The sequence below is a fragment of the Caloenas nicobarica genome, chromosome 10 (genome assembly GCF_036013445.1).
Source record: "Caloenas nicobarica isolate bCalNic1 chromosome 10, bCalNic1.hap1, whole genome shotgun sequence".
Classification (NCBI taxonomy): domain Eukaryota; kingdom Metazoa; phylum Chordata; class Aves; order Columbiformes; family Columbidae; genus Caloenas; species Caloenas nicobarica.
The window spans coordinates 20293642-20365296 of NC_088254.1; the positions used below are offsets into that span (position 1 = coordinate 20293642).

The 71655-nt window shown below is 40.3% G+C and overlaps 2 protein-coding genes across 4 annotated transcripts; one reads left to right on the top strand and one right to left on the bottom strand.

Annotated features, from left to right (window-relative positions):
* Positions 1-792: 792 nt before the first annotated feature.
* Positions 793-13653, bottom strand: LINS1 (lines homolog 1). Of its 3 annotated transcripts, none has more exons than XM_065641717.1 (7): positions 13571-13653; positions 8996-9521; positions 8804-8893; positions 7472-7613; positions 6617-7207; positions 3141-3321; positions 793-2169 (listed from the first exon to the last, which is right to left on the bottom strand). In XM_065641717.1, the coding sequence occupies exons 2-7, from the start codon at positions 9383-9385 to the stop codon at positions 1251-1253; spliced, it is 2313 nt and encodes a 770-aa protein (XP_065497789.1). In that variant the 5' UTR covers positions 9386-9521; positions 13571-13653; the 3' UTR covers positions 793-1250. The 3 variants fall into 3 exon arrangements, with proteins under 3 accessions (XP_065497789.1, XP_065497791.1, XP_065497790.1); XM_065641719.1 differs by lacking the exon at positions 13571-13653 and adding an exon at positions 13494-13526; XM_065641718.1 differs by lacking the exon at positions 13571-13653 and adding an exon at positions 12067-12123.
* Positions 13654-13921: 268 nt separating this feature from the next.
* On the top strand, positions 13922-42462 carry ASB7 (ankyrin repeat and SOCS box containing 7). The gene is made up of 6 exons (XM_065641772.1): positions 13922-14002; positions 14796-14890; positions 20357-20454; positions 23639-23899; positions 29533-30138; positions 40274-42462. The coding sequence occupies exons 4-6, from the start codon at positions 23689-23691 to the stop codon at positions 40411-40413; spliced, it is 957 nt and encodes a 318-aa protein (XP_065497844.1). The 5' UTR covers positions 13922-14002; positions 14796-14890; positions 20357-20454; positions 23639-23688; the 3' UTR covers positions 40414-42462.
* The last annotated feature ends 29193 nt before the right edge of the window (positions 42463-71655 follow it).

Below are 71655 nucleotides of genomic sequence, written 5' to 3' on the forward strand. Positions count from 1 at the left end.
CTTAACTCTTTTTTTATTTGACACTAAATAGCTATTTAAAAGATAGAACTTACCCAATTCTCAATCAAAATAGAGCACTTACCTTCAAGAGACAATCCTAAAAGGAAAACTGCTTCTTACAGTTCTGAAGAGGCCTGAGATTTCTACAGTAGTCCCTGTCGTCGGTACTTTCCCATTGCCCAACCCTTGTCAGATCGTCACGAGCTGCACGTCAAGCGTACCGACATGAGGTGGCTTCCTGCTAAGTGCACACACTGGTTTGGCTCCTGTTCTGAACTAATTCTCCCCAGGCAAAGTCTTAAGACACTTACTTTTCAGGTTATTCAAATTAGATCTAAAAAAGAACTAAGTGTAAGAACTTAAACTCAACATTCATCTCGCCACACTGCAGACAATTTCTGTTTCTGATTTAGCACATTCATTAAGTATATTCTATTTTTATATAAAATATGTAATGGATGTGAGGAATTCTATTGGAATTTCACTTCTGCGTTACCTAAGCTTGATTTTAGATACAATGCTCTACTGAAATGTTCTATAAATAAGCAATATATGCATTAGTCCCACATCTACCTTTCTTTGTAGTTAAAGGAATATACCATAAAATATTAGGAAAAACTAAATTCAATTTTCAGTGAAATGATAACGCTGCCACTTAAATCAGGCAAACAGTAAATGTTTAAAAAAGTACATCCTAGACATCAGTTAAGCACCTCAGCCAAGAAAAGTGCAGCATGGATTATTGTGATTGTGGTAGCACATCCGAATGTCCACTTAGGGCAAAGTACCAATGCCAAACACACAGTATAAACACCAAAACTGTTCCAAATCAAAATACTTTATTTAGCTCAACCTCTAAGCATTCATGTGTTGCATTAATACTACGCTGTAGTCCATAAATCATCCCCCCATCTGCAATGACTTCATATATAGAATAATATTAACCATATTTGACAATATTTAAGCATCATGTATTGTTGATATGCTTTCACATTAATAATTTATTATCAAATTTTGAATACCTAACAACTAATCCTTACATACTGTACACTGACATGCATACCATGAACAAGCCTAGGACCCTAAAGTAATGGATCATGTCACTGAAGGCAACTGCAAATTTTAAGGTGTTAACCAAAAAACAGGTCTATCCTGTTTCAGGTTAAATACACTGACAAGTGTGAGAGGCACGAGCTTTAGAAGTCATTAATCTCATGGAAACATTCCTTAGCATAGTGGTTAAAACATGACTAGAACTCTTCTTTAGATTCTTGTGGATTCATATTCTTACTGATCTTCTCCACATGGCTCAGTAGTTTCAACAATGCAGATGGATTATATGGGAAAAGATTTCTTCTCTGCAACCTAGAAATAGCTTTTTGAAGTTCTTCCAAACATTTTGTTGATTTGTAAAACATTATTCTTAGGGGAATGATGTTATCTGAAGACACCACACAAGTCAAACAGGATGAGGTATTAGATCTCTTTTGTTTCAGAGGCAACACTTCAGACTTGAGTGTATTCTGGTTATCACCTGAGTAGCTGCAACCAGTTTCCTTTGCCCTTGTCTCACCCTCATTATTTAAAGGCACCTGCTTTCTATTTACTAAACAATCTTCTCCATCTGATTCTAATTCAGACTCCTCTGAGCTGTCATAATTAACAAGGCTTTGAAGAGAACCCAGCAGAGATGCACTATCAGTGCACATCAGTGAGTTGGACTGGTTAGACTCCGCAACTTCGTTATCACCTTGATCTGTAGTAAACACTAAGTAGTCGTGAGAAAAAGGCAAAGATCTCAGAGTCTGTGGTTCTGGTTCACAACAAGCATTTTGCAAACTCTCATCAGTTGTGCAGCTTTGTTTTTCTTCATGGGGTGGCTTGGCAGAAGCAATTGATTGAAAAGTGCCATGTTTGGTATCAAAATAGTTACAGACTTCTACAAACTGCTGCCAGTCTTCTCTAAGCAGCTTTAAGTACCTTACCAAGTACTCCAGAAAGCAAGTTTCTGATGAAATCAAAAAATCTAGTAGTACTGTGGAATCAAATGCAATTTTTTCTAGAAAAAATAAAAAGATACAGTGAGGATTATATCCACCTGCATGAGTAAGGAAGTTCCAGGTTTCCTCCTCTTTTTGGATTAAGTTATCAGCAGCATCATGCTGGAACCTGAAAAGCAAGTGATGAAATGGATTAAATTCAGTGGAAGTATATCCAGAAAATGCTACTCTTGCTCTTTTTTGATTTTTGTCAAAAAGTAAAACCCAAAAAGTAAGTTTTTATATTGGAATGAGAAAGAATGACCTAAGTGAGGCTAAGAGATCAGACAGTTTAGGAAGCCAAAGCACTTAAAACAGGCCTTCTTAAGCAGCACTACTCCTTAGGAAACATTCTGGAATAAACAAAGTTACATGCAATACATGAATTGTTATTTTAATATATTTGTAAACCTGGACACAAACTTTCAAGATGCTAAGCACATTGGAAAAAAGTGGCCTACTTTTATTTAGGTGTCTAAGAAGAACTATGTGTATCTAAGATACTACTTGCAATATCTTCACATTTGAAGCTTGAAGGACCTTTTATAAATTAGGACAATATTTTGTATAGTAATTTAAAGAACAATGAAGTAGTGAACGTCCAGGACAAATTAATGAAGAACATATTTCAGTTGTTAGCAATAACAGTTTTTACCAACTAGCTAGAATTAACAGGGGTCCAATCCTTAGAGAGCTACTTTGCCAGAAGTCCCCAAGTTCTTGAAGTTTAATGACAATCACATTATTTTCAAACTGTCAGCATTGAAAGAAATCAGTCTTGCCTTTTATCTGTGTCTAACCACTATTTTAGATTGTAAAGTAAATTATTCTGAATGACAGGCTAAGATATTTACTAATACTGTTGCATAACTCCCTCGTTTCAATCCAAAAAACACTTAATCAAATTATCAAAGTTAACAGCTCTTACACCACACATTATTATGCTGTCCTGAGGTTTTGTTTGTGTTTTGTGGGGTTTTTTTAATTATTAAAAATATTTTCGCTTTATACAAAATTAATCAATGGAAACATTATCTACATCACAATAACCTCACTAAATTACAATTCTTCATAGTGCTGTCAAATAAAATGTACACTAACCTATCAAATTTTAAATAAATAAGTAATAAAGCTTTAGCAGCTTCCCACATATCGTCATCTTGCTCTATGAAAATCAAGGAGAGCCATTCACAGTGATGTACAACTGGGTGAGACTGTGCTGAAGACTTCAGATGACTCCTCCAGAATATCAACAGCTGGGACATGGAACTCTGAAAGTCTCCTGAAATAAAGAAGTAACTATGAATTTTGCTATACATTTTAGTTACTAAACTATATACACTTTTTATTTTTTAAATGAACAATGCATAAGAGTTCATGAATGCATTCATCATTCTTAAACTCAACTGACTTACAAAGCGTCAAATTTTATACATTAGTTTTTGCTTCTTGGTACCAAAGAAATCAATAAATATTTTGCAGAAAACCATAAGCAGTTATCTAACCTTAAATTAAATGTAAATTGCTACTCTATTAAAGCTTAAACATACCAGTGTTTACATGCCAATGTTAACAATTTTAAGTAACCTGCAGAAAACTAATTTACTTATAGGTATAGAACTCTCCCCCAAGACAGATAAAACTTGTCCTTGGACACAACTTATTCATCTAACAGCATTCTTCATCTTTTTGGAGTTCAAGGAAGAGTAATAAGAGGGGATCTAAAAAGTTCTGGGTACAACAGGGTGAATCCTTTTGACTAACAAACAAGTTTACACCTCAAAAATTGCACTGAAAACCTACAAAAATATGACTATTCCTATACAGCTGGGATTTATACTTTCCTTTAGCTCCCCAATTAGGCAGATTCATCAGTATGTCACAAACTAAAGCCAGGTAATTGTAATCAAGTCAATGCCACAGATGTAATGATCCAATATGAGCACTTTGCTGAGATTTCATCTCGGGTAGTTCTTCCCATATGAAATAATACTACAGTTGTAATGTTCGATAGCACTGAAGCTAAACCCACCTCGGGATGATTCACTGTAGAAATCAACTGCAGTGAGCTATAGTTGATCGGAATAAGTTGTCATTTCTACAGTAACACAAAGTGTGAGGCTTGTAACATAGCCATATTCTTTATAAAATAAATTCTTCATGAATTATGAACGTTTTCATACACAAAGGCTTGGGATAAAGGCACCTCCATGAGAGATAGTATAAAATCCTTGCTGGAAGGATTAATGTAAACAGAGCTTTTCCTGCAAACCTCAGTTTTCCCCCTCCCTCTGAACACTGCACTCCTGGATGGGAAAAGCACCTCAAAACTTTTGCCATTTTAGCACAGTAGCTTACTCATAAAAATAACTTCCTAGTCATATGACAGGTTGACTCCCTTAAGTCAAGAAACTTACCCCTTCAATTCTAATGCCATGCTATACAAAGATTCTTTGCCTCTGAATGTAATGCCAGTTTTTCATGTAACACAGCATACATTCAACATTTAGAAAACAGAAAAAAAAAAAGTGACATACATCTTTACCCAAAGATAATAAGTAAGAACTCTAATGCTGCTAGAAGTACACTACGGCTTGAAGAGCACAGTTGCATCATATGTATGAAGTGATTACCACTTTCGAAAACAAATTCTTACAACATGGGAATCAATTTTACTTACAAACCTATCATTATGTCATTTCCTTAATATTTGAATTTAAGATTTGCTTTTCCTCTTAGCAAATAATAGGAACAGCAAATTATCTTTGTTATTAATAGTTACTATTCAGACTGAAATTCTTCCCTATAAATCAAAGCTATCTGGAAGCTACTCTGAAAATCGAAATGAATTAAAGTTAAGCCACTGTAATTCATGTTAATAAAAAAAGGATAAGATCAACCAAGTTCCCAGAAGAGAAGTTAGCATATTAAAGCATTTTGGTGCTTGTTTTAATCACTTAATTTAATGTCACTAAAATAGAAATACCATTCCTTTCAACTTGAAATCACTCTTGACAGTATTTGAAGCTAATTAAAGAACTCATTTTTGTGTCACAAATCTGGTAAAGAAAGGATAATTTTTTTCTTTGAGAAAGATTTTTCACAGAAGCATCCGAATAGATTTAACCTATATTTTTCTATTCACTTGTTCTCGGACAATCTCAGTCTCTATTCTTTTTCAGAAGGTGGGCCATAAGTGAAATATTCTCTACAAATACTTAAACCCTAAGAACGGAACTGGCATCGCATATGTAACATCTTCCAAAATCTGGAAAAAGCGTCAGAAGCCATATCGCAAAAGTCCGTAGCTCTTTTGCACAGTCAGATCAATTAAAAATTGATCTTATGCTTCCTACATTATGTAGAAACATAAGTAAAATATTTACATCTAGAACTTGTATTAAAATGCCTCTATATATTTTAAATGCTGAAAAACTTCAACCTTGTTTAAAAACTAGAAATTATTTTTTACTTTTTGCCACATCACCAATTGGCTGACAGTAAGGAACACCCATTCTCACTTGTATTTGATTAGAAACTGCTTCAGAACTACCTTTCCATTTTTGCCATGGAGCCTGTAACCCAGGGCCAGCAAGCTGCTTTGATGAGAGAACTTGCACATCCATGTTCACACAGCTCAGCATCAGAAGATGCGCATCATGTGCCTCTCAGAGGTAAAAAGGCAAATGGAAAGACAGAATTTCAGGAGAGTTTCTCAGGCAAAAAGCTTCACCCCTGTACTTCATTATATCATAGGAGACGACTACTAACTGGCTACCAGCGTGACACAGCGACGCGTCCTCTCCCGTCAGGAACGCAAGTTACACAGCATTCCCTCACCACCCCACTACCTGCCTGTGGCACAGCCCCAGCACAGGAGCCAGATCTGTTCTTCTACTAATCTAATTCATCTGTTCGGTAAAACAAACATGCTTAAGCAAGCAGGTATGAAAAGTATGCCTAACACCTACTAATTCAAAGGACTAGACCTATAAGTCAGGGTGAAGAACACAACCACTAAACTCTGCCAACTCCCATAATTTTCCTGTCTTTGACTTTACACCTTAATTATTTTTTACCTTTTCTACCACTGCTGGTTTTCACCCCATTACATTATTTGTGCCTGGTACATTCAACCAAGATAATGGTACTTGCAGGTCTGCCTCCACATAGAAAAGAGTGTTACCTGCTGTTTCTTTTAGCTCTCCATCCTGAATAAAGTAGATGCTTGTGCTATGGGCTCTCTTCTTTTCCAACTGGAGAAGAGCCTAGTGTTCCCAAGCTGGCTCAACTATTTCAAATATTAACAAATGTTCTTAACAGGAAGAGTTCTCAATCCCAAATGTAGCTGTTTCAAGCCCTCCATATTGCAGGGTTAAGAACAGGATAAAATGCAAGGAGACAACTAATTAGGCAGGACACAGCAAGAGCGGTAGCAGGTTTTCCAGGTGGGTCTTTTCTTTCCTCCCTCCCTCCCTCCCACCACCACTAATTCAGCTGAATTCTATTTACAGTCTTAGTGAACTGTGACTACAAAATCTGAAAGCTTAATGAACAGACCTAAGAGAGACTATTACCTTTGATTTCAGCTTCTGTAGCAGAGTTCTGAAACTTGAATTCCAATGCTTTAAGCACAACCAGACTTAAGGCTCTGAGAATGGTTTGGTCAGAACCACCTTGAGTATCACCTTCGGGAAGGGCTCTGCAGCCCCCAAAGTAGCTGGTCTTTTCACCAAGTGGGATCCGGTTAAACCAAGTCAAATTCACAACTTGCAGAACAGCATTACTCAGTGCAAGCATATCCGCATATAAAGATGGGTTTTGTAAGAACAGTGATCCGCTTTTATCACCTTCTCTAGACTTGTAAAGGACACACTTTTTAAGGAGCATAATGAGCTTCCTCTTGATTAAATAATGAATTGATGAGCTAATGAGGTTCAGGATGTAGGAAACTTTCAAAAACAATACTCTCTGGCATCTGAGTGGTAGTTGTAATTCAATTCTGGAAGGCAGAAGTGCTTCGAGCAGATCTACAAAACTGATCAAATTGTTTGTAGCTTCAGAATAAGGTGAAGAATAGTGGTGACTGTCAAAATGATGGAACAGAATGGAATTGTAAAATCCTTCAAGTACAGCATCAAGAGGTGACAACAACTTCTGCAAAATACCTACAGCAATGAGAAGAACGTTATGGTGTTGGAGTGTAATACAGTCAGCTAAATCATCAAATAAGCAGAAAACAGGCGATTGTGACTAGTCTCAGGTTTGAAGCATGTTAAAATCACTATGTTTTTAACAGTACTTTGTTAGCCTCTCTGTAAGGAAGAAACTAGGTGTTCTTTAGCCAAGCTGCTCTAGATCAGATCACAAGTAACATTCCTCCCCCTGCTGGGCACTGCTATATTGACACCACCGCAACGCAGTGACAGTACCTGCTTTGGGGACAACTTTGTCGTTCAGTATGTCCTTGATAATAATTGTAAGAGTCCACAGGCATTCTGCTACCTGAGTATTCACAGGAAATCCTGAAAGAGTCTTCAAACTAAAGTTGAGCCAGGTGACATTTAATGTGTTCTAAGAAAATGAGTTCAAAAACCAGTCACGTATGCTTTACAATTGCTATGCAAGTTAAATCACAATACAATAATTTAAAATTGTACATTAAAAAGATTCAAATGTAAGCATAGATAAAACACAGGTAGAAACAATATATCTGTCTAGTGCCTGTTAAGTACATAGGCCTCTACTTACAAACATGAAGATGCATATGTGTGAGATAGAAAATATCTCTGTTTTCCAGAAAGGGAAAACCAAACCTAATGTTTTACCCAAAAATCAGGTAATACTGTAGACAGACCATATCTGAATGCATAATTCCCAGACAACTTTGCAAGAAATATTACAGACCTATTTCTGAGAGAAATCTATACTCGGAGACACTGCTGTGGAGACTACAATACATATTCACAAATATATAGCAGGTAAAAAAAAAAAGTCAAGTAATTGGATTATTCAAATAAGAAAATACAGAAGAGCATTTTATCAACTTTCAATAGGTTACTACCTACTTTTATCTACTGCATCACCTAACAGATCTCAAGTAACCATAAAAATATTGATAGTCCGGATTATTTTTTTTAAATACCTGTACTGCAACCTTAAACAGAATATGTCATCTAGACACATTTTGCCTTAAAATAGTTTCATAAAATTCAAGATGTCTATATATAGAGAGAGATTCTACCTCACATTACAAACTCCTGTTACACATCTGATCTCCTTTCTTTCTACACTCCAAGCCACTCCTAACACACTTTAAATACTCTCTTGGAATATTTATTAAATACCTTTCCTATCCATCACTTCCAACCCAGAGTCCCTTAAGACACACTTTATGGGAGAACTATCACATAGTATTATCTTGTATAACCTTCACGTTGTTGCCCATACTGGAGTTAAACACACTTCGACGAAACTGTGTGGCATTTTGAGGGGAGTGACAGTCTGTACGCTGAAAAGCAGATGAGCCTTTCAGAAAGCTGGAGCAGAGTAGACATGCAGCAAAGGGGCAGTTCTGATGTTGCTCTGTGGGTCTACTTATGAAAGGAGCTTAAGAACTACTTTTAGATTTTACAGAACTCGGTGACTACTTTTGTGCCATATAAGCACTTTAAGAACTTGCCTCTAGAGTCAAATGGAACAACTTGAAGGCACATTTTCGCTAAACCACTTTTTTAAGCTGTGAAAAGTTATGCTATACTCACCTCTTCCTTCAGCTGGAAATACACAAGAGACGCTAAACTTTTTGAGGCCATGTGAGATAACAGCTGATCGTAACTACCAAGCAGGCAAACCTGCAGACACGGAGAAAGAAAATGTATCTAAGGCATGTTCCTTGTTCTTTTTTTTTTCCCCCTCCTTTCACAAAAATCTTTCACAAGTTTATAAAAGCTTACCAAATTTGAGTCAATTTTTGCCTCCTTCAGAAGAAGAACAAAGATTTCACAGTACTTCCGTCTTGTATTAAATTCAATTTCCTGGGACTCTGCTTTAACAACCATCATCTTGATCAAGGTTAACTGAAGAAGCATGACTTCCCGTGGAGAGAATGAGCTATTTGATACATCCTCTGTTGTAGGGACAAATGCATCTGGCATGTCAGCATCCTGATGGCTCCTAGTACCACCATTAGTAGATGGCAAATGCATCCAATTACATGATTCACCTCCTCCTGGTGACTGCTCAATGCATAGATTAAGTAAAGAGGCATAATAACGACTTTCCTTTGCTAGTGGAAGGCCTACCAGTACATCCTTATACATCTGCTGCAGAAGAGAGATCTTCATTACGAGAACAGTCAATACTCCAGAAAATGTCGTATGTCTTCACTGATTATTCATGGTCAATGCAAATCAGCTTCAAAGTTCTTTTTGTCCAGTAATAGAAACAGAAGCATCACTAGGAATTTATCTTCTAAGTTACCTAGAAATAAATATTTTGCTATTACTGAACAGATAACCAGAAAGATACAAAAGACATATTTTTACAGTTAATACTACCATTATTAAACTTTCTTTGAAAATGCAAATTCACTGTTTATCAACAGCAAGTGATAGCTGCAGAAAACTGTCCCAGTGAGACATTCAAATACCAGAACTGCCACACCAAGAAAAAGTTTACAGTTCCAATATTATACTACTGACATCAACATTAATTTGCTAGAACTAACAAAACCAAAGATGATTATTACTAGGAACTACTTCTGAAAGATAAAAGAACTTGGATCAAACAAAACTACAAAAACCTCATGTCCTTGGGGACAGTTTCCTCCAAAAGCAGGCACAAAGTTTCAACTTGAAGTTTTCACCTGCACTGGCAATGTTTATTGTTCCACTAAGGCTGGATATCGCAACACGTCTCAAAAAAAGCCCAGAAACCAAAGGACAAGTCTTGTCTTCTGCTGCACAGAGGCTCAAGGTGAGCAGTGTGAACATACAGGAGGGGAGAGCTGGGCTCTTAATCTAGTAAGGAAGACCATAGAATTCCTTTACGTCTACAAGTGCAGAACTCTCATTCTGTGCACCTACATCTTAAAATCCAAAATGGGTTTTCAGATAATGCAAAGGATCAAGAATGCCACAGGGCTGGTCTCAAGGGTCCAGTGACTGAGAAGTTTAAAATTAAAAAAAAAAAACCAACTTAAAAAACAAAGTGTAAAACTTATTAAGGGTCAATAAAAATGCTTAGCTATATTCAGGAAAGGTATCTAAAGCAAAAAAAAAAAAAATCTTTATCACCATGTCAATAGACATATCTCTCAGTCACAACACCACAGCACTCACTACAGCTTAGAAAAGAACTGTTAAGAACTCAAATCTCTCTTTAAAGTGTGAGCATCTAAGCACCCACATTTTTCTAGCCATTATGCAAATGGCTAGATAGATAGTCTATCTCCCCAGAAAACAAAATTATATACTTAAGAACATCAGGGTTTCTTTTTGATCTACATTAAGACTGATGCTAGTCTGTAATATTTATCTTTTTAGGACAGTTTTAACATGTTCTCTACGTGGAATGCTTTTAATAAAAAAATCCCAAACTCATTACCTTTATCTACTGTGAAGTTAGGAGTGGAGCTTATGTCATTGATAGGAATTTCCTTTTTGCATGCTTTTTGGATCCCTGCCTTTAAGCCTGGCGTAATCAACCAGGTACACTTCCAGGTAGACTCCTGAAGCCAGCTGTCTGCAGTTGGCTTTTATTTAAATGTTACATTTCCCCTTTCTTACCAATGGAAAAAGACAGCTCAGCCTCCCAGCTGGTAAGAAATTCTAAACATCTTCCCCTCTATATACCAATTACACCTGCATTTATCATCACACCAAATATTTTATATTATTATTGCTTTTTCAGTAGATTAGAAAACAATGAAACGATACAATTCAGTATACGAGGAACTTTGTTTTAGTTTATAATCTTCACAAGTTTTTAAAACACTATAAAAAAAATGGAGAATTACACCTTCATTTTTACAATTTGATTTTTTTAACTGCAACTGAAGTACATATTGACAAAATGGCTTCACAAAGCTACAAAGGATTAGGGGTAGACCAAGACATGCTACCCAGACTCCTCACTTCTTCCACCATTGGGCAGCATTTCCTTCAGAAGAGAATCTAAAATTAGAAAATAAGAAGTTGTCTGCAGGGAGTGATCTACAATTCACTCTGGTGTGGTATTTTTAAAGACACATTGAGCAACGGCTGACCTGACAACTCCAAAATGTTACAGTATGTTCCTCACCTGACAGAACTCCAAAATGTTACAGTATGTTCCTCACCTGACAGAACATTTCAGATGTTAAGAATAAATCTGATACTTCAGATAGTAAATTCCTTCTTCATCTGCAGAATCTATTTGGAATTCTACTTCAGGTTGAAATTTATGACCTGAAACCTCGTAAAATGTCTCCACAAATCACTCTGAATATTTTATACAGCTTTTGTTCCTATCTTTGAGTTTTATTTCTTCCTAAACGAATACCTAGTAAAGTAAAAATTATCTCAACACATTTACTTCTGTGTTCAAGAACAACTTGAATTATCATCCTACACAGTAAACGAACAGATCTCTCATGCACAAATTCATACAACACAGCAAGGCTGTTAAAGCAGAAACATTTAGAACTCCTCTAGGATATGCACTATGAGATTTCATCTTCACCACATGATATAGGTTGTGCTTTCCCTGATCCTACCATAATAAATTTATATTACAACATTAATTTGTAGAACACTTCACAACATCTGTAAGATATGTCTCACACACGACAACAGTTCATGAATAGAAGTCATTAAAGGAAATTAAATGGGGGGGGATTTTGAAGAAATTTACTTCAAAGAGGGGGGAAAATGTCAGACAATGACTAAATTTGCTTCAGACATAGTAAGAGAGCACAGTGAAAAGCTAAAGAGTAAAGAGAAGCAATCACATTCATACACAAGAAATGACGAACTCCAAGCCTTACCTGTATTATTTATTTCAGTTATTCATGACAGTGTCTAAAAAACAATTAAGGTAACACCTCACGGTCCTGCATAAGCCATAGGAAACAGTTCTAAAAACCTTATATACAGACTGATCAGGCAAAAGATGGAAAGGAAAACTACATAGAAAAAACCCACAAATAAATAATTTGTTATACTTTATTTTCATGACTACTTCAGCAGTACTTAAAATCAAAGCCAAAGTCATGTGGATCTGCAAACAGAATGAGAGAAGACACTTGATGGAAAGGAAACAAAGAACTGGAGATGAAAACTCAGATGGCAGCTGAAGCCTATAAGGTCTAAGGACCATCATAAACCAAACAAGTGATTGCAAACAGCTCCAGAATATCCTAAATCAGAGTTATAAAATATGTATATTTCTACAAGGTGAGATACTTAGCATGAAGTCGTGCAGAGCATTGATTTGACTGGACTAACATTATTGATATCGCATTTTATCTTTTTACCAGTATAAATGGCTTAAGATGACACATGATTACTCAGAGACATCAATGAAGAGGCATGAATAGAGAAAGCTATAGTTAAGTCCCTATATTAGTCCTCCCCTGTCATATATGCTATCGAAAATCTAATTGCACGAGTAGCAACTGGGAGAAAATAAACTCTCCAAAAAACCCCTATTTTCATTTAAAAATTGAATCAGATAAAGCAAAATGAGACCACAGTCCATGACTTCTGGGTTTGAGTCCGAAGGCTCTGGATCTCCTTACAATGCAATGTTGGACCATTTAAGAAATAAACCACACTTTGGACTACTTGTACCTGCAATGACTCTGTAGGCTCATCTCTCAATACATGATATGCTTCCACTCTAGTGCTGAAATACCATAAACGCCTCTAAAATAAGGTCATTTCCTTCCAGAGGTTGCAAATAACCTCTGCTGCAAGCTGCACAATGTCTGACTGTTCACTTTGGCACCGAGGGACGCCAGGTGCCCTTCTGCGAGCATTTTAGTCACCAGCGACAGGACTAAATGGACTCGATCCGGCCTCGCTGGCCCCTTATTGTACCTTTCACACCGGCCCTTCAGAAACGCCAGCGCTGGGCTCCTGGCAGGCAGAGCTCACTAAAAGCCACGCTCCGCTCTGAAAAGGCCCCCAAACGGCATCCCGGCCTGCAGGGCCGCCCCCCCTCGCCATCCTCCACAAGGCCCCGTCGGCCTCCACAACCCCAACCCGCCGGCCGGAGGGGCAGCCGAGGCCTCCCGCGCCGCCGCTCCCCTCAGCACCGCCTCCAGGCCACCCCTGCCCCTCAACCGGCGCGGCTCCGCGCTCTTCCACCCGCCCAGGCCCGTCTCAAGCCGCCTCGACCCGCCCGGGGACCCCTCGCCCGCCCGCGGCCCCTCAGCCCGGCTCCCCTCAGCCTCGCGCCTCGCTTAGTCACCCCGAAGACGCCGCGCACACAGGCCCCTCCCCTTCCCGTCGCTAGGCAACCGCTGCTAGGCAACCGCTGCGACTCACCCGCCCCTGGCAGACAGGGCGCCGTAAGGCCCGACTCTCCTCCGTCAAAACGCCGGAACCGCCGCCGCTGCCGCCCCCTTTCCCTTCCCCTCCTCTGTCGCAAAGCCCTCCCTCTCCCCCGCGCCTTACGGCAAGGGGGACGAACCATGGGCGGAGGCACCGTCAGCCCGGCGCCCAATAAAACACGGCGGCGGCGCGCAGCTGGGGGCGGGCCCAGCGCGGCGGCAGCGGATTGGCGGCGGCCGAGGTCAGTCCCTGCCCGCTGACCCCGCAGCGGAGCCGAGGGGGGCGGCTCGGTGCAAAGTGTCCCCACACGGCTCGGCCCCCTCCCGCGGCCGGCCCCGCCGCTCCCCCCGCCCCGCCGCCAGTGCGGGGGGCGGCTGCGCACGGGCGCGCACCGGCTCCTCACCCCCCGTTCCCGGCGGCAGACAGGTAACGGCCGCGGGCGGCGGAGCCCCGGCTGCCCTCAGGCTCCCACACGGGGGGTGGAAGGGGGCGCGACCCCATGGCCTCGCTGCTACCGGGCGGCCCCTCCGGCGGGGCTCGCCGCCGGCCTGCTCCGCCCCGCTCCCCCTCAGCGCGCTGCGAGGGGGCTCCCCCTGCTCACCGCCCCCCTCGGGAGGGGGTGCCGAGCCCCGCGTTGTCTCCGCGGGGTGGGGGTGGGGGGGGAAGCTCCAGGCCAACCCTCCCGGCGCCGGGCCCGCCGCCGCGCTCCGGGGCTGCCGGCGGAACGGGGCTCCCCGGGCGCTGAGGAGCCTCGGGGGCCTCCGGAGCGCGTCCCCCGTTTCCCCAGCCCCCGGCGCTGGCCCGACTTTCCCTCCCTCCCTCCGCTGCCGCCGGGCCTTGAAACTCCGCGCCGGGGCTCGGTCGGGTTTGTGTGTGTTTGACGGTTCCTGAAGCGTGAGCTCCTGCAAGGGAGTGATTTTGATTTCCCAGCAGCTCTGGGTTACTTCCTGTCCCATTCTTCGGTACTTACCTCAGTTCTCTGGAGGACCTGGATGACAGGGCAGCGGTCCTGCTGTTACTGTCCCTCCAACTCTTTAATATCCCAAGAGAATGCCCTTCTTTTTGAGCTAAGATCCCAACTTAGCTAAATAACCCTTTCCTTCCTACTTTCTGATATTTTTTTTCCTATTTCAACCTGCTATTGCATTGGTATTAACTATTTTTGTTCTCTGTTTTTCTCGTTGTGTGGCTCAGTTCTACTTTTATTTTTTATTTTTAGGTTTAAGCTGCCTTAAAGGAGAATTAAAAATTGTGACTCCAAAGAACAAAATAAGACAGAAGAGAGAAAACAGCACTCGAAAAACCCCCAGAAAGGTGATAATTTGTGTAGACTCAGAATCATCTTAGACACATAGTTTGCCGGGACTGGGGCCTCTTGTTGTGTTTTTGATGGATTTGGATAGGTAGCATTAGATTTCTTTGTTCTCTTAAAACCCACTTGCTACTGATCTCTTAAAGTCTGAAAGCTCTGAAGCCCATGTGAAGTGCGGTTTCTCTTTCTTCTTGTAGCGCTTCTTCATTTTCTAAACTTAATCTGCAAACATTATTTTGATTATGAATTGCTACTTAATGTTTTTTTGTGTCTCCTCACCTCAGGAATGTCACTTGAAATTACTTCACTCCTGGTAGTTGAAAAGATCTTTTCTTTAAAGCCTTTTCACAAATTTATGGGTGCAACACTGGATTTGCTTCAGCTCTAAGATCTTTATTGGAGTAGGTCATGGTAATTGCATTATGTTGGTTTAGTCGTACCTAACTTTCACATGGATCAGGGTTTTTGTATTGTAACGGAGCTGCAAAAATTGAAATTCCTTTAATTGGATGGTGTTTGTTTTCAAGTACTTACTTTTTTGGGTTGAGATCACAGAAGAAGGTAATGTGGTTAGGTACTTAAGGGAAAAAATGAAAGAAGTCATCAAAAACCGAATCCTGCTGGTAGGAGGACGGTTTAGTTTCAGGGAGAGAGCAGTTCATAGGGAGAACTGCTTGTTTTACGTGGCAAGGTGAAGAAATGGGATCTAGAAGAAGAGAGTGGGGTGGTAGATTATGTCAGTCAGCCTTTTTCTGCATCCTACTGTTATTGTGCTCCAAATAATGGAGTTTCTGCACATTCTTTTAACGCAGAGTCTGTCTTGAATCTATTCTAGTCCATTTCAAATGTAGAGGAGCTTGTCTTATTTTGGCAAATGTGTTGTCTGTATAGGTCCCTCTGGTCTTCGTCATGTTTTCAGAGATGTCATTAACTGTACCAGAATGTTTTTTGTTGTCAGCAAGAAGTTTGGTTTTTGGCATTAGTTGCAGGGGAAATAGCAGTACCTGTTGCCAACAATCTTGGTCAAGCACGGATTGTTTTTCCGATATAGATGTCTTTAGCATATGATAAAAAGTAGCTGCTACATGTCAGAGATTAAGTAGAAAATCCCCCTGTAACACAAGTATGACAAAATCTGAGATGCATTTTGAAAGTATAGGGAAAAAATATTCCATGCTATTTTGATAGCATACTGCAAAACCAGGAGTAATAGTGGAACGTGTGGACATGCCCAGTGTGATTGCAGGAGGGAATTTTATGCCAATAGCTGAGACAGATGGGTGTTAGGACAAGCTTACCAGTGCAGTTATGGCACACCTGTTTCATCCAAAGTTGGTTTATTGTAACACTTTCTTTAAAACCCATCCGGTGCATCTAACATTGGGGCTTGCATTAGTGTAGCTACTTCAACAGGACACCTCTTGGTGCTGATAAAGTCGTAAGATCTTTGGGGTTTATTCATGGAAGGAAATGGAAGTTTTCGTTTGACTTGTGGAACTCCTTCTCAGTGTGAAATACCAGCACAGCAAAGTTCGATTCAGATGCAGAGGCTGGAATTGAGTTCATGGGAGTCAGGGAATTGGCTTCTGGCAGAAATTTGTACGTGGTCAAAACAAAGAACAGAGATAGAAGTCATGCTGAAGTCCTGCTCGATTTCTGGAAGAAATGCAGCATATTGCAAGTATAGCTAACCCCTTAGATAAAGTTGCACTTTTTTGGTTTTTTTAAGTCTTCAGGCTATATACTCATTTTGGTTTTGTTCGCCTTATTGTGCATTCTAAAGCGTTAAAGGAAATGTGCTGTCTGAGAGGCTGTTTTCTGTTTTTCCAGCATTTGCATACAGAATGATACTATCACAGCGAAAAACTTGCTTTATCCACTGAAGTCATCCAGTGGATTTTGTCCACTTGGATTCTTTTAGGCTATGTTACAAAGAAATACGAAGTAAAACAAGTCTTCCAGAGACTGTTGAGTGAAATAAACTCTATAAGCGATACTCATTTTGTTCATCAGCCGTGCTGTGAGTATTAGGGCTGAAGTGAGTGCTTTCATGTGGTTTGAACTAGCCATTGTTTTCTGCTTCTGTCATTCTATGAAATATTGGTATTTGGATTCTTTAATGATGGCAAGTCATGTCGAAATACATAAGTCTTATACATTAATAGCTGCTATGAATTATTACTTTTAAGGCTAAGCATTCATTTGACTTTTACTGTTGAAAACTTAGTAAGGGCACTGCTCTAAGTTAGAAGAGGGATTGTATTGTGTGTGTGGTACGCGAGGATCTCCAAGCTGCAGAGCACCAGCTCCCTGCGGTTTGTCAGCGCACATCTTGAGGGAGGAGAGTTGTGGCCGTTCAAGTGTGATGCAGCATTCTCTACTGAAAAAGATCCGTAAGGCCTTGCTTTAGCATTGGGGGCCTTGATTTGGAAGGATTTGCGGTATTTTCTTCTCTGGGCTCTGCTTGTGGTTAATGCTGATGTGTTACCTGTGCTTTCTGAAGGTGAGGTCTCTTTAGCTCTCCAGTTTGCAGACCTGGAGTTACTTGAGCTGGATGATTTCACTAATTCTCCATCAGGCCCAAAAGTCAGAGCTCACAGCCTCTCTGTGAAATGGATAATAGTTGGGAAAACAATACCTCTGTGCTTTGGTTTCAGCCACCTGCAGAACGTAACAACACAACAGCTGCTGGTTATATAGAACACCACTGCTCTGTATCATGCAGTGCTACGAACACCTGAAGTTGGTAGAGGGCTTTTAGATTTACTCTTTTAGTTATTTTAAGTTTAGTGTGTCCAAGCCGTGAGATGGCATTACAGAAGCTCTGAGGAGAAATGTGTAACTTTTAATGACCGCTTATGAAGAGTGAAGGCTTCTTTCCTGGGCAATAGCAGTTCCTCTGTAGTGCTTTTGATTCAGGCACTGTTAGCTCTTTGCTTTCAGACCCAGCAGTTTGCATGTGTTGCTTGGTGATTTTTTTTCTTGAACGCATGGATACCTCGCTTCACGTCTGTCTGGGATGTAGCATAGAACATCTAGCAGAAAATATATGCAGGATTATAAGGCTCTGTGAAATTTTAATATTTCATGGTATTTGCAAACTTTGCAATTGTGATATGAGAACACAAATAATAATGATTGTTGGCCTTACTCTCTTGTCTGAAGAGCTCCTGAATAGGAAGCTGAGTGACACAGGAAGGTGATAGTTGCATTTAGTTTCTTTGTCAAACATATATTGACCACTTTTAAAATGCCATTTGAGTGAGAACACATTTAGCTTGTTTGAGTTTCTAAATGAGTGGGAGAATCATGAATGCGAACGTGATTATCCTTATTCCACAGGGCTTTATTTTTTTTTTCAATTTAAATATCTTGGAATACTTCAGCCACAGACAGCTAGGATCTACACTGGTTAAGTCTATGGTAGATATTAAATGTCATGTATAATGGTACACTTCCCTCGTTGTGTAGGGTAAGGATAACATCGGTAGATTATGGTCCTTGTTCTGGTCTTGGATGTGTAATCTTGGGGTTTAGGAATCAGGTCTTATCTGTCAGGCCATCTGAATGAGCAAAATACTGTGTTCTAAGGTCTTGCTTTTAGAACCAACCTTGAACTTTCTTTAAAGTAAATATATACATATGTTGGAATTAATTTTCTATATGGTGTTTGCAATGACTAATGAAGTGACACAGTGATGCAGAAAAAGTATAAGATCTTTGACAACGAGACATTATCAATAGATAATGAAGATATTTGTCATATTTTAGTGTGCTACTTCTATTATAATTATTAGTATTTTAAGCAAACTTTGTTAAGTCATTGAGTAAGTGAGCTTTACTTTCACTAAATATGACTTATTTTTATTAAAGTTGCCGATCTTACTCTTGCCATATGCAGCTAATTTTCCTTTGAGGGGAAAAAAGCTTGTTACTTTTTTAGTGGAGCAATCTGTTACCTTGCCTGTAGTCTGTGAAGTCAGTGCCATTCTAATTTGCATCAGCTAATAAAAAACGTGTGGGTTTTAAAGTGAAAATCAGGCAAATTTTTTTTTTTTTAAAAAAGGTGAACTAATGACTGATCATCTATGCAAAGAAAACAAGACTAGAAATGTGATCAAATGAGGTCATGGTAGTGCAATTTTGTGCAGGGCTGTGAGCATATCTGGCAGACCTTGTGTGTTTTATCTTGGGAAGCAAAGCTCTTGGAAAATGTGCATAAGAAGGATGAAGAGATTTTTTTTTTTTTTTTTTCATCCTCCTCTTCTGAGCTAGCATCAGGAAAGCAAGATTTTATGTTGCATTAAGTGACAGAAATTTTAACTTAAGCTAAAAGCTGCCCAGTTCATGCAATTGTTCTTGCAACTCATTTGCGGAAGAAACAGACGCAGTTGGTTTTGTGTGGTCTGCTATACAATGAAGTAATTAATGCCTGTATTACTTATTATATTATTGCAGTGCTCACACATAAGGGGTCCTGTCGTGAGAGGCTTGCAAGCAAAGTGAACAAAAGGTCAGATAGAGGTGTACAAAGAATTAATGAAATAAAGTTGAGTACAGACTCTCAACAGTGCTGTGAAAAATGGTTGGACCTTGGGACTGATCCTGTTACCTGCAGATGAGGAGGAGGGAGGACAAGGAGAGAGGGTCTGAAGGAGGAAGCTGGGCAGGGATTGTAACTGGCGTTCAGTGAACTTTGATGCTAAAATGATAGCTTTTATATATGAAGGAGAGGCTGGAGATTTTTGAGGTGGTGGTATCGCTTCTCGTGTGGAGGTATCTCTACCCGATCATGAAACACAGTGTGTGTTTGATCTGTCATGTGAGGGGGAGATGACTATCTGGTGGTGCTAGAAGTCCAGTTGAGGGACAGAGAAGTCAATGCTCATGTTGTCAAGTTTTATCCTTTAGATAGGGAAGCAGAGATGGGATGGAGATTTAAAAAATAAAACAAACAAGAAATACACCCCCCCTTCCAAAAAGACAAAACCGAAACAAAACCAACACCCAGTCAAACAAATAAAGAACCCCACAAAAATGTGTTGGGAGACACTAAATGGGTCCCAAAGGTTTTTCCTGGCATCCAGCTCCCACAGGGAGCAGTCAGACATAAATATCTACTGTAACCTTTGCATCCATCTTGTTCCATGGCAGGAGCAGAGATATGTAATCCTTTGAGAAGAGTTTAGACCATTTCTTCAAGGTTTACTCCAGAGAGGAAGCACATCTCTCTTTTTTTCCTCTTGTCTTCCATAAAATATTCTCTGTCACCTTTCCTTCATCTGGCAGAAGCAAATTCTCCCCACCCCAAACTCCCGAGGACTGTTGGATAATGAAAGAAAACACAGTTCAGGGCCTTTTCTGGCATAACGATGTTAAAATGTAGCATTCTAGCACAAGTACAAAGTAAAAGTAGACCTCTCACTTTTACTCTTTGCAACTAATAAGAAATGCCTCTCTTTTTTTAGGGGACAGCAGGTTTTGACACGCATGGGCTTACAAGATTATGAATAGTGAAGACAATGAAGAGTGGGACATCCAACAAAGAGTGACAGCCTTTTACAAGGTAATTCAGGAACGCATTGAATTTAACCTGTGGTACTTGCAAAATCAATTAAGTAGTTGTTATTGTCCTCCATTTTCATGGCACTATACAATCATTATAACCAAGAATGTATAGGTACGTTTTTTCCCCCCTCTACTTCATTTGTCTTTTTTGCTTGCATGAAGAAAGGCAAGATGTAGTGATCCAAATGCATACTGTGTTCTGAATGAGATTGATTACAGTTGCAAAACATTAAATATTAAGTGCCAAATGGCTAATGACTTCCGATATTCTTCCTTTCCTTCTCCAAAGACTGATGGTGTAAACGGGGATTTGCAAACAGGAATTTTAAATGATCTGTGGAGCAGAAGTAAAAGCGTTTTCAAAGCTGGTGTGTACCTAGAACTATCCTGAAACCTTTAATGTTACAGTTAAGTATTCTTGTAATTTGAATTTCATTGCTTGCCATAGGGATGAGATGGAAGAGTAGATATTTACAGAAACTGTGCAAGTGATAAAAGGAGCTGCTTATGCCTGACTTCATCTTCTGCTTTGTGTGTTTTAGTACTTATGTACTTTAGTACCAGCTCATTTGAATAAGCTCTGCTAGTCACATGCAACAAATGGGGCCGGTGCCAACTTTTTATAATGCTACATTACAAATATACCCACCAGCTGAGAAGTGTGATATCAAGAGCTTTGCTTTTTCTTAGCCAACTGTCTTCATAGGTGTTTGCAGGGGGGATACTGCTGTCCCCTTAAATGAGAAATCCCATTTCTCTTTGATCTGTTTAGTCATCCTATCTCTTTCTGTAGCATTTTGAGCAACTAGTTTGACCTTAATTTTCAGGATCGCTTGAGATCTTACAAGTGTTAGTCCTTTACAAGAAGGGGTTGTAAAAACGGCAATAGAAAGCTTGTTTATATTAACTTTTGATCAGATATTCTCAGTTGGAGATAAGTTTTCATATCTTGTTTTTGTACACATTCAGGAAGTAGGGCTAAAGGGACACACTCTTTTTTTTTTTTTTGGTTTTTGGGTTTGTTTTGTGTTGTGGTGGGGTTTTTTTAAGGAGCTCTCCCTGACTCGTTCTTATTATCAACCCGATTTTACTACTGGTTTGCACCTGTAAATCTAAATAAAGATCTTGTTCTTGTAGTTGGAATTTCATTAGCAGTACTATTAGTGGTGTGATCCACAATGAAGTCAAGCTCACCGTCTTACAGGTGAGCATGTTCCGAAGTGCTAATTGGAGTTTAGAAAAGAGCTTAGCGGAAGCTTATTAGAGGCAGTAGAAATACTTTCCTTATCATCAGATTAACCAAGTTTGATTTTGGAATATGCTGCAGAAGCTGAACTATTGAGTTAGCGGTTGCTGCTTTGTAAATCCCCTTTTCTTCTGGTGTCAGTTAATAGAGTTTGTACTATAAAACAAAACAGAGCCATGTAGAACCTATTGAGCTAAAAAGTCTTCTTTCATAACCCTATGCTGAAATAGTGATTTTTTTCTTTTTTTTTTCCCCATATGTGGTAAGTTGAAGCACTTATAAATGTCAAAGACAGGAATTTGCAGATTGTAATTTCCATATTTGCAATGTAAGTAGGGTCATTGTAGCTGTACCTGTTAGTTATGAGCTTATATCTCTCCAAGAGGCAGATAAATAACTTCTTTGCAATGGGCACAACTAGGCTGTAGAAGAGAGAATAGATAGTGATAGATAGTGATGCCTTTATCTGGAAAGATGGCAGTGATTGATGTTTTCGCTTTTCTCTTGTCTGTGTGTGTATCTGGATCACAGGAAAACAAGTGCCCAGTGGGATATAGGGAGTTGATTGCTAAGTCTTTTGAATGACCTATGAATCATGAGGATCTGGAGATGCTTACGACATTTACGTAAAAGAAGGTTTAGGTGATGTTGTGGGTTGGCATCCTGATAAAACAAGGTTGCTGTGAATTTTAAGTTTTGCTTAAAATTCATTTTTTTTCTTTAGAACTTTTCTTTGTACCTTAATTTTGATTAACTTTACAGGAGCCTAAATATATTTTTCTTTCTCTTTATCTTCTAGTTCTGTGTTAATAACCATTGCAACAGCCTCTTAATATTTTCTGAGGCTCCTATTGCTCAGCACTACCTTTCTAATATCCTGCTTTTATTCTCTTCTGATACTCATTTCTATTCTAGGAATACCTGTTAATGAGTTATTTTACACAATGTATGTGAAAATGTAAACAACAGACTATGGAAGAAATCCCAAAATATCTGTATTTTTTTTTCTCGTCCCCAGCTGGGTAGCAAGTAGATCTGCAGATGAGTACTTTTCAAACAGGGCATGGAATATAGTCCTCCTTTCTTTCTCAGTGTGTGCTTGTATCTAGGCTCTTTTATGGTGGGTGTTTTAGATAGCGTTTTTGCCCAGGTCTCTCATGTACTGTATCAAGGTAATTATAAATTGAATTATTCTGGTACATGGTCTCCTGGTGTTTGACAGGGCTATATTAACTGCACTTATGTGTTTTCAGGTCTCGTGTATTATCATCTTTGTGTTCGATCTTAGAAATATTGAGGTTCTTTGCAGTCTTCATGTACTTATAAAGCAGTCTAGAAGCCAAAATATAGACAATATTTTCAGTTTGAACATCAGTGTTACTAATGTTCATGTGCAGTATGTCACAGAAAAAGATTATATTGGTAAGATGAAAATATTTTCACTGAAGCTAAGAGGTGATACATTTCTAGGAAAAAAAAAAAGAGTATCATAGTTCAGTTGCTCTAGCAATGAAGTGCTGGTTCATGCAACAGCTTAGATAATCTGTTTAACCAGTATCTTTGGAGTTAGTGATATTAGCCATGCTGTGATTTTTAAATGAATGTTTGGTTCTGGAGATTTCATTCTGCATATTGCTCAGATGCTTTAATTGTGGACTGTTTGCTGTCATTTCTGAAGAAAACATTTACTATTTTTAACATGTAAGTGTCCTTTTGTCTTGCACTTCAGTGATGTGAACCATGTAGTATGATTTTTGCTGGTAACAGTGAGGTTGTCTGGTTTTTATTCTTTGTATAAAATGACTTCTCTGCATATAGAAAGTAAATCTTAGCATTGCTTTTCATTAGTACTGGCTTGTTTTTCTAGGTATCTTTTTCCTAGTTATCTCATTCCTGGTCTCAATCCTAATTTCTTCATGCTTTACATTGATTCAAGGTGACTAGTGTGACCTCATGACGCTTCTGTAAACCCCAGATTCAGCTAGGATGTTACACCATCACTGTCGGAGAAACCCTGAGCTACAGGAAGAGTTGCAGATTCAGGCTGCAGTGGCTGCTGGCGATGTTCACACCGTGCGCAAGATGCTGGAGCAAGGATATTCTCCAAACGGTCGAGATGCCAATGGCTGGACCTTGCTTCATTTCTCTGCAGCAAGAGGGAAAGAGAGATGCGTCCGTGTTTTTCTTGAACATGGAGGTAAGTTGCCTAGAGAGAAAAATCTTGCTGCCCGTCTCACAACTTTCTATCCCAATTTCCATTACAGGGCTTTCCAGCACTGATTAGGTGTCAGACTGCCTTTTTTTTTTCTTCCTTTCTTTGGAGTAGTACTGCATCTCTGTTTCCTTTTGTTGCACACTCTGTGAATGAGGTAATAGTTTAGCTTTATATCTCAATATCTTACTACTTTTTTTTTTTTTTTTTAGAACTGTCTCGGAATTGTTAAAGGAATGAATAAGCATTATGAAAATAGGGCAGAAAGACTCCTTCTAAAATTAAATATACTCACTATAGGCTTTTTTTTCCTACGTTCGTGGTATTATTAGAGGAAGGCAGGTCCTTGAATTGAAATACTAGGGAAGTTTATTTCATAACTCTCAGGCGAGTTAACAAGTCATCTTAAAGACTTAAGTTTCCATGCAGGCTTTAATACAGTCTGCTAAACTTCATTAAAACAGTACTTTTTGTGAAAGGACTCTAGTGTCATCTGGTCCTGTTAAGTTTACGCCTCTCCTGCATCCATCCATAGTGAAGCTTTATTTCAAGAACCGCTTGAGTTTCATTGGCTGAAGTGATATACTTGCTTGGGTGATGATTATTGCCCCTTAAATGGTATAGTCAGAATTTCTTTTTGCTCCGTCTTCTTTCAAGGCCACTTAAAGTTTTAGAAATGGATAGTGTTAGTCTTCTAATGTGGTACTGGAGAGGAAAAATAAAAATCAGTAGATGTTCTCCATATTCTGGTTGGTGCTCTTAAAGAACAGCATCCTCCATTCTAGCACTATTCTTATCAAATGAAACATGAACTAAGATGTTTTCAGTCTCAAGGAAACTGAAATTATCTTTTTGATGCTTTACGTGTGAGACCATATGGGCCCCTTATGTGTATCACAGTATTTGTCATATGTATGGATCACCCTTAAAATTGTATGGCATTAATAGGCTGTGGTATTTGCACAATTAGTGGTACATTCCTTAAGAGCAGTATTGAAATACAGCCTGAACATCTGGAGCCTGTTGATTTACCTACTGCAGGCTCTCACCATATAATATTCGAACCCTCATGTCCTAATTGGAAGGGAGGGCAAAGCTACTAAATTGCACTAATAAATAACTTTAAATCCTACTTTTTAAATGTAGTATAAGTGGATAATCTCAAGCCTTCAGTTGGAAAATTCAAAATTTTTAGGCTGCAACTCTTGAAATACGTTGGTTTTAACTCAAACTTGAAGATGATCTGGGAAAAAAAAACCCTTATGTGTTTCTATGTATTTTCATTGTATAGGTTTTGATATGAAATAGCTGCTGATGCAGTGCTTTGTTTTTATTTTTGTTGTTACTCTTTTCTGTATGAAGCACCAGCTGAATCTGATGCCTTGTGAAAACCGCCTGTAATGAAACATCCTTGTTCTGGAAGCAGCACAGCGTTTAATCACCAGGACAAGAAAGTTGAGTAACAAATAGTGTGAGAGTTAGTCATCTATGGCAGTTTTCCTGGAGCTGGGTCTCGCTTCAGAAAATTGGCACCGTTTTGTGCCTTGCCTTGTTTTCCCTCAAAACACAGGCATAAAAGATAACGAGTATTTAAAACATAATAATGTCACAAATGAGCTATTAAGCAGCGAATGAGCTGACTCTTTAAAAGCAGAGTTAATCATGTCTGCCTCGTTAGAGAGGGGCTTGTGTCTACCTTCACACACTCTCCACCTTCCTTGCTCTCAAGAAGTGTTGGAGCTTAATCCCTGTGGACCAAAATGGTACTGGAGTGAAGTAAAAAAGTCGTTTTCTGGTGCGAATCCTATGGTAAACAGAGTATTGAACTGACTATATATAGTAATAATAAAGAAGATAGTGAGAGGGAGCGAATGGAGTTCTGGAGGAAAGAAGGAACTGAGATGTTAGTGGGCAGGAAGGGGCAACTAGTGATAGCTGGGGATGTCTAGAGGGATGATGAAGCCTAGCAGAGCTGGAAATATTTTCATAGTACAGGAATGAGAAAACTGCACTGGGTTGTTGCTGAGGATAAAGTGCTACGCCTCAAATCTGAGCTGCTGGAAGGTAACCAATGTAGTCTTGAATGGTAGTGGGATGGAGTTTGGCTGATAGAGCCTGAGAAGGATCTGGTCACTGACCTGGAAATCAAAGGTAGGTTCTTATGGGAGTTGTGACCTGGCCGCCTCTTCCTTTTGCTTTTTATCTTCTCTTCCATCATTGCTCACCAGCAAAGAGCTGGGGACAGCGTTGTGCCTGCAGATTGGCTGATTTGAATGGAGGTGGTAGAACACGAGGAAGCTTTTTATTATCTGCTGGGCAAGGAGACACAGATGGGGGAAAGTGCATTAAAAACCAGTCCAGACTAAAGGATGAAGCCAGCAGAAATACCAACTAGATACAGAGGTAATAGGTCAGATAATAAATATTCTTTAGCAAGTAATGAAATGCAGAAAGTTGATCAGAACCATGGAGAAACTCAGTTTTAATGAAAAATAGTGAATTAGACTTTCTTAGTGTATTTTTATCTCATTTTAATGAAGTGAGGGTTCTATGAAGCCAGCTCTTTCCATCCCTAGGAACAATCTAGAGTCCTAGCTAAATAAGTTTGTACCAGGTACTATTTTTTTTTTAACCTCTCCGCAGGTTCTGAAAAGTAAGAGAATTCTCTCCCGATTCTTTTTGCTTTGCTTGTGTTCCAAGGGAAAAGATGGACTTTACAGCATGATACCAATACTGAAGCCTTTTAAAAAACAAACAAACAAAAAACCCACAACCACCTAGATTCTTAAGGCAACATCAGCTATGTAGCATTACTTCTGCGAACACGGGGACTAAACAGATGGAAATTGTATGCAACATAATGCAGGTCGAACTTCTGCTAAAAGTCTTTTTGAAGTTTTAAAGTTTTCCAGAAGATGGCAGCAAAGCATCGACTGAATAGTAACAGACAATGTTTTGGTCTTTTAAAAATTGTTTCCCTAATCAAGGGGGAGACTGATACTATTAGCTCACTAGAAGCCCATAATCTTAATGGGAGTTACAATATTTTTATCATGAGGTTTTGCTACCGAGTTTATTTTTGGAAGGTTAGTTGTTTGTGTTGCTTTGTTTCCGAACTGAGTCTTTGTTTCCTATTCTTGTTGAGACACTTCTCTTACATGACTTAGTATTTTTTTTTTAGTCGTCAAAAGTGGTGAGTTTTTGGGAGTAAGGAAGGCATGGAAAGGTACTTAAAACTGTAGGCAAAGAGCATCCTTCTTTTGCAAGTAAATTGTTGGGTTTAGATTACAACAACTTGTATAAAAATGCGTATACATGCACACAGAAAAGCTGGCACATACTTGATTGAATTTGGAAACCGCACAGACTAAAAGGCTGGCAGCGGTGTCCTGCATCTCAGTCGGGGGCTAGAAATGGTGGATTTACATGTCCTATGCAGCATGGGAGAGAGAGAGCACAATGTGAAATCATTCCATTTTTTAAAAACTTTTTTTTGTGGAAAATGGCCCTGGCTGTTGCTGTCTCCACTGAATCCATCTTTCTCCCTAATTTTTCCTCTTGGAACGTATCATCCCTCTGCATCTTAATTCCCATGCTTATGCTACTCACTTTGTTTATCGCCAGTCAGGACATGATCTAGAATAGTCTGAGCAGTGCGAAGAAGGAGACCCTGGGAGCAGCAAACATTACTTTGAAATATTATCTTTAATGACTTAGTGGATTGTACTGATTCTTCGCTGTATTTTGGACATCCTCACAGTGCAGGTTAGGAACCACCTTTTCAGTCACCGACTTCATTTTCCTGCCAACCTGTGGATACTTTGGCAATTACTTTAACTCAGGTTAGTGTAACTTTACAGAGTGCTGAAACTCCTGCTTTTCACTGACAACTAGGAAGGCTGTCACTGCCATGGGACTAAACTTTCCTTGTTATTTTTAGCTTCCTATTCTATACACTATGGGCAATTCTCACATTCTATTTCTCTGTGTAGTCAGGCTGCGTTAGTTTGTGTGTTGGATTTTTTTGTTTTTCCTCAGTCTTCGCTTCAAATTTTAAAAAAATATGTGAAGTTGCTGAATCCCCTTTGCAGCTGTATTCTGTACTCTTTCTTGCCAATCCTTTTACTTTGGTATGATGTCTATATCGGTGTGTTATCTGGATATGGTCACAGTAAGTCCACATTGGGAAGTTTATTCCTGTGTGTGTTCAGACTAAACTACCTTGCAACTTACGTTGTATCGTGAACTTAACTTACAGCAGGCCTTTTTTTCCCCCTCTAGTCCACTGCTACTTTCCTTCTAAACACAATATGTATAGATGCGGTAATTACAAAGAATTCAGTGCGCCAGGATGCAAGGATGGGGCTGTCAAGGTCGTGGAAGGTGGACAGATGCCCTTATGCTTGTGTGCATGTAGAGATGTGTTTTGTGCACAGAAGTCGTGTGATTACAGAGCAGACAACACAAGCAACTGAAGGACACAGCCCAGCAGTTGTTGCGGTAGATACAACTACTGAAAATGGGTTTTTGTACTTTATTTTTTAATTGAAAACATGTTAATGCGAGGCTAGTGTCTTGTCCAGGTAGTATCTCTCTCTACCAGCTGAGAGACTCAGAAAAGAGCCTCAAATTTCCAAACTGTAGTTTGTGCCTTTTAGCATCCGACGGGCAACATCTACGGGTGGCGGAAGGAGAAACCTCGCAGCCTGGCTTGTTCTCTAGCTGGGAAATGGTAACGAGGCAGGCGCCTCTCCTCTGGTAATTAATTTGGTACATGGGAATAGTTACTTGCTTTAGAAGTCTGGGTGTATTGAAGAAATTAAATTAACTAAATTGATTTGTTTATTTTAATTTTTAATTTCATAAGTCTGACTGAGGTTTTTATGCTGTGTTGGGAGGGGGAATATAATGTGTGTAATCACTTGTACTCTGCACGAACTTTTTTTTCCTGACTCCATAAGTAGATGCTTACATTCTTGTAAAATCTTAAATTTTTGTCAAACTATAAATTCAGAACAGATTCATCATCTATAAAAACAGACTATATCAAGATAATCTAAAATAACATATCTTACATGCTTTGGAAATCCTGCAGACCACAGAGAAACATTTTACCTAATACAGTATTACACCCTAAAAACAATACAATGCTGCCAGACCACAAAACATCCGCAATTTGGGACAGCAGATGTTTCTACACATGCTTCTTTTTAAGAACAAGAAACAACATAAGGGAAAATTAAAAAGTTGAACGTTGAGAAAGAAATGTAATGTTGTAGAGCTGGAGGGAAACTAGATGGACAGAGATTTGAGTAATTAGCTTAAGAGAAGATGTAGAAACCTGTTTGTCAAATGGATACATATTTGAAAGAAAAATACTTACATATATGAAAGAGTCTTTTTTTGTTTAACTATTTCTTAAATATGATTTAACTTTTTCTTAAAAATAGCATGTTCCTGAAAGCAAGGATTAGTTTGAAGTACAAAAAATCCCGTCATACGATGCCTGAAAAGACTAACATTCAACCGTGTGATTTTTTTTTTTTTTTTTTTTTTCTTCCCAGCACTGGATTACTGTAATGCCCTCTAATTATTTTTTAATTTTATTTTAACTTCAGCTGATCCCACAGTTAAGGACTTAATTGGAGGCTTCACCGCTCTGCATTACGCAGCCATGCATGGCCGAGCGAGGATTGCGCGCTTGATGTTGGAATCTGAATATAGAAGTGACATTATTAACGCGAAAAGCAACGATGGTTGGACTCCCCTCCACGTAGCAGCCCACTATGGCCGGGACTCGTTTGTCAGGCTCCTGTTGGAGTTCAAGGCCGAGGTTGATCCGCTCAGCGATAAAGGTACCACCCCGCTCCAGCTGGCCATTATCCGCGAGAGGTCAAGCTGTGTGAAAATCCTGCTGGATCACAACGCCAACATCGACATTCAAAATGGTTTCCTGTTACGATACGCTGTGATCAAAAGCAATCACTCTTACTGCCGAATGTTCCTCCAGAGAGGGGCGGATACGAACTTGGGTCGCTTGGAAGATGGACAGACGCCCTTACACTTGTCTGCTCTTAGAGATGACGTGCTTTGTGCACAAATGTTGTATAATTACGGAGCAGACACTAACACAAGGAACTATGAAGGACAGACCCCACTGGCTGTTTCAATAAGTATTTCTGGAAGTAGCCGACCCTGTCTGGATTTCTTACAAGAAGTGACAAGTATGTATGTAAGAGGAGTTAATCACAGGACACAATGTCCTCTAAAAGCCACCTTTGAATTTAGCCCCAGAAAAAAAAAATGCTTCCTCTCTGCCCCTTGATGCTATTTAAATGCACTAGAAAGTTTCTGGGAAGCTGAAGGGATTGCAATACTGGGAATCTCTTAGTTGGCAAAGGTGCTAATGCTAAGTATATTTTTTTAAAATTAGTTTTGTTTAAATATCTACAGGAAGCATTAATTTTAAAAAAGCAAATGGTAAAATCTCATTAATGGCCTTAGCACATAAGGTGCTTGGGTTTGGGGGTTTTGTTTTGTTGTTTGTGAGGTTTTTTTGTTCTAGTGTCTTTTGCTTTATTTAATCATCATGCAAATACTCCACAGTTGCTGGCTTTTTCATCTGGCACTATGACTAGGGCAGAAAAGAGGTTTTGCTGCTGCTTTGTATTCTCCTACATTCTCTTTCTCTCTGTCCCCTGCACCAGACAACAAAATGCCATAGTTCAGTCATGCAACTTGAAGGGGTTTCGTGTGCTGTGTAGCTTTGATTTGATTTTGTTGATATCTTGGAAATATGAAAGAGATTTTAACTCATCATGACTTCTGATATTTAAAAGGAATTTTAGGTTCCTAATATTCTGGTCACTTGTGATTATCTGGTTTTGGTGTACTAGATCTACTGGAAGTTTTCTCTTCTTCTCTCATTCAACACTGAATACTGTCATAATGTTTCATAATTACAGTATTGCTTAAAATATTTAGGAGTTGCTGATCAGCAATTAGCAGGAGTTTAATTCAAACATGTTAAGCTGGCTTTATAAATAATCATCCAACTGGGATGATTTCTGTGCTGCAGAGGATGGGGTATTTCACATATCCTTGTTTTCTCCTGTAGTTCCTCTTATTTTTGTTTCGATATGGTAGTTTTTAATGAGAATTAAGCACACTACTCTGCAAAGAAACTGAAATTTAGTGTGGGCTGGGGGTGAATCAGCTGAGACCTGTTGTCAGTAGCTGACAGAAAAAAGCGTTTGGAATTTCATTTTTGTCTTCATGATTTGTGCTGTTATTTTTGCTTTTATTTGAAATCTGAAAAGAGTTTTTGGAAAGGCAGAAGTTGATAATAAGAAATACAAGCAACTAACAGATTTTGGGTTGATTTGCCTGCCCCTTTTCATTCAAATGCGTTTCTTACTGGTTTCCTTTTTGGGAGCCTCTCACTATATAGCACCTTCAGGGTTACTAGTAGACGGCATAATATCCAAACTTGCAGTTTTTTGCAGTCTCAGGAGGTCCTGGTAAGCATGAAGGCTTAGACTGTTAAAAGTGTTTCCTCAATGTCTAAAGACTAATTTAGAAATTTGGAAACTGGGACTGTAACTTACTTTTAGGTTGCAGATTCCATACCTGAAGGATTTAACACTAAGTGAGAAGTAAATTCTGCTATAAATAAAGTAGCTTAAATTTGTGGCTAATGTAACAGTGTTGGAAATATTCCAGTTTTGTGCTGATGGAGAACTGGGAAAGCAGGGCAGGCTAGTGCTGACAAAAACACTTCAGCTTTCTGCTTCTGAGCAAAATTATTATGAATATATGTTTACAAACAGCTATAAACAGACTCTGCTGCTCTTATGATAAATAGCCAAACACTGTCATCCATGGTTTTCATGAATAATCAGTTTAATAAGATGGTGTAGAGAGCAAGCTGGAATTCTGGTAGCAGAGTTTCCAGTGAGATCAGGCTGTGTGCAGGGAATTGCTGAGATCTCACGCTGTAGCATTTCAGGGAAGAACCTCATTTCTGAGTATATTGCGAGATCTATTTACTAAAAAAAAAAAAAAATACAGAATTTTTAGAGAATTCTTCTAGTGGAAGCCTTCCTGAAATTCTCTCTTGCTGTTGGTAACAGTGCCTTGGTCATAGAGCTTAACGGGAATTTCTAGTTTGTTTATTTGAACATTATACTAAGTGCTTTTAGAAATCCATAGCTGCAAGTTTTATATACGCATCTGAAGTTTTGAAGAGTGTATTTGATAGTAAAACAGGAACGAGTTTTTACCGCTGCAGTAGATTAAAATTCTAAAGCTTAAAGATTAATATAGGTGAATTATGAAAGTTGTCAAACTGATCTGTCTTCAAGTGAAAGCGGTTGCGTGCTTCATATAAATGGGATACTGTTTAGCAGTCTGTGTAAGATGTAAGTAGCTTTTTTTTTTTTATACTTGGGGAAACATATTCGCATAGTTTCAGTTCCTCAGAAAACATCGTATGTGAATTTCCTTTTATTTTGGTAGGTATTGTAATCGGTAATAATTGCAGCCTTTAGCCCAGGTCCCTGGTCGTCAATAACAGGCGAGAAACCAAAGCTCTCAGAAATGCTCAGTGTTGGTCCTGAGAGTCTGCGAGGAGATATTGCATTTTGGGGTTGACCCCAAAGGTCTGATATTCTTCCTGTCACAGATAGAGATTCCTTTGCTCCTAGAATAATTCCAAGAGGAACAAAGGTATTCTGTAGGTGTCTCAGTAATTAAGCTCAAAGATGGAAGTAAGAATCACAAATTTCTCATCATGAGTCTGACTTGGTGTTTAGATGGTTGTTCGTATATATATTATTTCCCTCATCTCCTTTTTACAAGACAAAAATGAGTAAAGTCTCCCTGTGGTGGGGGGGGAAAAAACCCAACGATATTGAAGATGAAAATTGCTCAATGATTTTATGAATTGCTTTCCTTTTCCTTATCTGTATTACAATTTCTGACTCCAAATGACATTTATCATCACAGTACCTTGGATCATCTGAAGAGTTGTTTTGGAGCACTTCTTTGTAATGCTTTATGAGCTCTGAGCTCTTCAGGAGCGTCAATGGATTAAGCTTGGAATACACTAATGCAGAGTTAAAATAGAGATGCATGAGTATAGTGTATATGAAGATAGAGCGAGATATATTTTAATTTTTTGGTAGTGTATATGCCTACAGAATTAACACTTGCAATTACCGTCCTGGATGGAATGATTTATGTTGAAACTGAAGTTGAATGGGTTTTGAGAATATTAAAGCTTATAAACAGGATGCTGGAGGTAGGAAAAAATGAGAGTATTAGAAAAATACTTAAAGGTTTAATTGAATTTCTAGTATCTTAAATTTTATTTATGATCTCAAAAATGGGAAGAGAAAAAGCCTGAACCCTTCCCCACTGCCGTCATTTAATTTAATCAGTGTTCAGATAACGTAGCAGACAAGAGAGTCTATGACGATTTGTGGAGGCAAATAACCGAGGAAATGGGTACGGCCAAGGTAGCGTGATGTGGTGTGTGTGTTAAAAGGTATCGGAGAACTAATTCCAGGTCTGGAACAAGATCTAAAGGTCACCAGATGAGTTAAACTACAAATATTTCATCTGTATGCCTCTTTAAAATTTTTCAAAGAGCGAATCTTTGGCTTTGACTAGAGTGTAATTTTGTAAATTTGCACTGTAAATGTGCAGAAAAACTTAGACAAAAGTCCTGTTAAGGAAATCCTTACACAATCTTTGTCTCTATCCCTTTGCTAAATATATGTAACTTTTCACTAGATTTTCTTTTTAACTGGAAGAACATTTTAAAAAGGGTCTCTGCATAGTTAAAATTTTGAATACAGAAGTGTCATAGTGAATAAAGTAGATTTTTACATATTTTATTATGTGGATAATTTCAGAGGAAATGGTATCTTTTTGTTTGTTATAACATAGAAGAACTTTACTGGAAATCTTGCCCTAATGACCATGGGCTGCTTTGCCATCCAGAGTGATGCAGGGAACTGGGGTAAGAGGATATTTTATTGTTTTCCCTTTAGCTTTATCAGTAATAAACAAACACCATCTGAATCATCTACTTTCTGCAGATTGCAGGTACCTGTTTTGTAAATACCAATATAGTTTTTGATGCTTTTATAAAGACATAGCCCCATTTTTTTTTTTCTTTCTAGAATACCTGTTTATATACCTTTCAAATACCTGTTTAACTCTCAACTCAGAATTGCCTGGTGTGATACTGAAAAATGTAGCTACTAACTCAGAGTACAGCTGTCTATATTAAGCAGTTCAACTATTTTTGTATAGCTATGTACACATGTGTACTTTGGAAGATATTTTTGAAGATGCCTATGTAAAAATGGAAAAAAATACATAGTTTTTACATGTGGCTTGTAAGGTACAGCTACCCCCCACTCCCATTTGCACACCTATGCTGTACTCTATTATAATGTAAAAATAGTGTAACTCGGAGCACTTTACTTACTGTCTCCTAAATGCAGATAAATGTGGTATTGAAATTCTTAGCTGAATTTCCATAGCAATTTCAGCAAGACTGAATATATAGAAATGTTAAATATGTATATAAAAAAATCTTATACAAGCATATTCAAATCTGATTTTCATTACTTCATTGCTAAATACACCTGTTATACTTAACATTGAACTTTACTGACATTCTGCTTTTCCATGTATATAATTTCAGTCCAAAATACGCCCCTCCTCGGTACATATTTTCTATGCCAGATATATCAAAATTTAATAAAACTCATTGTGGAGAATTATTTTTCAAAGAGGAATGAAAACATACTTCAAGGTCAGGTATTCTAAGCAGCATACTGAAAACAAAATTAAACTAAAACTTTTAAAATAGCGTGTATGATATCCAGTTGCAAAGAATTAAAAGCTCTCTGTCCTGTTGAGCTAGGCAGTGATTCAAGGAGTTTGTTCACATTCTCAGTGAACACTCTGTAATTTTCTTTCTCTCTAAATTCAGCCCTGTGTGTCTGAGATTAATGTGTTTCAGACTTATAGATTCTTGATACTGGTTTTTCCTTGCATTCTGACTGCTGGGAGACCAAAGATCCTCTCTAGTTATTCTGCTGTTGTTTTTTTACAGAGTACAAGTCGATGCGTTTCCTAAACCGTCAGACCTACTCCTAGCGTTAGGTGATCGCATCCTCAAAGTATCATCCTGTTTCTTTCTGCATCCTCATCAATGTATTTCTTGTGTAGTGGGTGTGAGTTTCCAGTTGATAAGTTCAATTATCTTTTTCAATTCTCCCCCAAAAAGCCAACAAAAAAAATAACTAAATCTAATTGCTGGCAGTAGCTGAGTTCCTTCGTGGTTGTGAAATAAGGGATGGATTTAATAGTTAGCCGTGGATATAAATACTTATTTTGATACTCTAGAGGAACTGAGCTGCTGCCAGCCATACGTCGGCCTGGTTTCAACTTTTTTTAAACGTTTCACAAAACTTTTATTTTTAAGTTTCTTTTGTAGCTAAAAAGAAACTACCAAATGGTTTCTTGCTACTGTTTCCAGCCTTTCACAATTCCCAGGGGAGGCCGAGGCTCGGTTTGAGAAATAGCTCTGTAGAATTATTTTTTCTTTTCTAGACAGATGTATTAATATTGCAGAGAAAACTGTAGGCGGCTTCTGAAATATGTCACTTATGGTATTTTTGTAGCTTCTTCAGAAACTGCCTGTCCACTTCAAACCAATGACACTGTTTGCTTTTAAAAGTACTTTTTTTTTTTTTTTTTTTCTTTTTAGTGGGTAGAACAGCACACCAGACAGGATCTTCTCACAGCCTACAAGTGTAGTAATTTCAGTTACTCCTAAGTTTTCTTTTGGGTAAACAGAACAGGTCAGTTTGATTTTTTTTTTTTTTTTTTTTTTTTTTTTTTTTTTTTTTTTTCTTTTCGCAGATGCTCTTGTCTCTGCAGTGGAGAAAGTGGCAGAGATTCCATTCCCCTTTTCCATCTTTACGGTGAAAATCCCTAAAAATCAGTGTTGTCAGAGGTACTAGGTCTGATATAACTACTTAATGATCCCTAAATACAGACCTATTAGGTGAGTTGGTGTTTTACTTCTTGGGGAGCATGATCTGCATAGGAAAAACAGTCAGGCACAGGTCTAAATAAGCTGCGCAGCTGTAACGATGAGATATGGTTCTTTGTATAGGTAGTAAATCCTAAATATAAGTCTTGTCTGTCTCTGGGATAGAAGAATGAACTTCCAGGTAGAATAGTGGAAAAAAAAAAAATTTGAAGCTATAAAATGAAAGGATTGGAGCATTGAGTGGAAATTCAGGATTAATTGTGATATCTTGCTGTTAAAACATGCATTTTTTTCCCCATTTACTAGAAAAGGCAAATCTATTAGTAATTTAAAAGGCTTATTTCATTGTTTAAGTAAAATCCTTATAAAGTATTTAAGGTGGGGGGGGAGGAAGCTCAAGAATTTACTTCATTAGCAGTTGAAGAACCGAGTGAGGAAAATGTTTAAATTTTATATGTACTGAAATGTGCTGCCTCTAGAGAGAGGAAAAAAAAAATCAAAATGCAATTCCTCTTTGTTTTATAAGCCTATGTTTTACATTTCTTCTGTTTAGAAGAAACTTTTATGTGTGGGGAAACCACAAAAGAGGCGCATTGTTGGGAATTTCTGCTTTCCATGACAGCACGTACCACGAGGTGCGCAAGACAAACGGTGAACTATACATCTCTTCTTTTTTTCCTGTAATTAATACTCCTAATTTATTTGATTATCGCTATGAAGCTTGCACAATAAATGGGCAGAAGTCTGTAACTTGTTCTGGTGAGCACATTAGCAGACCTGCGGTTCTCCAGCGGCGACAAGTGTTTGCTGCCCTGGCAGTGACTGGGGTTGTACAACAGCCGGGACAATGGCACTGCCACCATCAAGGTGGCCCTTGGAGACCGGATCAGGGATGTGCTGTTTTGTTGTTTTGTGTGTGTTTGGTTTTTTTTTTAAGGTGATCAGTATTTTTAGATCACTTTTTTACATAATGGTGGTAATTAGGTCAATCTTACCTCTTAAGATTTTCTTTTTGGTGCATTTAATTTTTTTTTTTTTCTTAATTCTCTTCCTTTCTAGCTCATTTGCCTAACTAACTTTCAAACTTGTGATGCGGGATATAACCAAAGCTGCAACTTCCTAATCGCTTTTAAACAGAACTTTATTCATCATTTAACTTGTCGTACTTTGCCAAATTACTAATAACATTTTTCATTTGCCAAACCAAGGTTCACTGACATCGCTCTGTAATCCTTTATTTTTTTTCTTTTTCATTCAGATGCAACCAAGAATGAGTAAGTGTTCTAGACACCGTTTCTAATAAATCACAAATGCATTAATAACCCTGGAATTTGCAAGGCGTGACCTAAAGACACTAACAGCCACTAGATGTAGCAACTGGTGCTTAACACTGGAAATGTCCATTGTTAACACATTCCCAGGAAATATTTTTAGGCTTATCAGGGGAAAATGTCATACAGTTGATAATCGGGTCTTTTTGAATTAACTGATGACCAATTTCTTCTGGGTATTTTAAGTTGTCTGTTCCATTTTGTTCTCAAAAAACCCCCCCCATAGGATGTTAATTAAAAGGCATTAATTTCTAAAACCAGAAATCAGTGTCTCACAGCTGTATTATTGTGTACTACGGAAAATACAGATATAGATCTGTAGTCCTCTATACCCTCTAATGCTGCTGTTTGCAGTTAACTTTTGAAAAGGTGCATCCTTTCTGAACCCAGTTTGTGTTCATATTCAAAGCATTAGAACTATTTCTTTTATCACCATAAAGATTCCTTTGCTTGGTTTCTTGCCGAAAGTAACTTTTCTTTCCCTGAAGCTTGAGCATTCAGCTGTTGTCCAAGTTGTATAAATTTATTCTTTCAGGTGGAAAAAAAAATTGCTAAGAAGAAACCACCAGTGGACAACATAACTTAATGATCTGTACTCTAAGTCATGGCTGAAGGATATAATTAAAAATAAATTGCTGGTTAGAGACCCGTGGTGATAAGTGTAATAAAAGTATTTTAAACTCATATGAAGGAAATTCAAATTTTCATGCTCTTGAATTTCAAATCTGATTTCTTTAAAACAGACTGAGACTTTTAATGCATTACTTCTGCTAGCTTACCTCGGATAATTTTAGTGCTTAAGATAAATCCCAGTGTATAGCTGTCTGTCAGCCCATTTCTATAGAAAAACCCATGTAGGGGAAAAAAAGGGAGAGATCGCTGTAAGGGGTAACTGAAACCATGTACAAAATGCCCGAAGTAGAAAACAGGAAATAGTTTCATCATCTCTTTACTCTGCGCTTATAAACTGTCTAATAAACTCATAATGTCTCTTTAGCCGGTAGAAGGTTTGTTGCTGAACTAGGAGGAGGATGGAGAAGGGCCGGGCTGCAGGGACAGCTCTGGGGCTGGTTGGGGCAATAAAAACCCTCCCGTGTGCTCCGAACAGGTTTGTGCCCGGGAAGCCGACAGCGTCCGACTGTCCTTCCTAAAGCCGCCTGGACCACGGCAGCTCCTCCTCCAAAACCATCCTGATCGGTTGGTGGCAGCTCAGGAAAGCTAATGGGAAATGTCCCTTTCTGTTATTGAAGGTTGCTTTTGTTGTTTTTTACTGCTTTTTAAATGAGTTATTGATTCAAGCAGTCGGCTCAATAAAATCGCCATGCCTTTGGTTGCAAAAGCAGGCACTGTCTTCTACCACTAACGATCATACAGATAAAAAAAGACCGCAGTAATTTGCTCTGTTGGCGACAGATTATCTTGATACCGGCATAAGCACCTGCATTGTTCACGGTGCTGAGTATTTTAACTTGGGCAGCCATCAGGTGCTGTGACTGGGTAAGCCTCTTTTGTTTTTTTTTTTATTTTATTTTTCAGGCCATACATAGTTAAGTCAATGATCAAAATATTGACTGGCACACCCTCAATATGTTATTAGGGTAATTTTGAAATAGCTATAGCAGAATGAGGAAGAAGTACAAAGGCAGCTGGTTTGGTCAGAAATTTGGAGTGGTTCCCCCAGTGGGAAGTTATTAAATATAGCAAATGTCTTCAGCTTTGGAAAGAGGGACCAAGCGTGAGTGGAGGACAGGGAATAATATAAAGGTATGTAAAGTCATGACTGGTGTCAGAACAATTATTTGTTTGTGTTTTTTTTGTAACTCAAAGAATGGTAGGTTCGCAATGAAGCGATCAGGAAGCAGATCTAAAATAAATACAAGTACCTTGTAGTTTTTCCAGCCAACGCCTAATTAGATTGTGAAATTTGTTGCCACAGGATGTTTTGGATACTGAAAGTATGAATGGGTTCAGAAAACATGAGACGGATTTACAAAGGGCAGGCTATTCACAGCGATTAAAGCCCCAGATCTGTGTGCAATCTGGTTCAGGAAGGCCCAAAGGCACCGGTGCGGAAGCGAGAAGGGTATTTTGGGACAGGATTTCTCAACGGCTCTTGTTCTGCTCTTTCTTTCCTTCTTCCTCGGGATCCATTGCCGGGTGCTTTCAGATTCAAGACTAAATTAACCTTTCTTACATTATGTTGCGCGGAGGACTATTTTTCAATGTGGTTGACTTTGAGCAGTTTCCTTTTAAGGATGAGTTTGAAAAGGAACTGATTATTTTGGAAAATCCTTGCCAGAAATTCTCAAGTTCATGGGATGTCAGTAAACCTCTTCTCTGTGGACAGCAGTTAACGTGTATTTTCATCTCCTCCTCTTTGACGGAGTTGCGGCTGCATCCGAAGCCTAAAGGCTTTGTCTCTTCTTTAGAAGGGGGAAAAACAACCTTTCACTCCGCCATGCTATCCTTGAATAACTTTCACATGCGCCGCTCTCTGAGGATATTGCCTAGTCCTGTTACAGCGGAACGTAGAACTTTGTCTTTATGTTCGAAAAGAAGTGAGACTGAGGGGTTTTTTTTTTCTCCCAGATGTTACGAGGATAGAAGAAAATCCACAAAAAGTTAAATGGAGGATTTATGCTGTTCTACAGTGTTTAAGTGTGTGTTACCACCTCGTGGGAATCCTCACGTGGATAATGTCACTTTACACTGACATCAGTAAAATTACATGCATGTAAAAGTGTCCTTTTAGGATTCATACCTTGATTTCTGTGAATTATTGTTCGCTAGAAAGGTATTAATTTCCACCCTTTTTTTCCTCTTGTAATTTTTCCCTCTCCCTGTGCCCTTTTCTTCTTCATCTTAGAAAACAGCAAACATCTGTGATTTTTACTGAGTTAAAGTATGTTTAAAATGTGATCATTTTACTATGTGTTCCTTTTGTCTTTTCAGGACAGCCCAGAAACTTGCAAGATCTATGCCGAATAAAAATCCGTCAGTGTATAGGCCTTCAAAACCTAAAACTACTTGATGAACTACCCATTGCCAAGGTCATGAAAGACTACTTAAAACACAAATTTGATGATATCTGATATCCATGAAGAGAAGAACTCTAAGCAAGATTAGTTATATTCCAGATACTGAAGAGGCTTGTTGCCTTGCACAAAGTATATCCTATGCAAATTCTGATTTTTTCTGTGAAGTCAGAAGGCAGGTATACACTTCCTTGGGTTTTTTATACCACACACTAGAAGGTCTTAATTTTTGGTTTCTTGGTCCAAGTTTCCGAGGTCCAAGCTTTCTATACGATGTTACATTTTAAAAATTGCTGTTGGTTTTTGTTTGTTTGTTTTCACATTAAGTGTGCAGACTTGCAGTGGAGATGGAAGGTGGCCTCTCAAGGGAAGCGCTTGGTTTGAATTGGCATGCTGAGCAATTATTCAAGAAAATAAAGTTTGGAAATCAAGGCACCAGTCCTGCAAAAGGATACAGATAGAAGGTCCGTCAGAACCCTGTTGTCTGTTGGGACTTTTGTCTCTGCCAGGGTGTATGTTTTTGCAGGATAGAGGGAAGAGTTGATAATCAACATGTCCTGGTGTACTGTACGAATCTAATCTGGAAATTAAAGAAAAAATGCAATTACCCTTTTCAATTTGAGAGTCTATATGTTGGCTCTTTCTATATTATTGCTTTCCTAATTCCTGTAGTTGGGATGTCCATAAAATTCAGGCCTCCTTCTTTCCTGACATTCCCTGTAAAATGGGTGGTTGTTTTTAAGTCTATTTTTAACAGTGACAGTACACTACAAAGAGGCATAGCCTCAGTATTTTTTACATTAACTTAAAACAAATTTAGATTTTTTTGAAGCCAATATATTCTGTTTCTCATACAGTGCCTCCTGTGCAATAATCTTTCTGATGTATTTTCCCTTTATGTGTGATTTTATTTCTCCCCACACACACAACTATTCTTCATTTAGTCTCGGTGCATTATTTGTGAGAACAGGAGCTGCTGCCTCGCTGAGGTGTTGACGTGACGTTGCTAAAGTGATGCGGCAGTTGCTGTTCATTATTGCTCCCTGAATTTCGTGAATGTATAACCTCCTTTATTTCACTTTCAGTTGAAATCTACGGGTTCTCAGCCAAATTGTGTCCACTTAAAAGAAAAAATGGCCAAACCCTTTTATTTGAAAGGCAGTGATGGATATTTTTTTTTTTTGTGGTTGCTCTGAAATTCAGTTTGTTTCAGGTTAGAGAGTGGGAAATGCATATATGTTATTAAGGTGCATTTTCTATGTGCACTAACAAAAAAAGCCCCATTCATACTGGGAGTTTAAATTTTGCAAATATTAACTGGTTTCCAATTAATCTGAAAGCAGCAACTGAAAGGAGTACTGAAATTTGGCTACTGAATGTGTTCTCCATACTAGGTATTAAAAATTTCTGTTAAAGAGTTTTGTTTCTGATCATAAAAAAAAAATTAATTTCTTACTATCAAAAAAACATTGGGCCAAAATTTGCAGTGTTTTCACTCTTTGTTTTCAAGGGATTACAGAGTCATCGTAAGGTTCTTGTCAGTGTTCTCTACTTTTGTTTTGCCATCCCACTGGCTCCTAAAGAGCCTTCTCCAATATCAGGAGTACTTTTGTACCAGTTATACCAATGGAAACGGGGAGGTGAAAGGAATGGTGGTAGCTTTTAAGTTTAACACTGTCACTTTCAAAATATTTAATATTAAAAATATGAAAAGCAAGGTGAAGCAGGTATGGTCATATTATTTAACTGCGTTAGTTGCTTTTGATATCTTGTAACCCTGGTCTGCAGTTCCTTAAGCAGGAACCTTATCACTGATAATTGATGCAGTGGAACCACAGCAAGCAAGGAGGATTATCTCTCCCTATTGTGCCTGGCATCGCCTCAGGTTTCCAAACAATAAGTGATTTTGGAGATTCACAGCTCAGAGGATTGGTAATGGGATGTTGAACCTTTTTATCTCCATCTTGTCTCTGTTCAAGTCCAGCCTGTGAGCAGCGACCAAATGTTCACGGCTCAGCAGCGCGAGCAAGTACGTCCAACCTTCCCACCCCGCGGAGCTTCCTCCAGGTTGTAAGTCCTGGTGGTGGCATCTCAACGGGGACAACCCGAGAGCCTTTCTGGGGTGTGTGGGGAGCTCGGGTGCGGGACGGTGTCTGTCGGCTCCTGTCAAAACAAGAAAGATCAAGCGTTATGATCTTTAAGCTCCCCAGTACTGAGGCAGGACAGACGTTAAGAATTGACTGGCAGGTTTTAAGCGTGAATCTTCAGGATTGTGACATTAGATCAGAACCTTTAAGATTGCTGTCCTTTTTAAAAAAAAATTTGTATCATTCACTACGTTTTTAAGTTGGTCTAAACCAATGTCCTTCCCCACTGAATTTTTTTTTACAGTAATATTTTCTAAGGTAACCTAGAGTATATTTTAGTTGCAATCTATATTAAGGCAAATTATTTGTTCTGTCTGTTGCTGTGACCGAAGAAAACTACGGAAGACTTGGTAACAAGAATGCTATTTAATGAAGAAATGTGTAATTCCATTATTTATTGTTTGAGGTTTGTTCTTTGGTTATTTCTTTTAAGTAACTGACATGTCAAGGGAACACACGCACATTTCGGGCCAGTAAAAAGCCTTTCTTTTAAATTATCATTTTTAGCCTATCCTCCCTCCCCAAGGTGGAGGAAACCCTCGCCCTTTCTCACAATGCGAAACCATCTCTTGTGGCTGGTTTCTCTGACCTTGATTCTGCACAGCACCGCAGCACCTGAGTCTCTGAACCTACTGATAGTCCCGTTCATGATCTTGAATTATAGATGCGCTCAGGTGCCAGTGAGGTATGATTATTCATTGTTAATCCTACCCAAATGTCAATAATCAGAGATTTGGGGTTTTTTTACTATTTTAAATATCGTGCACAAATACTTTGAAGAATGAATTGAACTTTGTTTTTCATTCGGACTAGAATGTGGAAGGAAAGTGCATAATACAGACTTGTTATGTAGCCTAGTTTCATTACTTTAAAATTCATGGTTAAACACTTTTATTAAACCTTAAAAAAAAAAAAAAATTGGCAAGTACACCAAAGAATCAATATGAGTAAAAGACTCTGATCATTAACAAACTGCAAACCTCATCCTTTAAAACAAAGCAGAAAGTTTCTGTAGATATTTATGTTTATAAATGTACAGCAGAGTAAGAGTGTTTTTTAGATTATTTAATTACCATATTTCTAAACTATTTACATTATAGACAATACTTGTTAGTTTGAAAAGCTCTTGAGTGGTTGGGTTTTTTTTGTTTGTTTGTTTGGGTCTGTTTTGTGGTTTTGAGTTTGTTTGGGGGGTTTTTTCTTTGTTTTTTTGTTTGTTTGTGGTGGGGTTTTTGTGGGGTTTTTTGTTTTTAATTCATTATCACTCATGCTTGGAATAACTCTGGCTTCCTCGGGATAGCGTGGAAAATCTGGTTTTCTGGCTCGAGTTGGCAATCGTAAGAGGACACATCTGGATAAACTCATCAAATAGATAGCCAGAGGCGAAAGAGAATATGTAGCATGTTTACCAGGGTGGACCTGGGCTAGATGAAAAAAATTGGATTGTAACTTAGTTAAATCTGGGAAAAGCCCTCAGTGACATTGTGACAAGAGCAATTTGCAGCCTGCCCACATGTCTGGTTTCCATGCAACGCTGTGTTACAAATATCATCGTTTATTTTGTTCTTCCTTTGCAATGTAAGTTTTTGCTTTGGGTCAATTCAAATTTAAAAAAAAAAGTTAAACCTGGTTAAAACCTTGGTTTTGGTTTATGTTCTGCTTCTTTCTAATGTAATGTTTTAATAACATAATACCACTTTACACATTTTCTCTCAATGTTTGTGTGTCTCTTCTGCTCCTTGTCCCTTCCCAGGTGCACGTGATTCTGGTAATGCATTTGGTACTCAAATAGGTACCATGTCTCATGAATGGTAATGTGATTTTTACCAGTAAATATGAGCATAAATCTTGCTCTAGTGCTGGATTTCAGAAGGAGGAACAAACTGGTCTTTAGCTATGAGTAAATGGATTTTTCCCTGCTGAGATCCCAGTGCAGTCACTTCAGGACTTTCTGAAAGGTTCACCTTTCCTCCTTGATACAAAACTGGACCAAACCTCTGTCATATTATGCGGTTGAATCTGATTTGTGTCCATTTACTACTAATAAAAGTTGAATAAGGGGGATGTATATGAATATTCATGGCACACAAGTGGGAACTGGAAGCATTTGGTTTCAGTCATGAGAGTAAGGTACAACCAAAAGTTGCGGCAAGGTTTTGGACCCTAAAAATTTGGAGAGGAAGGAGACTAGATTTAAAGACACAATTACTAAAGAGTAGTAGGGGAGGAAAAAAGATGTTTTCCATTGCTCAGTAGCAAACTATACAAACATCCCTGGGAGTATGTAGGCTGTAGAGCCAAGAGTTGTGTTTAGAGCTGTTGCTGCTGGTTACCAACAGACTGGCCAGACTGTGGTGTATTTACTGAATGCTGTGGTCAAAACTTTGTTCCTGTTTATGTATCATATTTCCTGTTGGAGTGTTCACTTGTTGAGTTGAAAACAATTAATGACTAATGGTACGACTTTAAAAAAAAAAAAACCTGATTTACAAGCCGTTGACAAATGATGCGTTTAGAGTATACGATCTTTCTCTATGTTGATATAAGCATGCGATAAGGAAGCGTGCTTATTTTATATGGCAAAGCACTTGTTTTTACCGCAGTTTATAACAAAACTTTTGTACCCTTGAAGGCAAAAGTAATGGAGCTGAGGAAAAGGAGCAAAGAACAGGCTCTGCCGTGTCTTCCCCCAAACTGAAGCATTTAAATTCTCTTTGCTCTAGTCTCTCCCCTCTGTTTTGGTTGGGATACCCCCACTTCAAACGTTTTATACTGTTCCTTGAAACTGGAATAGTATTAAAAGGCTAAAGCTTGTTCTTTCCCTATATCACCGGCATATTGAATCTCTTCTGTATGATTCTACTTCTTGACTTACGTTATTAGGCAAAGTAAAGCTCAACATGTAATTTAATCCTATGACAGTAAGAAAAAAACCCAGATCCATACATTGCTTTATGAACCCATGCTACCAGGAATTCCTCAGCCAGTGCGTTCCCTGGGGATCCACAACCCGCAGCTGGAAGAGCAAAAAGTTGGGATCAAAAGCTGCGTTGACTTTTATTGGGAAATCTCCAGCTGCCTAGTGAAGAAATCGGAACTCCAGCTGTTTCCTCCACATCTGGGATCTCTAGTGCTGCTGTTTGCGAGGTCCCAGGTAAGTTTTGAATACTGTTAAGGCTTCATGTTTGCAAAAAGGACATTTGACACATCTACAGAGGGTACATGTGAAGGGTATAAAGCATTTCTGTGCCTTCCCTGAACTTGCCAGGTTGTCCTGTATAAGAGAGTTTGTGTAGTTTATTGCAAGGGTGTTTGAGAGTGACGGATGCTATGGAGTGAGTATTGCCCAGCCTTGGAGTTGATCTGTTGCAGTGTTTTGCAGATCCCTCAGCATCCATGAAATACTCCTAAAAGGTCTGAGAAAGGTGACTGAAAAGCAAGCATATAGGCAGGAGCTTATACAGGGGTAAAAGCTTTTAAGAAACAACTGATGTGCGGCAAAGAGCATCTATTCTTTGTTAAAGACCACAAAGTTGGCCATAACTCTTCTGACTTGCAAAAATACAGGGCGTTTCAAAAAGATGGACCCAACTTGAAATCACTATATCTGAAATTGGGTCCATCTTTGTGAAACAAACTGCGGAGTTTATTTGCAGTCTTTGTGCTCTCCAAATGTATCAGAAGATTGTCTCCTCATGCTCTGTCACACGTAACTAGGAGTTAATGGAAGTGTTATACTAATTCTGTCCTCATTTCTGACTTAGACCATTGTAACTCCACTGAAGGTGGTGGTTACTCAACATTTAATCTAGCATGAAACAGCAAATAATTGATTTGGGTGGCCAGCTTGCAGTCTTGCTTTATGGCCTAATGAGGAGAGTATTTTTGGAAAGTATTTACAAAACACATTGTGAAGGAGCCCTAAGAGAGATTCTGTATTTCAGGCCAAATTTATGACCAACGAATAGACTTCCCCTGCCCCCCCCCCCCCCCCAAAAAAAACCCACCATGGCCTGTTTTGATAGAGTTGCATAAACGCTTTGATATCTAATCCTGAATTGGTGAGAGACCTTTCAGTTTAATTGTCCATTTTGCATCTTGAGAAACTTAACAAATCTGCTTATTCTCTAATACAGCAGATTAAAGTAGATCTGCAATGAAATGTAAACTCATTTTATTTTAAAGCCTTCATTAATTTTGAAGCCACTACAGATTAAACTTTGTATACATCATATTGGCTGAAACGCTTGGAGCTGCCCTTGTGGGTGATATGTCTAAGCCTAAAGTGAGGCTGGTTCTGTGTGACTTTTAGGTTCTCATCTGTTACTGAGTATAGCTTTAGCATGGGATAATAGAAATTTAGATTCAGCTTCATATAGTGCTTGACTTTTTTAAAGCTCAGGGAGTGCTGAGCTGCAGGACGTGGGATATTGAAATGTGACTTCCAAACCATGCCTGTGTCAAGCAGCTCAACTTGAGATCCCCCAGCTAGCTGGACACTGCTTGTCTTACGGTGGGTTTTAATATTGCTGTTAGGAAGCAAAACCAACTCATTTTTAGAGAGCGGTCAGTCTGAAAATAAAGTGACGGGGATGTTTGGTAGGAGGATGAAGTTGAGATGTGGGATTGTGTGTGAGAGAGCAGAAAATGTGGCTTTTGATCTTACAGAAATGTTTGGTATGTGGGTTGTTGGGCTCAGAAGTTTGAACGTCCTTAATATAAAATAATCTGCGTATTTGAGTCTGTTCCTTTTCTGCTTTGCGTGAGCTATTTAATGGTTAGTGAGCCAGAAAAAAAAAGTCACTGTTTTTTGATGGTTCAGGCACCCTCCTGATGAGTGGAAGACTTGAATTAAAGTTTCCACTCTGAACCAGGCAAAGCAATTAAGGATGGGGATTTGCACTAGTGTTCCTACCTTCTAGTGCTGTGATTACACGGTTGTAAAGCTGCCACAGAGACACCATAACAAACTCTTACACAATCTCACAGGTTGACCCTGAAAAGTCGTTCAAAGCAGGTACCCAGCTGGATGGAGCTCAGCCTTATATCTCTTGTGTGTGTGAACAAAGAACTGATGCTTGTGAGGTTTTTGGTTGGTTTGGGGTTGTGTTTTTTGTCCCTACTTACCTGTAATCTACCTGGAAAAAAATAACTCAGACTCTTCTTGTTCCCTGAGCACCTTACTTTAAGCTCTGGTTGTGGTTGTATTTATGGGCACCCACCTGCTTGCAGCTCTAGTCTTTGATAGCAGTGCTGACCTTCTCCTCTTCGCAACCTCCCCTGTCCAGCAGGTCACTGAGGAGGGCAGGGAATGAGACCTCCTTCGCTCTGAAATAACCATCCGAGCAGGTGGATGGATTGGCGAGATTTCAGGCATCGTGTAGAGGTGACATTCCCCAGTCCCAAATCCAGTGCTCAGAACCACCGAAGAATGAACGGAGGGAGCTCTACAGGCATCTGAAAGAGGGACGGAGTCTGAGTGAAGCGTGTAGGAGGATATTAAGACTGAGTGCAAAAATAATGAGTATATTTTTGTGTAAGTTTTGTGTGTGAGTAGGGCAGGCAGCTGAGCCGGCATGCAGGAACGTGGACTTAAGGTTGAGCAGTTAGAAAAACGGGATGCTGAGAAAGCAGATACAAAGCAGATGTTAACTGAGTTGTGTAGAGCAGAACTGAGCAGGGGAGGTGGGATAATGTCTGCAATATATTTACTGTTGCTGTTCAGAAACGTCTGGCAGCTTATGTCTCCTGCTCTTCCATCAGAAGAACGTGCTGTCACCACAGCTTTGGGATTTTTGCGATGGGGAGCGTCAGTGTCAATGCCGACCCCTCTGTCCTTTGCCTGTCTCGGGGACATTGGTTTTCCACTTCATCAGCCCGTTCTGCACCATTTCCTCACAGTACGAAGGTGGAGTAGCTTGAAAAGGAAAGGTGGTGAGGAAGAGAAGGCTATGGATGATAATTAGGGTGGCAGCATTAATTGTGATGTGCCTCAGACAGCGCTTGGTGGGAAGGATCCCACCTTTGTCACAGCCTAGCTGGGTCTGCTACTGAACTATGGATAATCTACGTGAAAAATCTACTGCAGTGCTAGATTTTGTGATTCTGCTCAGGACTCCTATATGCTTTGGTTTATTTTAATCTGCTTGCTTGGCAAGAGAGTCAATACTTTTTCTTTTTTATAAAACCAAAGTATCTTACTCCGCATTTTTCTTCAGTTCCAGTGTTTCATCCCAGATTGCTGATTTGTCTTGTGGTGTTATTTTAAGACTCAAAAATGCTTAGCAAACTTCTTTCTCATCACAACCAGTTACTATTTTAATGGATCAAACTGACTAAGGGCACAACAAAATCTTGTGATGGCATATCTGCATTATTAGTACTTTATCTCGCAACCCTGCTTTTAATTTGTTCATGTCCAAGTAAATTAAATTAAGTGGCCTTCTTTAAGAGTCTCATCAGTTGTTATCAACCAATATTAGAAAATACTTTCAACAATTCCAAATAAGACTTGTTTGAAAGATAATCCAGATATGAGCAATTTCAGTCTTATCTGGTTTTGTGTTTTCTTCTTCCCAAGCTTGGGTACAACACTGATTATTTTTCCCCTCAAGACATTTTGCCAAAATTTTTGAAGTCTACCAGTTTGAGCAAGGAGAGACTTTGCTAAACTTGAGTTGCTTTTGCAATTCACTGACCTTCCTTCTGTCTTGGTAAGAGAAGAGCTTTTAATGAGAGCAGACCCTTTGTTTTAAAGGGCATTTTTAATGGTCCCTACAATTTACCCAGATGTTCAGTGTCTTTTCTAGTACTTTGTTAATTTGTAGTTATCTTGTCAATAAAGTGGCTTTGTATCAGATACATGTAGAATAACAGTTGTTAGTTATATTCGTATATATAGCTGAACTTGCTGGCTTTGAGTATTTCCTGTGCTTCATAAATACTTACATAATCTGTTGTGCAGGCTCAGCTGTTTTTAATTCTAATGTGATTCATATTGTGCTTAGAAATCTGACATTCTTGGCTTGTCAGAAATATTAATATATGTTAGTGCCGTATCTATTGAAAATTGCCATGTCTTTTGCAGTGCTTTAATTTTCACGTATTTACATTGCAGCATTCCATATTGAGCAACAGGACATTGTTTGCTTTTAAATTTCCCTCTCTCCCTCCATCTTGAGAAACCAGAAATAACTAGATTATATATCTTTCTCTTGGCTTGCATAGTTTTCACTTGTACTGAATTATGCCATGCAAAACTATCCCTCCAGTGAGAATTTGGTTGTCATTGTTATGAGCTACATCTGGACTGTGTAATACTGTATAATACTGTGTACCTTGCACTATAAAGTCTCTTTGCCCGCAGCTCGGAGTTGGAAACCATACCTTGCCGCTAAGTAGGAATAGCTCTTTCTTCCAGCAGAAGTGCCGTGATTAACCTCCCCAGGCCTCTCTGCTGTGGACAGAACTGCTGTTACACACAAGAACGCTGCTCTGAAGCGCCAAAGGTGGTATGATCTTGGCTCTCAATAGTCAAAAGTATGAGGGGAACATTCAGCTGCGTGCAGATGGGTCCCCTTTCTTCAATTGGTCATGGGAGACCAGAAGGGAAATTCAGACTTCCACCCACTTAAACCAAATAATCTATCTTGATAACTGGATGCAAGTTTATCTTTGGGAAGGAGGTTGAATGTACCTTAAAGATCCATATGGTGGTGAGTCCAAAGCCTTTACTTTAATTACTGCAGAGGGGCTGGAGCTTTTGTTTCCAGGTTGAGTCTTTCTGGTTTCAGCTGGGAAGTCATGAATGTTGCTGTGTCTCTGCAAAGTCTTTCCTCTTGCTGCTTATATCAATTTCTTTTATAATCATGGGGTTAGTAAATTATTACTATTCAAACTTCCTCTTTAAAATCAGACCTAACGAGTTTGTCTCTCTCACTCTCCACATTGTTTTTGTGGCTGTCATCTTTTATGCCATGCTCTTTATCGAACATTTCCATGGTATAGACCCACCAGTTCTTTACTGAGGCAGTTGATTCTGACAAGGCATTATAAATCCAAACCTTTGGAGGAGTCTCTTGTGAAGTATTGAAGAAGCAATGCCACTTGGTTGCCCAGAGAAGAACATTAAAAATGTATCGACATTTTGGTTTGGGGTTGTTTTTTGCCCTCCAGCCTATCTGTGCGGTTATGAGAACATCAAGTGCTCCAAGCAAAAGTGCCCCTGTAGGCAGAAACCTTGGAGGTTGTTCTAATTGTTCACCCCTATGACTTTTTCCTTGCATAAGAGCCATACTTGGAGATGGTGCTGGAAGAAACACTCTCGTTAAAGCATAAAACTGTACTGATCTTGAATTGAAATAGAAGTTAGGGGCTATTTTTTTCTGTTTGCACAGAAGAAAATGCACAGCTTGGTTTTGAAGCCTCATCTCTCTCATCCCCTGTCCTCATCCATGTCCTGTCCCATCTCTTTTTCCCCAAAATGACATTGACAAAGTCAACTATTCTGCAACAAAAAAAATCTACTTTGACTTGAAATCCTAAATACCTGTTTTGTCTACTATTAAGAAACTTAAGTTTTTATTATAGACTGTAAACGAAGTCCAGATAGAGCTCCACGGATTGCTATTGATCTGCGTAGTGTGATCTCTTGTGAAGACAGATGAGCTGACGCTTAGTGAAGTTCCCTTGACTCATCTGTCTTACCGGAACATACCGCAGCATAGATGCGTCATGGTTTTTAAGTAACATTTATTCTCAAAGTAGCTACTCACAGCTGCCTTTTATTCCTGCAGTGCACAGATGTGAGACTACAGTACAGTTCTTCCCCAGAATGATGTATTGCTATCGTGACCTTGACTTCTGCTCTTACGGAGGTTCATGGCCATAAAAATCACTTTGTTCAAGAGCAGTGGCTGTAACAAATAAGCTTAGCTAAACCAGCGCTTTTTCACTTTTACTGATTTTGCTCTTCTGCTTTATGACAGAGGTTAATACAGAGAATTAGATTTCAGCAACACTGTTTAAACCTCTTTATCCTTGTCTAATTAAAATGAATGCTTTAAAGATGATTCATATTGCTTGACACCCCTGCATCTAAACACTCTTAGATGGAAAGTGAAGGAAACGTGCAGACTAGAAATTGAAATTGGCCTTTTACTGAGAAAATGGATTTTTTTTTTGGTGTTAGGTACTTTAACTTTCACCAGAATGCTCTATACTTTTCCAGTATCTGGTGTGATGATAGCCAGCTCCCAGACAGATTTTTCTGGGAATCTGCCTTTCATAAAGGGAAGAGCTCAAAAGCCGTGGGGACAACCTGTGGTACGGTGCAGAGCAGCAGCATCACGTGTTGCAGAGTGACTGCAACACTTTTTGGAGGCTGCGACTTCACCCGAGCTGCAGGCCCATGGACCCAGGACGGGGTACAACCTGCCCTCAACCCCATCACCATCTCCATGTGCATCCAACTCTGCGGTCCTGCGAGCTGTAGCGTTCCCTGGTGAAGAAGTTTATGGTGAGGGGGGAACAGGATTATTTGATGCCCCGTGTAATGTTCCACTGTAGGACAGCAGTGGTCTTGTGGCACATTCTTTTAGGTTTTGTCAACTCAGTCAACAAGGAGGCACTGAAATGAAAGTTTTCTGCCTTTATAATTAATACATCTTCCTAAGCTATGAGGAATTACTTGGTTTTGCGTAACGTTTTGTGTACTGTCCCTTCCAGGCGGCTTGGGGAGAGTAACAAAGGCAGGGTTGGAAGATACTGTGGTTTCCCTTCCTCCTCATTGCAGGACTTAATGTTATAAAGAGCACAGTATTTCATTGATGTTTCTCACTGTTTCTGCTTGTGGGCTTTTCACAATACTGCGGTCAGGAAGATGACAAGAAAAAGGATGACTAGGCTATATCTGCTCCTTCTTTTAGAATAGGAATAACCCCCTTCCCTCCCTTGGAAGTTGACTCAGAAATCCATCACAAAGGAAATAAGTTCATTTGAATTTCTATTAAACCTTGAAAAGCTGCTTTTGTCAAGTCCTATTTGGAGGCTTTCAACAGTGGGCCTTTGACGAGAGCAGAACGCAAAACTGAAACTCCGTGTCCCAATACTCCAGTGTCAGCGGTTTGCCCTTGGCTCTTGCACTGGACCACAGAGGGAAAATGAGACTATTACTCATTCTTGAGGGTATTTTGTGTGATCTGAGTCCTCAACAGCTGTAATAGTAAGAATCTCTACCATACAAGGAAAAATTAGTCAGATAATTGGAAAAAAAAAAAAAATGCCAGCAGAAGTCCGGTTTACTCTATTTGGAGGTGTGAAAAGAAGGAACTGGCTGAATGCGATACTTGTTTCCCTGTGCTTTTACAAAATTTTTCATGTTTTTATAAGAATTTGTACATTCAGCCTTCAGTTTTGACAGGGTATTGAATGTTGATCGTAAGTACTCAGACTCTTCTTTTTCTCTTCTTTGAGACTGCACAACTCAAAAGAACAAAAGTCTCCAACAGATACAGAGATGAAAATGTGTCCGTTCTCAGTCCTGTGTTGTGTGTGTTTCAGGAGCAAGATGTTCTCAGCACAACGTGAAAAAGGTGTGTGGTGCTGAAAACAAGAGCAGCAGTTTTATAGCTACACTGGGAATATAGAATAGGTGCGCCTGAGTGAATAAAGCTGTCATTGACTGCATCATTGGGTGTTTATGCCAAAATAAGCTATGGTTACCCTTGTCAAAAGTTAACATTTAAGGTACCATCACATTTGCAAGCATTGCTCTGAATTCGTATCAAAGCAAACTCTTCCTCTTGAAGGCTAGAAATGGAAAAGCTATTTTTGCATTTTTTTCATCTTCCCTATGGTAATTGGAGGCCTCTAGATGGTTAAAAAGTATTGGCGTATCAAACCGAGTCCTGCTTCTTAAGCAATAGTTAAGACAGAGATGAGATCAGGAGTAGGCTCGGGCCGCGCTCACTCTTGGAGGAGAGATTTGCTACAAAAGAAAACAATCGGCGCATTGTCCCTTCAGGTGGGCAAGACACAACTTTAAATAAATAACCTTCCCCTGGTTAACTGTGATACTGAGCTGCGTATTTCAGTGTTTGCTGCTGTCACAGAGGACAGGCTGCCGGACTTTATGGATTGCACAGGTTATTCAAACTTTGCTCTCTATAACTCATCCTGCTGAACTACAGCTGATACCAACAGTTTTTCTTCATGTAACACAACTCAGGCAGGTCTCTTTGTCCTTTTTGATTGATTGTCTCAAAAGAGAAGCTTTAAAGAGTAACCTAATGTGCCTATAAAAGATGCCTTCCTGCTTTTGGACATGAGTTATAAAGGTCTGAGACCAAATTTTCAACAGCAAGGTAATTCTCTGAAGTTTGGAAAAAATCTCTGAGTTCAGGCTGTCAGGTTATTTTAGTAAATCAAGTTTCTGTATGCTGGACTGTGTGTCTTTAAAAGACATTTTTAGTAGTAGAGAAATAATGTTGTATATGATAGGCCTGCTTTATGTAATACTTGGTTGTATGTTTCTTGTATTTAAATAGTTCTCAAAATAGCAGGTGGCAATAGGATGGTAAATAATGGGACTAGAATGAGGCCACGACTTGAAATACTTTTTTCTTACATCAGCACTGGAGTTTATTTCTTAAGGGTTAAAATCTGACAAGTAACTTCCATACTTGCCCATAATTATATACCAGTCTGGATCCACGACACTCAGCATTCAGGTTCTCCAGTCTCTAGCTTGTTCATCTGGCCAAAACCTTGATATTTCTACCAATTGAAAATACTTTTTTTTTCATTAAAAATACAGGCAGTGGGGGAGATTTTGCAGATAATCCTCAGACAAGGTCACTTTTGGCGTTTTTTTTAATGAGCTGGTTTTGCAGCTCTCGTACAGCTGGACGGTTCAAAACGATGGGTGCCGGCGCTGCTGGCGCTCGCGTGTCCTTGCCTGTGCAGGGGACGGGACACGGTGTCACTTGGCCCTGGCACGGCCGCTCCTTTCTTGTGGCTCCCCCGCAAAACCTGACCCTGAATTTTCCAGGCTAAACAGAAGAGGTGTGTGACGGCTCTGAGGGTCAGGAAGGACAGAAAATGAACGGGTTCAGGCTGCAAGTGTTTTACTTGTGCGTGGGGATGAAAATGTGCGCGCCTAATAAGAGCCTTTAACAATTTATAATCTCTATAACGAAGCCTGCTTTTAATTAGCAGCGTGTTCTAATTTGAACAGTTGCGTTCCGAATTCTGCCTTCCGGTTCCTGTAACTCAGGGCTGTGTGTTTACAACAGTTGCTTGAACCCTAAGGGTTTTCCCCTCAAACCACCATTTCTTATTGAAGGTTTCTAACACATTTTTTTTAATATAGGCACAGTGGTTGATGGATTGTTTGCTTCAGGCAGTTGTTTGCATTTGTAATAACAGAATTAAAGGGTGTGTTAAGAAGACTTTACGAGCAGCAAGTGAAGCAATAAGTAAGCAAATAGCATTTGTATGCAAATACTCTAAGTGCTTTGTCATGTGCTGGGACCTGTCGGCTGCCTCCACGCTTCCGAAATTTCATCCCCATCAGCTCTTTGTGCTGAGGCTTTATGCCAAAGCCCGATGAAGCCAGCGGGTCATCCCACTGCCAGTGGTTTCTGACTTGGGTCTGGGACAGGAGAGGAGCGAGTGGTACCAGCCACTCTGATTTCACCAAGAGCTTTCCCCGTGTTAGAAAAGCTTTTTGTCTGTTGTGAATAAAACCAGCTTACGAGAGCCAGAGAAGAGCCCAGATTTGGAAGGTCTTGCATTGTTGTCTGCGTCAGCTGCCATCTTGATCTAGTGACCTCAGGAGCTGAAAACGTTGAGCCTGGGCTGCCTGCGTGAGGGAGCCAACCACGCTGGCTGGAACTGGAAGAGATTTACCGTTTTTGTAGCTTCTGGAGAAAAAAAAAAAAAAAAAAAAAAAAAAAAGACAGGAAGAACATTGACCTGTGCGTCAGAGCTTGGTTTCCTTATGTGGAGTGGATGAATCTGTTGGCTTCGCAGTGAAGTTGTCCCTTGAGTCTGCAGAGTAGGTGATTTCCATCCCACTCCCCCATCCCTCATGTCTGCAGTGTCTGGTGTGAGCTACGAGAGCTCTGGGTCGTCCCTCCGTCCCTCAGCTGAGACAGCCTGGAGGGCTTCCAAACTACGTCCCATCAGTGCCGTTAACCTTTGTATGACTAGGAATCACAAGGTGCTATAGTGCTGGGGGGAATGAGTGAAATCTGCGTTGGTTTTATATGGCTTTTGAGCTGTTCAAATGACTCTAATAAGCTGCTTTGCATTACGGGACAGGCAGATCAGTATCTCAAGAGATCTAAATTTGGCTCTTTTTCCTTGAGCTTGATAAGCAGGAAGGATGGTCCCTAATGGGAGGAGAGGGAGAGAAGGAGCAAGGAGACATGTGGCATGTGCAACCTGGAAAATTTGTCTGTGAGCTTGACTTGACTCCATCTAGGGAAGGAAGCTGATGCTAATGGCTCTGCATGAGATAAAAAATTATACTTGAGCATGTGTTTTCTGTATTCATTACAGTATGTCATGGGGGGTGGGGGACGAAACAGGATGTATAATGTGCACTTATTTCTGGAGCCTCAGGAGAGCTACCCAGATGTTGAAAAGAAGCAGGGAAGAGTTGGAGATAGAGTAGAAAGTTCTCCAGGGCGGGACTGTAAAAGCTGGTCCAGAATAGGAGTCATTGTGTTTTGCTCACAGTCACACCAGCTGGCTTCAAGTGGCAGGGGAGCTTTCCAGATAAGGTGTGGACAGTAGGAACATAAATAAGGAATTTGTTCCAAAAGGGCGAATTAAAAAACTGGAGGATGCAGTACACCCATAAATAATTATTTAAACAAGCTCTTCTTAAAACAGCTGCTGGCTAGCTTGTCCTAACGTGAGTCTTAGGTGTGGCATGAAATAGGGTGACATTCTATTTGTTGATAGTTGTTGTGTGGTCACCTTAAACATGACGTTTAAGGAAACACTTGTAATCCCATTGCCATGTGGAGCTGTGCTGTGCTAGAGACGTTTCTGATCTGTGTGGGTAGTTGTCAGGGGCTCCATCAGCACTGGTGTAACTCCGTATACTTCGTCGCTACGTCCCCTACAGCATATGGTTTTGAATGAATTATCTCATTCTGGGCCTTCCCTGAGGATTTCCCGAGACTTTCCTCCTGTCCTGTGTAGCTTCTGTGGAAGGATGACAGTACAACCCAGTTTGGGATAGGTGCAACCCCATTTGGTTGCCTGGTGACTCTTCCATTTCTCTCATCACTCCAGTGACATTTTGCCACATTTTAGTTTAATCCCTGATCCTGCTAGAACCAGAGTTCAGCATCTCTTCTGTTGCCTGAGCATGAACTGATTTCTTGCCCTAATCAAAGGGCATAGTTTTCTCTACGCACACACTTCTGTAGGGAAAAAAACCCCACAAATTTTAAAAAATGTTACGGGCTTCCCCACTATTCCCTGTCATTTTGTCTGTTTGCAAGAATCCAGGTGCTGCTGCTGTTACTAGGTAAGGAAAGTCCGGAGCATTTGGCTTGTTTGTGAGTAATACCACATTTTAGTTGTCCTAAAGTTAGTATGCATAAAATCTAGTTAGTTAGTTATTCCCGAAAAAACCATAACCCTGTGAGATAAAAAGTTAAACTTGTTTCCTGCTCTCACTGATCTGTTCCCGTGTCCTTGCCTTTCTCACAAGTGGGTTTTTGGAAGCGAGTTGTGCCTTTGCAAAGCCCTTCTTGGCAGAAACTTCCCAGATGTGCCAGCCCTGCAGAGTTTGTGAACTGGAAAACGTCTGTGACTTGTATCAGCTACTCACTGTCCAGGCCATAGTGGGGTGAAAAAGTGAGTTTTACAAAATGCACAGTCTGCCAAGTGTGGTACAGGATTTTCATTGCATCTCCCGTGTCTCTTGCTGGAGAAGCATTGAACCATGTCTGGTCACAGTCATGATTTTCTGAGTGTTTAGGCAAGGCAAGATTTGATGGGGAAAGAGACACCTCCTATTAGTTTGACTTAATGAGTTTTGAGGGGAAGAAACAGCCCCCAAATTATTTTTCTCCCCAACCTTGCCTGAAGTTAGCTCAGCAGAACTGTGTCTGACTAGCAGCTGTTTGTACAATAAGCTCATGTTGCAATTAATCTATTGAAATTCTAATGTGGATAGATTTGCCCAATCAAACACACACATTGAGGGACCACAACCTCTGCAGTGTCCCAAAGGAGGTCAATGCTTACCCTTCCTCTGCTCTGAGGAACACAAAGAGAAGCTGTAGGGGTGCATGTTGATGGCTTCAGCTTAAATACTTAAAAATGGCAGCATTTTATCCGATCTGTCATAACTTCTTGCGTCTGCTAATGCTGGAGTCAAGTGGGTGGATGAGAGTAAATCAGCGGTGAAGCTGGGGAGGATGGGCAGTGCTGCGCAGCTGACAGATAAAGGGATGATATCATGCATTTCCTGGAAAATGAGATGTTTCTGGCCAAAGCATTCCAGACCCTGAGTGCTTCAGTGAGCTGGAGAGTTCCTGGAATATTTTAAAGAAATATTTCAGTCGTCCAGGTGTAGTGTGATTAAGAACGAGTAACGGCAAGATATGACTCAAGATCAAGATTTCTGGTAACTTTTCTGTAGGCAACAATGAGAATTACAGGCAAGGAAAGAGAGGAGGCCTGAGAGCTGGTCAAGATGCTGGAAAAATTTAACATGGGCTCATTAGGTGGTTTAACCCTTGTCACGGTGGGAGTGGAGAGCATTGTCTGAGCTGTGTTACTGTCAAATATGCATAAGTTTAGGTTTAGATTTATTTTTTTTCCCCCCCTCCCCTCTGTAGGAGGACTGGAAGTATTGAAACACCCCGAAATGCCATAAGGGAGGGGAGGATGAGGAAACGGCGGACAACTTGCATGTCTGACAGGTGGTTTGGAAGAAGACTGCCTTGGCGAGCTTTTGGGAAAGGGGACTCTGCATTTTGCATAGCGAGGAAGATGATTTCTAGTTACCCATTTCAGATGCCTTCTGCTGAGTTTGACATCTATGTTCAATTGTAACACATGGACAGAGTCCTTAGGAGAGAGGCCCAGCATCAATGCTGGAAGGTAGTAAGAGATTTTCTGGATATTACAGACAACTCAGAATACCAATACGGATTTTACTTGCCAGCTGCTTGATTTCAAACTTAAAATGGAGCAAAAACTGGACAGGGAATTTGTACATTTACTTCAGTGGTGATAAATGTAAGGACAATGCACAAGAAGGTTTGGTACCTTGGGTTGGGAGGATGGAGGAACCACTCTAGAGCTGAGATAAGGATTCTCATGAGCAGACACACCTGGATCACTCATGCTGAAACAGATACTCTAATATGGGATGCTGGTTTCAGCTCCTGCTGAAAGAGACTAGAAAATAATTAGAATTATAAAGGTAGAAAGAATACACAATGTCAACATAAATAAAGAGAGCTACAGGTGAACCTTAGTAACTCATCTGACACATTTCCCTCACGATCCTCTGAACCATAAAAATAAACCAGGGCTACAGATGCTTCATCCAGCCACTGAAATCGAGGGGCAGATTTCAGACTGTGCAAGTGCCTGTACTAGTAAAATACCGGCCGAAAAGCCTTGTCTCATGAAGATGCTTGTTGATCTTGTAAGTTGGTTTGTAAACAGAAGTGGGTCTAGAAGAGGCAGCAGCCGTTTGTCGGTTGATCAGGACAACAGAGAGGCTGAATCTCCCAAGAGCTTTGAAAATTCAGCAGCAGCAGTTTTTATTTTTTCCCATTAGAAGAAAGGTGGGGGAGTAAGTAAGAGAACCCTGAGCACTGTTGAGCTTTCTGGTCCCAAGCACCCTCTGCAATTACCTGGGATCCAGCACAGGGGATGTGGACGTGCTGCTCCCTTCCCAGAAGCTCCTTCCTTAATAATTTCTCTCTTTTGCTCATAATAGACCCATCTCACTCTGACAGTAGCTAGTGGTTGTTCCTTAGAGGAAAAACAAGAAGAGGGCTCTCTGATCCCTTCTCATGGTTTGTTCCATCTCCACCCCAGTGCTTTAACAGCCCTTGCTACATCGTCTGCCCTTGCTTCCTCTGCTATTTCTGAATCAATTTATAATTTGGCATCCCAAACATCCCGTGGCAATGGCTTCCACAATCAGATGACTGTCGTGCAGAAAAACATACTTTCCTCTTCTGCCTGATTATTTCAGTGGTTTTCCCCTAACTTTTTCATGTTATGAGAAAGAAAGTGAATTGTTTCTTTTTCATCTTCTCCATTCATGTATTGAGCTGCCTTCATGCTTCACCTTGAGTTCCAGTTGTCATTCACATACTCTCCTCTTTGCACACAGCCTGTCTTTTATCACTTTTCTGGTTTTACTACAAACTCCTGAGGTGCAGGGAAGGGCAATTCCAGAGCTGAATGCAACACTCGGGGCATGGGCGAGCTGTGGATTTACAAAGCAGAATAGCATCACTTATTTTGCTGGATTCTCTGTTCTCTCCGCATGTGTGACAGCTGTTGGACTTTTGTTAAAGTATTACTCATGATAATGGCAAGATGTCTTTTCCTGGTGGCAACAGCTAATTCACTCCCCACCACTGTCTGTATGGCATCAGTAGTGGTTTCCTCCATGTGCGTTACTTTGCGTTACCACTGTAAGGCAAAGGCAGATGAAATTGAGGGTACCATAAATTTTTGCAGTACTTCACAGTAGGTTCTGGTTTTGAATACCCTGAAGGATTTTGCTCCGTTGGTAGGATTAATTGCCATTGTGTTCGCTTTTACGAGCCAGTTATGAATGTGGACCATTCACGATGTTTCAGCCTCAGTGACTGAGAATAGGAAAGGCCAAGACTTGAGCTTTTCTCACAATTTGGTAAGAGCACATCAATACTAAAGGAGTGGGCTGCCAGATTAATAGCAACCAGAGGGGAGCAGGGACTTGCAGCTCCTGAACAAGCAGTGGGATAGCGGAGATGCTTTCAGCCAGAAACAAATGGTACAGCTCACGGGAAAGGGGCAAAAGCAGGGATTACTGGAGGTGGCCTCAGTAGCTATTTTGAGAACTGGCCGCCATTCAAATGGATGATGAAGAATGTACTTGGAGGGAAAGTACAGAAATACAGACGTTTTCCCTGCATCCATGAGCAGCTTCTGGGGACGGGCTCTTCTGGTGATGAATATACTTGGCTCTTTGGGTTTGTTTTTTCCTCCTCTATATTAAGTCAGCCACTGAAGTTGCTAGGTTAAGAGATTTTTTGGAATCCAGGGGCTCCATCTGCTCCTTCAAGCACTGTTGTCTCTGGTCTAGTGGGGGTTTTTGTTTTGATTCAGTTCAGTTTAATGGGAAACGTTTGGGTGATTTCATCTCTAACCCCTCGCGGTTCAGCAGGCTCTACAGCGGTGCAGGACCTCTTCTAAACTTCTACAAGGAAGTTCATGCAGCCTGAAGCAGTTTCTCGTAAACAAACTAAGTGTACATTGGGGTGGAAATTCATCTTTTGAGATATAAACAAGAAAAGTACATGTAACAAGGAGTGAAGTTTGGAACGCAAGTGCCTGAATGTCCAGCCCCGTTTTGGGATGACCATTTGAGCTGGTAGCGTAGTGGTAGCTTAAAGAAACCTTAAAAACAAAGTGAAGAAACAACTGATCAATCTTCATCTTGGATAAACATTTTAACGGGAATATTTGTGTGATTCAAGCTTGAAAGTCCCAACTTAAGGGTTGAAGAACTCTCAAAAAACCCCCCCACCAAACTAATAATCATATCCCTATTCCAGCTCCTAGTAGTAAGAATAACACCAGTAGCTTCAGCACAGAAGAGTTTTAGACTTTAAATTGGACAGGAAACAGACTGAGTATTAGACATCTTGAATTTTCCAGTATATAACGTGTGGTGTTCTCTTTGCACATGAGATTGCAAGGTTTTATACCTCGTGCCTGAAGGAGGGATGCTCTTCCACAGGCAGAGCTGAATGAACTGCTTATACTTTGCTAAGCTTGGATCTTGTTAGTTGATAGATGCTTTTGCTCTTTAACTGCAAGATCCATTTATTTCCTTTATATAATCCCACAGGATGAGCGATACAGCCCATCCCTGCATTAAACCAGGGACACCATTTTTACAAAACACAGACTGATTTCTTGTTTGTATGGACGGGAATGCCAGTGTCGCTAATGTGGTGCGAAGGAAATGAAATACATCCACAAAACTGCAACCTCTTTCGATGTTTCATTTGAAAATACAACGCAGGATGCAATTTTTACACCGGGCAGCTGTGTTTGGCTTTGTTTTCAAGTGCGTGCAGCTATACAGGCAGCTGCTACGTAGGAAGCGCTTCATAGGAAGAATGAGCTTGGTATTCGTATTCCTTTTACTGTCAGAGGCATTATTTTCACATTTTACAAGGCATAACTTACGCCTTATTAAGAAACATTTGAAAAGCATTATTCCAGGAAGTTAACTTACCAAATTTCTTCATTTTTACCCCCCCTCTTTCCTCGAGGGACATTCCGCAGCGCTCCAGTTACCAACTACCTCTTCACATAGTGTTTGTAAATAGTGCAGACATCCCCGCTTCCCTTCGCCAACATGTTTCCTCCCCCAAATGGGCTGTCTGGAATAAGCTTTTGCAGAGCGTGCTGCTCGGGGCATCTTTTTCCTTAGGGTGGATCTTCGTGCCATCTTGAAGCTTCGTTCTCCTGTTATATTTCTCAATCTAGAACTGCTGTTGAATTTCTGTGCTCGCTTGAAGTTTCTCAGTTGTCACTTGTGGGATTTCATCCTTTGCTGTTGCCCTGTGCAGCTTCTCCTTATTTGCTATAAAGTGATATTTGTTCCTGTATTGCGCTGCTCGGGACTAATATCAACCTGAGCGTAGCAATGCAGCAGGGAGCTAGAGCATTGCTTCTGCCGATGAGGTGGTTGTGTCCTTTAATTGTTGTAACAGAAGGATTTTTCCTGATATAGTTTACTTTATACCCTCCTTATAAATGCAAGTGTATGCTCTCATCATGAAAAAGATGCAGCACTAAAGAAGTGTTATTACTTTCTGTTGAACTTCAGCATCTTAAGGCAGTTCCATGAGCTATGTCACCTTTGACCACTGAAAACAGTTGCCTCTAAAGTGATAACTGATAAGAAAGTCTACAGCGATTATAAGAGTGAGAAAACACCCAAACTACTGCTTTTATTCTCTTAATCAAATTTGGATTTCTGTTTTCTAGTACACCCAAAGTGGTTTTGTTTGCCAGCTTAATAGATGCCATGTTTGTAGTTTTTATGCATTTTTTCTTTAACTCAAGCTGTCACCCAGCAATTACTTTTTGTCATGGGACAAGTTTTACGTGACCATTATGGTGTGTTTTGCCTGTTTATGGAAAGACCTGAGCATGCCTTTGTTTATCCTGTCTTGTTTATTCCATTTTACCTGGCTTCTCCACCCAGAAGTTTGGGCAGTTGTCGTGACAGTGACACCATGAGAGCCAAGAAAATAAAAATCATAAAGTGTCACCTAACGCTGTGCTACCAGAATAAATCTGGGTACACGTTTATGGCCAAGTCTCTTGTAACCAGCACTATTAAGGGTGATCGAGCAATAGCACCCAGGTCCCTGGTAGGTTTGTACCGAGGAAAGAGCTGTGCTGGCATCTCTGTGCTGTTATTGCTGTACGTGATAATGTCGTCTTGCTTCTAGAGGTGAAATCTATGTGCTGTAATTGATGTGTCTGTGCCAGGGCTGCTGCCTTCCTTCAGCCATTTGTGCAGCAATATAGTGGGTCAGTGGCTGGAAACCAAAATTTTATTTGAGACATTTTTAGTGGTGTTAGATTGCCTTTCAGCAGTCATTCCCAACAATCATCTTCCTGTCTTACGGCAGGATTTTTGATCCTCTCTCAGGGCAAGCGTGTTCCTGAACGGATTTTTAAAGCTCTAAAGCCAGGATTTAACTTGGATTTTGAATCCCAAGCGTCAGATTTCCAGGGTCAGTTCAGCAACATCACTTGCCAGACTTGCCAAGAGATAAGTGCTCTTTGCTCTTAATTCAGGTGTGTGAATGGTAAAGTCCCACTTAATGATAAAGTCTCTTCTTATTCAATAATGCCGTGACTTCCCCTACCTCTTACCTTTCTAATTTGCTTCACTTAGCAGTGTTAATGAACACAGACTTGGGATGAGGGGGTTTTTTTGTTATTGCTAGTGCATTTGTAAAGTTAGTTGGAGCCTTTCCGTGCAGTAGGGTGTTCTGGCATGTTTGAACTAGACTTTCCTTTGCCTTCTCTATAGGAAGAGCACTGAAGCTATCATGGAAGCAGAATTAAATCATACAGCAGGTTACCTAAACAATGTCTATTACGTACTCCACTGTGTAACAGAGGAGAAAAAATCATGTCGTTATTCTCGCTAGATATTAAAACCTTGTTCAGCTCAAAGATGACTTATTTGGAAAGCAAACAGCTCCCTTTCTAATATCATCAGTGGGTGCTTTTTCAATATCCTGTATAATTTAGGACTGAAAGCACCTGTCTCCTCAGCCAGATGTACAAGGCACTGAGGCATGACCGGCTGAAACCCGGGCACTGGAATGCCCTCCTGCTGAGTTATTTCTTTAGCCATAATCTACAATCACTATTTATCTGCAATCAGACTTCATACCGCATTTTCTATAGGGCTGGTGAGACTGAAAAGCATCAGGAAAATTTGGTTTTGAACCAGTGACAGCAGCAACCTGAGTGTGTGTGTGTGTGTATGTGTGTGTGTGTGCAAAGCGACTAAGTAACATCTCTGCATCTGGACATCTCTAACACCTACAAGAGCAGAAAAAGGGTTTGATACAAAACAGTGAGGACTCCATTTCAGTGTAAAAGTTGGAAAAAGAATATGAAACATGAGCTGATTAGCTGAGTTTCAAATACTTGAAGTATCTAGCGATTGTCGGCACAATAGTTCATCATGATATTAGCCTGACAGGGCCAACCTTGGTGACAGCCAAGGGGCCATACATTTCTTGAAATAATTAAGCAAAAATATCTCACACATGGCTTCTCCCTGAGAATGTGGCCTTATCAGGTTTCAATTTTATTTTGGTTTTGTTCTGCATTATGGCTTGTTCTTCCCTGCTTGAAGTTGCTTGTGGGGGTTGTGGCAGGGGAAACTGGAAGGGAGAGAGGGAGAGAGCAGAGTACGCTTCATTTATTTTGGAAAAATACATATGACTTGCAGACGAATGACTACTCTGATACATATTTTCATTACCACTTGTGATTGTAGCACTAAATGAAAATTATATTAATAATGTATCTGATGTTTCATGCTCAAGTATTGAGATATTTCAATGATCAGTATTATGGAAGGTCCTTCGTTTTTAAGAGTGAACTTATATAATGTTGGTGCAGAAACCAAAAAGGATTGTTATCCACTGAAACAACGAGAATTGGCTTTCTTGTTGCTAAATAAGCCGGTAACTTTTGGTCAGTGGTAGTCAGCAGCAAGTGGGCATAGCTGTGTTTTCGTTCTGGTCTAAAGCCACTGGGAATGTCGACAGAAGCTGTGCAACCATGAGCCATGTCACTGCAGGAATGCCCAGGTAGTTCTGATTTTTGTTTTGTTTTTTAAGCATTATTGTTAAATTGCTGTGTGTGCTGACTGAGGGCAACCTTTCCTGTAGGATGTATCTCCTCATATTAGCAACAAGGATGGATTAACTGGATGAAAGAAGATCCTTTTTCAATCTTGGTTTGGAGCGTGAACAAAAATAATTTTTTTGTTTCTTTTGAGGCTTGGAAAAATGAACTTGCTGCTTAAATCTCCATTCAAACTCCTTTCTTGTTTGCATAACTTCGCAGAAAGTTGAGTTCGCAAAAAGCAGCCAGTGGCTTCAGTCCCTCAGGTGGTATTTTGTGAGCCATTCCAGTTGATTTAAAAAGTCAAGATGCTGCCAAAAGGTGAGGTTTCACTTTCCATCATCATCCCAAGCATGGATTTGCACCCATCCTCTCATGCCAGCGCTAAAACCCACATACCCATGTGGTCCTCAGAAGTTTGATAGATGCTAGGCTTGACTATTTTTTTTTTTTTTTTTTAATTAACTGTCTGAAACCTGGTGGTGGCTGAAGGGAGGAAATGAGGCCAGGAGACAGATCTGCCTGAGTTGTCAGCAGGCAGTGCTTACATGAGCTTAAAATGAATGTGGGACTCTACTTGTAGTGCCAACAAAGTTGCCTTCAACCACAGTCAACCTGCTGGGCTGTGTCCTAGAGAAAAAGTGAAACTCTTCTCTGGCTCTTCAGAGGTTTATTTAAAGGGATGTTCGGTAGCAGAACCACCAGTGCTGGGGTCTGGTGATGCCGCCTTTTGAAAAGAAGCTCAGAGCTCTGGCCCCTTGGAAGGGCACCTTTTGGGACACAGCTGAACATCTGGATCGCCATGGTAATGCTCTAGATAACCCTGACAGTGATCAGGGTCAGAGTGTCTCTCCCACACTGGTCTCTGTGACCTCTGGGAGCATCAAAGCCTCACTGTGCTGTGAGGGTACGTTCAAAGGCACAGAAGTTTACAGAAGTCTACAGAAGAAGCTGTAGAAACACTTGAGTGTGCTATCCCAGCGTCAGGAAAGAAGTAATGAAGTGGAAATATTAATCCTTATTTACTCATCTTACGTTACTTGAAAGATAGTTCTTCTTTAGATACCTTGAAAGTCAGCACGTGGAAATAATTGGTTGCATCATTTCATAGTAGCTGTCAAAACCTCTCAGTAGCTTCAAACTTACTAGCTGGAGAAAGTCATGGGACACTCACCACCTGGCGTGCGGTTCATGATTTTTATTGTTGCAGGGAAGTAAGAGGAACTGTTGCAAGGAAATCTGGTTAGAACAGATGTAATATTAATAATAGATCCAGCAGCACACACTGGACACAAATGCTGAGCTTTGGTTTCTTCTTCAAAAACACAAACATCTCTTCACTTTCTCTCTTGTAACTTTGTTGTCCTTTTGTTTTTTTTCTTTTTTTCCTCAAGTTCTGGATTCTAAATATTTGTGTTTAGAGATACGGAATGATTCCTTGGACATAACCTGGAGACTATGGGAGCTTATGCTTGTGATCTGTTGACCCATTGTATATGGAACATAGCTCCATATAGGAACGTGTTCCTTTGTGTGCTTAAGGTTTGTGCTGTGGAACCCATCACCTCGTTGCTGTTGTGATAACCTTGCATCCTTCTAAATGAACAGAAATCCAAGGAATTCGGGTTGTACAGTTTGCTTTGTTCACTTAACGATGTGTCTTGGCGCTAAAGTCTGGAGTTGGTATCTTTCAGTGTTAGAATACACTCTTCTATTGTAGCAAGTTAATGTGCAGTTTTGACGATTAGTTTGAACACGTTTCAGCACAGTTTTGCTGGAGGTGTGGCCAGTATCTCCCTGGTCTGCTGGAGAAGCCCCTGGTATAGAGAGACCTGGTGAGTCATTGTTGCCCTTTTGCCAAAGTCACTTGCCAGGACACTTGTAGAACAACCCTGTCATTGATCTAATTTACTTGGGGCTGCGTCATACAAGAAATTGGGCTGAAACAGAAAACAGCACACTGCTGTTCCCATGCAGAACTGAGAACGTGATCTGAGTTTTCCTTTAAAATGAAGCTAATTTCGTTTCTATCTGTCAGTTCTCCCGATACATTTAGACCCACTAACCCAGTTGAACAACATAAGAAAGGGATGGAGGTCTCAAAGTCCTGAGCAGATTTCAGAAGAACTGGCAAATGAGTGAATAACAGGGCCCCAGGTGTTGTGTTTCCATCGCAGATGAGGTTGGAGGAGCTCAAGTGATCATAGTCGGTTGCCTCAGCCAACAAGTGCCCATCAGCTCACATGCGCTCCTGGGTGGCCGGTTCACACGCAGCTCTGAGCAAGCCATGGTGGCCTGGCCACGTGGTCCAAGACCATCAGAGGCACCAGGAGCAGGAATTATGAAGTCGAAGGAGTAAAAACTGGGAACACAGGACACAAACCTGCAGTGAATCAGCTCCCATCATTCCTGCAGCACAGGGAACTTGGGTTCTTAGGTGCTGATTGGGATGAAATTAGTCCCATCTAGGGCTGTATAAAACTGTGGAGTATTCTACTTAATTTTCTGCCTTTTTTTTTTTTTTTTTTGGTCTTTTTGGGGATGGGATTAGGTTCAAGTACTGTTAAAGGTTCAAGTACTGGGAGGCCCTGCAGAAAATGTTCTACTCAGACGGACAGCCGTTTTCCGTAAGTGGAATTAATCAAGCATAGATAATGGGGAGTTAGACCAACTTAGAAAATCATGATGTGTGTCACATAAAAGGATTGGAGACTTACTGTTATAAGTGTGTTTAAGTGAAGAGATTTGGCTTCTTATGGATTTGAATCTTTCTAGGGACAATTGGCATGGAAAATTAAGAGGGATTTTGCTGGGGAGGTGCCTGGAGGCACTGCCTCTGTCTTGGTCATATTTACGCGCACAAAAAGAACCAGAAGTGGGATTGTTAGCTTCTCAAACTTCTCCAATGCATTGAATAGAGGCTTGTGTTTCACTGAGAGAAAGCAGGATGTCATCTGCTAAAAAAGCAATTTTATATTCTTTACCATGGGCTGTGATGCCATGAATCTAATTTAAGGCTTTGAAGTATTCTGAACCTACTTGCATTATCACCAAATCCCCTCCAGTTCACATGGTCAGGGAAAAGCACATATCTTAAAAGAAATAGCCATGCAAGGAACCTTCCCCATGATAGCTGAGACTTTCGTGCAGACACTGCAAAGCGTAATCTAAAACTTCCTTGGCTGCAATTAAGTAAATCTTGTGTCCTACAGCAGTGAGATAATATCTCCACAGAAATGCTTTTTAAAAGTTTCCTGTTTCCATTGTGTTCTCAATCCCCATGGGATAATATTCTCATTCACTAAGTCCTGGGCCCTTAAAAAGAAAAAAAAAATTAAACCAGGTGTGAGTCAATGGGATTCCCCAACTTTTGTTTGGTTTTTGCTTAGGGAGCATTACAACGTGCCGGGTTTATTTGAGCAGGCTGGGGAGATGCTGGTTTTCACACGCAGTTGGGCGAGCCCAGAGACATCAGAGTCTGGCGAGGGAAAACGTGGATTCTCAGGATGCACATCAGACCCTTTTATCCCATCCTTTGTCTACATTGGCGGAGGTTTTCCCTCTTTCTGCCCCATCACGCAGTTTGTGTCTTGGCTCCTCTCGCTGAGGAGCTGCTGTTTCGTGATGAACACACCGGTACCTCGGACACGTGGACTCGGTCTCAGCTCCGCTCCGAATCCGTGCATCCTCCAGCAAATGACTTCGCGTGCCTCAGTTTCTCCAACCGTGATGTCTGCCAACCAAAAATAAGGGCATAAAAATAATGCTGCAGTTCCCAAATCTCTTTAACTGGCTTTTGCATGTACCCCTGGGCTCGCTACCCAGCTCGAGAGGCGTTAGATCACCCTTCAGGAGGCATTTTGAGCTTCTCCAGTTAAAGCTTTTGGACAAGTGAAACCTTTATGCAGCTGTCTGGTTGCAGATGGTGGCTGCTTCTCCAGATCAGCCTAATCCACAACTGACTGGTGTAACTGTCTCCCTGATCTGCTAGAGACACTGCTCTGAAGTGCATTTTAAGAGGAGACCACTGTGTTTCTGAGGGCATTTTGGGTCTGTTGCTCCCTCCCAGGGAACAGGAGAAGGAGGGGAAAATGGTCCATAAAATTTCCATTACTCTGAAAAGCAGAAACATCTGTTGGAGACTACAAGTGAGCTTGGAAGTGGTATTTACCAGCAAGAAGCTGGCATCTAGTCTGCTCGGACCCTCTGCAAAATAACTCTTGCTTCCTCCCATGGAAAATAACGTGGAGGAACCTCTGAGTCAGGATTTGCCTTCAGGCACTTAAGGCAGCAAACTGCATTTCTTAGCCAGGCTGTTGTGTGTGTTCGTATCTACGTGGTGCACACGCCTGTGCTCTGAACGAGGTGCATCTCATGAAATCGCAGTTCGGCAGTGACCTGTTTCTAATAACAAGTCTTACATGAAGTCAGCTGTTCTGCATCACGCATTTTTGGGTTTAGGAGCTCAGCTCTTCAAAGCAGAGTTTCAGAAAATAAGCTGTTGGGTTTTTTGTTTGTTTGCTTTTAAGGAGGCAAGTGGAGGAAGCGGCAAAGTTCATAACGTATCCAGAGACCTGTGGTCCCGCCATTCCCAGGAAAAGCATGTTAGGGAAATGAGAATGGCCTACTTTCTAATACAGTGATGCTTGTTTACTCCGTGTTCAGGCTCTGACTGTCTCTTTCGTGCTAATTTGAATGCCAGAAGCACCTTCTCTGTGACTGCAGAACTGTCCCCATAGAAGCTGCTAGCAGGAGTCAGAGGTCTCCAGTGCAGCCAGTTCCCTTTTCTTCCAGTTTTTCCAGAGGATCAAGCGTCCTGCTGCCCCGGCTGCGAGAGCTTCTCAGTGTTATTCTGGGCCCTATTAAATCAGCACCAAAATACAGAGAAATTGATCTGCACCTGGATTAGTCAAATGTCCACATACGTTTAAAAGGAACGAGAGGTCCTTGCCTGTCTGAGGTCAGTATCTGTTCTTTCTCCATTTGGTCCTTCAGCAGACCCAGGTAAGACCAGGTGGGCTCTGGGTGGCAACCAGAGCTGGCTCTGCTGGGAGAGGGGCATGAAATCCAGAGGCTGGAAGCTACTGTGGACAACCTCCTGGTAGCATCCTCTCCTGCGGTGTTGAGGGGTCTTGCATCCCTGACAACAGATTTATCATATAAAGTATGGCGGGAAGGCAATTAACATCTTTGTCTTCCACTGCAAGATGCTGTGCCAGGTTCTTCTTCCAGTCTGTTTTATTGTGGAGCATCTCACTGAAAAGCAAGGGGATTTAAGCGGTGATTTGAAAATCAAGAGGTGAGAAAGGCTCTTCTGTGTCACTGTGGTGCAGTGTTTCATAGTCACAAGGCACTTCCTTTGTTCAAATCTCTACCTTGCTCCAAGAGATGTGATGAGTAAATGAGTCATAGTCAGTGCTGAGTAGAGGTGGGTCTTACACTCTGAGTTTGGCTGCTTTTTGTAATTAAATTAATTGTGAGCTCTACACCCGTTCTGAGCTGGGTACCTGCGATATTGGCTGATTTAATAGGTTATTTTTGTGGCTTCGTGTAAGTTGTTTTGAGACCTGATTCTGTGGCTGCTACCGCTTCCCACGCCATGTGACGTTATCCGTAGAGCTGCCTTGAGTGCCCACCCTGGCACAGAAAAGCGTGGGTCGAGGTGCCAGCGGATGAGCCCACGTCTGTGGCAGGATCCTGATCCCCCTGCCTGGGCTGGGTGCAGTGCTCTGAAGATGGTTTTCTTCTTTCCACCTGTGCTGCACAGCTGGAGAGAGGTTGGAGCATGCAGTTGTTCTGGGGGTTCTGTGCATCCCTCTCAAGCATCCAGACCGAGAGCTGTCAGGTACAACATCCCAGACTCGATCATTAGTTTGACTATACGTGGCATTTCTTTCTGTCCTTTTGCCAGGTTTTCTTCTGAGAGTAATATATGTACATTGTAATGTTAGCTAACGATGCCAAGGACTGCTGGAGGAACTCTTGCAAATGACCTGGTTTTTTGTGAGATAATCTGTGGGTTATTAAAAAGACATATATTTAAAAATCCTAAAGTCAACAGATTTGCATGAAAAATAGTCTGCCTTGCCTGGCTTACTTGACACTTTGGCTGTTTCAGAACAGATGGGACAGTATCCAGCTGTGGGAAAGGAAATACATTTAATGTTCATATTGTGGTCATTGAAATGTGAGGGGCACCAACAGGCTCATAAGGAACCATTGAGAAAAATCCCCAAAGCCTATCAAAGCCTAAGTTGCATAATTTTGACATAACAGTGCTCCTCAGAGTAGCTGTGCTAAATCTAATAGCTGTCCAGGCTGTTCTGTCCTGTCATGAAAGATTAGCTTTGATTAGGACCAGTAGGTTTCAAGAAATCATTTGTCCCTGCACATCCATGCAGGATGTTCTTGTGGGCTTAGGGAAGAACCTCTGAGGAAGCAGGAAGCTAGAAGTTTCTGGAGAAGCGGAAAAAAACCTGCCGGCTCTGCT

Coding starts and splice junctions, on each gene's coding strand:
- LINS1 (XM_065641717.1), bottom strand. CDS start 9,385: ATGAAGATCTCTCTTCTGCAGCAGATGTATAAGGATGTACTGGTAGGC. Junction 7,614..8,803: donor ATTTCCAGCTGAAGGAAGAG/GTGAGTATAGCA, acceptor TCATTTTCTTAG/AACACATTAAATGTCACCTG. Junction 3,322..6,616: donor TACAGAAGCTGAAATCAAAG/GTAATAGTCTCT, acceptor TCTTTATTTCAG/GAGACTTTCAGAGTTCCATG.
- ASB7 (XM_065641772.1), top strand. CDS start 23,689: ATGTTACACCATCACTGTCGGAGAAACCCTGAGCTACAGGAAGAGTTG. Junction 23,900..29,532: donor TGTTTTTCTTGAACATGGAG/GTAAGTTGCCTA, acceptor TTTTAACTTCAG/CTGATCCCACAGTTAAGGAC. Junction 30,139..40,273: donor TTTCTTACAAGAAGTGACAA/GTATGTATGTAA, acceptor TTGTCTTTTCAG/GACAGCCCAGAAACTTGCAA.